The sequence below is a fragment of the Salvelinus sp. IW2-2015 genome, linkage group LG17, assembly GCF_002910315.2.
Source record: "Salvelinus sp. IW2-2015 linkage group LG17, ASM291031v2, whole genome shotgun sequence".
NCBI classification, from domain to species: Eukaryota; Metazoa; Chordata; class Actinopteri; order Salmoniformes; family Salmonidae; genus Salvelinus; species Salvelinus sp. IW2-2015.
In genome coordinates, this window is record NC_036857.1 from 11443868 (window position 1) to 11515956 (window position 72089).

General features: G+C 42.3%; 3 protein-coding genes across 4 annotated transcripts in view; 2 read left to right on the forward strand and 1 right to left on the reverse strand.

The window, feature by feature from the left end:
• The first annotated feature begins 12965 nt into the window (after nt 1–12965).
• Nucleotides 12966–34530, forward strand: LOC111976454 (TLD domain-containing protein 2-like). Its single transcript, XM_024005290.3, has 6 exons — nt 12966–13199; nt 15717–15938; nt 32921–33079; nt 33192–33287; nt 33438–33511; nt 34162–34530. Exons 1-6 carry the CDS (start codon nt 13164–13166, stop codon nt 34295–34297), a joined length of 723 nt encoding a protein of 240 aa, XP_023861058.1. The 5' UTR covers nt 12966–13163; the 3' UTR covers nt 34298–34530.
• A 5840-nt stretch (nt 34531–40370) lies between these two features.
• Nucleotides 40371–41982, reverse strand: kcnk15 (potassium channel, subfamily K, member 15). Its single transcript, XM_024006020.1, has 2 exons — nt 41700–41982; nt 40371–41380 (listed from the first exon to the last, which is right to left on the reverse strand). The coding sequence occupies exons 1-2, from the start codon at nt 41980–41982 to the stop codon at nt 40371–40373; spliced, it is 1293 nt and encodes a 430-aa protein (XP_023861788.1).
• A 16000-nt stretch (nt 41983–57982) lies between these two features.
• Nucleotides 57983–72089, forward strand: part of ogfr (opioid growth factor receptor) — a 52368-nt gene continuing 38261 nt past the window's right edge. The window contains exons 1-2 of one of the 2 annotated variants that reach the window (XM_024006666.2): nt 57983–58321; nt 71938–72006. In XM_024006666.2, the coding sequence (XP_023862434.1) occupies nt 58184–58321; nt 71938–72006 (207 nt within the window). In that variant the 5' untranslated portion in view covers nt 57983–58183. The remainder of the gene's footprint in view (nt 58322–71937; nt 72007–72089) is intronic. The other variant, XM_024006668.2, reaches the window with a different exon arrangement.

The following is a 72089-nucleotide window of genomic DNA, read 5'->3' on the forward strand; positions in this document are numbered from 1 at the left end:
CTGTATTTAGTGCCATCCATCATTCCTTCAATTCTGACCAGTTTCCCAGTCCCTGCCGATGAAAAACATCCCCACAGCATGATGCTGCCACCACCACGCTTCACTGTGGGGATGGTGTTCTCGGGGTGATGAGAGGTGTTGAGTTTGCACCAGACATAGCGTTTTCCTTGATGGCCAAAAAGCTCAGTTTTAGTTTCATCTGACCAGAGAACCTTCTTCCATATGTTTGGGGGGTCTCCTACATGCCTTTTGGCGAGCACCAAACTCGGGACCTCTGCTTTGCCAACACATGTGACCACCCTCCTTGACAATGTTCCAACCGTTTGAGCCACCCGAAAGGTACCAATTGGATGTCTCCATCTGCAACATTTCAAGCTAGCTGTGGCATGAGATTAAAGGCCCAATGCAGCCATTTGTAGATTAATATTAAATCATTTCTGGGTTACAATTAAGAACCTTACTATAATATATTTCACTAACTGGAATATGTTCCGGGATTCATCCGATGACATTGAGGAGTTCATCACATCAGTCACCGGCTTCAAGTGCATTGACAACATCGTCCCCACAGTGACCGTATATACATATCCAAACCAGAAGCTATGGATTACAGGCAACATTCATACTGAGCTAAAGGCTAGATCTGCCGCTTTCAAGGAGCGGGACATTAATCCAGACGGTTATAAGAAATTCCGCTACGCCCTCCGACGAACAAGCATCAATACGGAACTAGGATCAAATCCTACTACCCCGGCTTTGACGCTCGTCGGATGTGGCAGGGCTTGCAAACTTACATGGATTACAAAGGGAAACCCGGCCGTGACCTGCCCAGTGACGCGAGCCTTCTAGACGAGCTAGATGCCTTCTATGCTCGCTTCGAGGCAAGTAACACTGAACCATGCATGAGAGCACCAGTTGTTCCGGACAACGTTGTGATCACGCTCTCTGTAGCCGATGTGAGTAAGACCTTTAAACAGGTTAACATTCACAAGGCCAAAGAGCCAGACGGATTACCAGGATGTGTACTCAAAGCATGCGCTGACCAGCTGGCAAGTGTCTTCACTGATATTTTCAACCTCTGCCTGACCCAATCTGTAATACCTACATGTTTCAATTAGACCACCATATTCCCTGTGCCCAAGAACGCCAAGGTAACCTGTCTAAATGACTATCGCCCCGTAGCACATCATCCCAGACACCCTGGACCCACTCCAATTTGCATACAGCCCCAACAGATCTACAGATGACGCAATCCCTATTGCACTCCACACTGCCCTTTACCACATGGACAAAATGAACACCTACTGTATGTGAGAATGCTGTTTATTGACTGCAGCTCAGTGTTCAACACCATAGTTCCCTCTAAGCTTATCACTAAACTTAGGACCCTGGGATTAAACACCTCCCTCTGCAACTGGATCCTGGACTTCCTGATGGGCCGCACCCAGGTGGTGAGGGTCGGCAACAACACATCCGCTAGCACTGACCCTCAACACGGGAGCCCCCTACCTGTTCACCAACGACTGTGTGGCCGCGCACAACTCCAACACAATCATTAAGTTTGCTGATGACACGACAGTTGTAGGCCTGATCACCAATGCCGATGAGACAGCATACAGGGAGGAGGTCAGAGACCTGGCAGTACAAGAGCCTTTCCCTCAACGTCAGCAAGACAAAGGAGCTGATCGTAGAATACAGGAAACAGAGTGCCGAACACGCTCCCATTTACATCGATGGGGCTGTAGTGGAGCGAGTTGAGAGCTTCGAGTTCCTCAGTGTCCACATCACTAATGACCCATCATGGTCCAAACACACCTACACAGTCGTGAAGAGAGCCCGACCATGCCTCTTCCTCCTCAGGAGGATGAAAGATTTGTCATGGGCCCTCAGATCCTCAAAAAGTTCTACAGCTGCACCATTGAGAACATCTTGACTGGCTGCTTCACAGCTTGGTATATCAACGGCTTGGCATCTGACCGCAAGGCGCTACAGAGCGCTACAGAGGGTAGTGCAAACAGCCCAGTACATCACAGAGGCCGAGCTCCCTGCCGTCCAGGACCTCTATACCAGGTGGTGTCAGAAGAAGGCCCGAAAAAGGTTAAATGACTCCAGCCACCCAAGTCATAGACTGTTTTCTCTGCTACCGCACGACAAGCGGTACCAGAGCACCAAGTCTGGGACCAAAAGGCTCATGAACAACTTCTACTCCCAAGCCATAAGACTGCTGAACAGTTAATCAAATGACTACCCGGACTATTTTCATTGACCCCTTTTTTTTGCACTGACTCTCTTGAACTGGCTCTATGCACACTCACTGGACTCTACCCACAAACTCACACATACTACACTGACACTCCAACAAACACATACACACACATGCATACTGATGCCACACACACACACACACATAGACACACCTTCACACACGCTGCTGCTACACTGTTTATTATCTATTCTGATTGCCTAGTCACTCTTACCCCTACTTACAGTGCCTTGCAACAGTATTCATCCCCCTTGGTGTTTTTCCTATTTTGTTGCATTACAACCTGTAATTTAAATGGATTTTTATTTGAATTTCATGTAATGGACATATACAAAATAGTCCAAAATGGTGAAGGGAAATGAAAAAAAATGACTTGTTTAAAAAAATGAGGAAAAGTGGTTGCCTGCATATGTATTCACCCCCTTTGCTATGAAGCCCCTAAATAAGATCTGGTGCAACCAATTACCTTCAGAAGTAACTTGATTAGTTAAATAAAGTCCACCTGTGTGCAATCTAAGTGTCACATGATCTGTCACATGATCTCAGTATATATACACCTGTTCTGAAAGGTCCCAGAGTCTGCAACACCACTAAGCAAGCGGCACCATGAAGACCAATGAGCTCTCCAAACAGGTCAGGGACAAAGTTGTGGAGAAATACAGAGCAGGCCTGGGTTATAAAAAAATATATCTGAAACTTTGAACATCCCACGGAGCACCATTTAATCCATTATTGAAAAATGGAAAGAATATGGCACCACAACAAACCTGCCAAGAGAGGGCTGCCCACTAAAACTCACGAACCAGGCAAGGAGGGCATTAATCAGAAAGGCAACAAAGAGACCAAAGATAACCGTGAAGGAGCTACAAAGCTCCACAGCGGAGATTGGAATATCTGTCCATAGGACCACTAAACCGTACACTCCACAGAGCTGGGCTTTATGGAAGAGTGGCCAGAAAAAAGCCATTGCTTAAAGAAACAAATAAGCAAACACATTTGGTAAGCAAACACAAAAAGCAAACACAAAAAGCATGTGGGAGACCCCCCAAACACATGGAAGAAGGTACTCTGGTCAGATGAGACAAAATTCTTTCTTTTTGGCCAACAAGGAAAACGCTATGTATGGTGCAAACCAAACAACTCTCATCACCCCGAGAACACCATCCCCACAGTGAAGCATGGTGGTGGCAGCATCACTTCCGGCGCCGACCGAGATGGCCGCCTCGCTTCGCGTTCCTAGGAAAATATGCAGTATTTTGTTTTTTTATGTGTTATTCCTTACATTGGTACCCCAGGTAATCTTAGGTTTCATTACATACAGTCGGGAGGAACTACTGAATATAAGAGCAATGTCAWCTCACCATCGTTAYAACCAGGWATATGACTCTCCCGAMGCRGATCCTGTGTTTTGCCTTCCACCCAATACAATGGATCTGATCCCAGCCGGCGACCCTAAACAACGACGCCGTAAAAGGGGCAAACGAAGCGGTCTCCTGGTCAGGCTTCGGAGACGGGCACATCGCGCTCCACTCCCTAGCATACTACTCGCCAATGTCCAGTCTCTTGACAATAAGGTTGATGAAATCCGAGCAAGGGTAGCTTTCCAGAGAGATATCAGAGACTGTAACGTTCTTTGCTTCACGGAAGTCGGTGCAGCCAGCTGGTTTCTTCACGCATCGCGCCGACAGAAACAAACATCTTTCTGGTAAGAAGAGGGGCGGGGGTGTATGCCTTATGATTAACGAGACGTGGTGTGATCATAACAACATACAGGAACTCAAGTCATTCTGTTCACCTGATCTAGAATTCCTCACAATCAAATGTCGACCGCATTATCTACCAAGGAAATTCTCTTCGATCATAATCACAGCCGTATATATTCCCCCCCAAGCAGACACATCGATGGCCCTGAACGAACTTTATCTGACTCTTTGTAAACTGGAAACCACACACCCTGAGGCTGCATTCATCGTAGCTGGGGATTTTAACAAGGCTAATCTRAAAACAAAACTCCCTAAATTCTATCAGCATATCGATTGTGCTACCAGGGCTGGTAAAACCTTGGGTCATTGTTATACTAACTTCCGCAACGCATATAAGGCCCTCCCCCGCCCTCCTTTCGGAAAAGCTGACCACGACTCCATTTTGTTGATTCCAGCCTACAAACAGAAACTAAAAAAGCAAGCTCCCGCGCTCAGGTCTGTTCAACGCTGGTCCGACCAATCTGATTCCACGCTTCAAGACTGCTTCGATCACGCGGATTGGAATATGTTCCGCATTGCGTCCAACAACAACATTGACGAATACGCTGATTCGGTGAGCGAGTTCATTAGRAAGTGCATTGACGATGTCGTACCCACAGCAACGATTAAAACATTCCCAAMCCAGAAACCGTGGAYTGATGGCAGCATTCGCGTGAAACTGAAAGTGCGAACCRCTGCTTTTAACCAGGGCAAGGTGACCGGAAACATGACCGAATACAAACAGTGTAGCTATTCCCTCCGCAAGGCAATCAAACAAGCTAAGTSCCAGTATAGAGACAAAGTAGAGTCGCAATTCAACAGCTCAGACACAAGAGGTATGTGGCAGAGTCTACAGTCAATCACGGATTACAAAAAGAAAACCAGCCCCGTCGCGGACCAGGATGTCTTGCTCCCAGACAGACTAAATAAATTTTTTGCTCGCTTTGAGGACAATACAGTGCCACTGACACGGCCCGCTACCAAAACCTGCGGGCTCTCCTTCACTGCAGCCGAGGTGAGTAAAACATTAAACGTTTTAACCCTCGCAAGGCTGCAGGCCAGACGGCATTCCCAGCCGCGTCCTCAGAGCATGCGCAGACCAGCTGGCTGGTGTGTTTAAGGACATATTCAATCAATCTCTATCCCAGTCTGCTGTTCCCACATGCTTCAAGAGGGCCACCATTGTTCTGTTCCCAAGAAAGCTAAGGTAACTGAGCTAAACGACTACCGCCCCGTAGCACTCACTTCCGTCATCATGAAGTGCTTTGAGAGCATAGTCAAGGACCATATCACCTCCACCCTACCTGACACCCTAGACCCACTCCAATTTGCTTACCGACCCAAAGGTCCACAGACGACGCAATCGCAACCACACTTCACACTGCCCTAACCCATCTGGACAAGAGGAATACCTATGTGAGAATGCTGTTCATTGACTACAGCTCAGCATTTAACACCATAGTACCTCCCAAACTCGTCATTAAGCTCGAGACCCTGGGTCTCGACCCCGCCCTGTGCAACTGGGTCCTGGACTTCCTGACGGGCCGCCCCCAGGTGTGAGGGAGGTAACAACATCTCCACCCCGCTGATCCTCAACACTGGGGCCCCACAAGGGTGCGTTCTGAGCCCTCTCCTGTACTCCCTGTTCACCCACGACTGCGTGGCCATGCACGCCTCCAACTCAACCTCAAGTTTGCGGACGACACTACATGGTAGGCTTGATTACCAACAACGACGAGACGGCCTACAGGGAGGAGGTGAGGCCCTCGGAGTGTGGTGTCAGGAAAATAACCTCACACTCAACGTCAACAAAACAAAGGAGATGATTTGGACTTCAGGAAACAGCAGAGGGAGCACCCCCCTATCCACATCGACGGAGAAGGTGGAAAGTTTTAAGTTCCTCGAGGCACACGTCACGGACATACTGAATTGGTCCACCCACACAGACAGCGTTGTGAAGAAGGCGCAGCAGCGCCTCTTCAATCTCAGGAGGCTGAAGAAATTCGGCTTGTCACCAAAAGCACACAAACTTCTACAGATGCACAATCGAGAGCATCCTGTCGGGCTGTATCACCGCCTGGTACGGCAACTGCTCCGCCCACAACCGTAAGGCTCTCCAGAGGGTAGTGAGGTCTGCAACGCATCACCGGAGGCAAACTACCTGCCCTCCAGGACACCTACACCACCCGATGTCACAGGAAGGCCATAAAGATCATCAAGGACAACAACCACCCAGCCACTGCCTGTTCACCCCGCTATCATCCAGAAGGTCAGTACAGGTGCATCAAAGCAGAGACCGAGAGACTGAAAAACAGCTTCTATCTCAAGGCCATCAGACTGTTAAACAGCCACCACTAACATTTAGTGGCCGCTGCCAACATACTGACTCAACTCCAGCCACTTTAATAATGGRAATTGATGGAAATTATGTAAAAATGTATCACTAGCCACTTTAAACAATGCCACTTAATATAATGTTTACATATCCTACATTACTCATCTCATATGTATATGTATATACTGTACTCTATATCATCTACTGCATCTTGATGTACTACATGTATCACTAGCCACTTTAAACTATGCCACTTTATGTTTACATACCCTACATTACTCATCTCATATGTATAGTATGTATATTGTATTTGGCCCCTGTGTACACTATACCATCTACTGCATCTTGCCTATGCCGTTCTGTACCATCACTCATTAATATATCTTTATGTACATATTCTTTATCCCTTTACACTTGTGTGTATAAGGTAGTAGTTGTGGAATTGTTAGGTTAGATTACTTGTTGGTTATTACTGCATTGTCGGAACTAGAAGCACAAGCATTTCGCTACACTCGCATTAACATCTGCTAACCATGTGTATGTGACAAATAAAATTTGATTTGCTGTGGGGATGTTTTTCATCGGCAGGGACTGGGAAACTGGTCAGAATTGAATGAATGATGGATGGCACTAAATACAGGGAAATTCTTGAGGGAAACCTGTTTCAGTCTTCCAGAGATTTGAGACTGGGACGGAGGTTCACCTTCCAGCAGGACAATGACCCTAAGCATACTGCTAAAGCAACACTCGAGTGGTTTAAGTGGAAACATTTAAATGTATTGGAATGGCCTAGTCAAAGCCCAGACTTCAATCCAATTGAGAATTTGTGGTATGACTTAAAGATTGCTGTACACCAGCGGAACCCATCCAACTTGAAGGAGCTGGAGTAGTTTTGCATTGAAGAATGGGCAAAAATCCCAGTGGCTAGACGTGCCAAGCTTATTGAGACATACCCCAAGAGACTTGCAGCTGTAATTGCTTCAAAAGGTGGCTCAACAAAGTATTGACTTGGGGGGGGGGGTGAATAGTTATGCATGCTAAAGTGTCCAATTTTTTTGTCTTATTTCTTGTTTGTTTCACAATAAAAAATATTTTGCATCTTCAAAGTGGTAGGCATGGTGTGAAAATCTATTTTAATTCCAGGTTGTAAGGCTACAAAATAGGAAAAATGTGAAGGGGGTGAATACTTTCGCAAGCCACTGTACTTGTACATATTACCTCAATTACCTCGTACCCCAGCACATTTACTCAGTACCGGTACTCCTTGTATATAGCCTTGTTATGTTATTGTGTTACATTTTAACTCTGCATTGTTAGCAATGGGCTTGTAAGTAAGCATTTCACGGTAAAGTTTACACCTGTTGTATTTGGCCCCTGTGACAAATTTTTTATCGATTTTTATTAAAATGGGCAAAAATAGATTTTTAGGAGAAAAACATTTTGCAAGAATGTTGCTGACTGTGGGAGTGATCTGAGTGGGAGGGGGGAAACTGAAAACTAGCTGTTATTGGCAGAAAGGTTTGGAACTCTTTGTTATTGCTCTATTAACCAATTTACCGCATGGTGATGTCACAATGGAAAGCTGAAATTCCACTCATGCAAACCTGCTGATTAGAAGGTCCTGTGTAGATTGTATCTTCAACCAGCAACTACTGTATCAGGAAATAACACTGATCAAACTTTAACAGTGTTAGTTTTGACAGCTGATTTTACAACACGGAAAAACTGCATTTTGACTGCACTGGGCCTCTGTTACACTGGCATTGTTGGTCATCGACTTACTCCTTAACTCTGCAGCACACATTAAAGCTTAATCCATAAGAGCCCCTACCTGTAGCTTTTGAACACCCTGTGGTCCATAACCCTTTCCTTTGGCAGCTCTGACTGAATACCCTGCAGCTTCAACTGTAGTCCGTCATTATAAATAAGTTGTTCTTAACTGACTTACCTAGTTAAATAAAGGTTAAATAAAAAATTAAATACATAAACTGTGAGGTTACCAGGAAGTCTTTTCAGAGAGGTAGAGTACCACCCCCATCTACAGGCTTGTAGAGTAGCTACAGCTTCATAGTCACAGAAACAGCAACTGCCTGCTCCACATTGCCCGCTCACCCAACCAGCAGCAAGCCACACACACATGCCTACAAACGCATCCATCACAATCAATTACTCACACAGTGCAGGTCTCACAACAGCTCGTTAATGTTCAATTACCAGTAAATGTTCAATAGCGAGCCTAAAACTGGGGAAAAGTTGCAACTCTGACAAGAACGCATTAGAGTGAGTATGATAAGAACGATAATGATAATATTAAGGATGAGCACAAGAGCACAAATAAATGCCTTGAAGCAGATAAATGTGAAGACAGTGAATTTAGAAAACATGTACTATAAAAAAGGGTGTGTTGTAACAACACTTGAACTAATGGCAAATTCTGTATTAAAATTATGACTACAGTATGTAATAGTTATGAATATCATTGGTATTATTATTAAAGTCCTGTAATCTCGCTGTCCTAGTTTAATAACTTTTTTATTTAATATACAAAAATGTGTGGGCTGTCCTAAATTTCAATGCCTGCTCAGCAAAAAAATATATAATTATTTTGTATATTTGTCTGAATGTGATCTTATCTTCAATTACCATCTCCCCTCCCATGTATGCCTCTATTCTGACTATTGAAATAATTTATGACCGTGACTACCCATTCATCTCGCTGAGATTTTGCTTGTGGCCTCAAGAGCAGCCATTTGCAATGATGGCACTTTGCCATCAAACTGAAAACCTAATTTCAATGAACAAGGGCCAAATGCTTCACAACCCCTCAAGTCCCACTAATTATACAGTACAAATCACGGGTGTTTTCAGCATAGGGGGAAAAACATGCCAGTACCTCTAGCTCTTTTCTCATATACCCAGACTTAACAGGAGGTTGGTGCCACCTTAATTGGGGAGGGCAGGCTCGTGGTAATGGCTAGAGCGGAATTAGTGGAATCACATGGTTTCCATGTGTTTGATAACATTTCATTCGTTCCGTTCCAGCATTATTATGAGCCGTCCTCCCCTCAGCAGCCTCCACTGCCAGACTTTGGATGTTGTTTTGCAGACACAACTGGTACACAGAAAATGCATAGTTTAAGTTTGACAGTTTATTGGGTTTAGTTGTATTTTTCCTGTAGTAGTGTTATGTTTCATCATCATCCTCCACATCCCCAGATCCCAGAGATTCTCAGCCCCTAGAGAAGCCAGTCCTAGCACTTGCCTCAAGTTTCATCAGATGATATTTGAGGTAGCCTAGTGGTTAAGAGCATTAGGCCAGTAACTGAAAAGTTGCTGTTTGAATCCCTGAGCTGACTAGGTGAAAATCAGTTGATGTGCCCTTGTTGCACTTAACCCAAGTTGCACTGGATAAAAGCATCTGGTAAAATGTTTATTGAAATTAGAAAAAAACTTTTCTGAATAAATAAAAAATGATTCAAGTGTTGACTGAAAGAAAAGGCCTGTTGATCTCTATCTTGAACTCTTCTGTCTACATTATGTTTTGAGTGTGAAAGTTTATATTTTCTCAAGGTCTTACAAAAAGCACTTGAGTTTGAGGAACAAACAAGAGTTGGCCTACTTCTTGTAAAAAAATATATATGACAAGTCTATTTCTGCATTTTCTCAAGGACATTTAAAAGTAGACTCCGCTACATGACATAGCTGCACAAAGTAAACGGCATTGTGGGTCATATTCCGCAACAACTAAGAGTGCTGAAACATGAAGCTAAACTTCTCAGCTGTTTTGGTCCCGTACCTACTACGCTCTAACAGTGTGAAGCGAACTAATCCTTGCACATGTGCAGATACTGTGTGTGACTGTGTGAGCGCTAAGTCTTGCAACTCGCTCATCGCAATATCTGCGGTGCTGCTCGTGGCAACATACTTTAGATGATTCTACATATATTAAAGAGCGGCTGAACTAACCGATTCTGCATGTGTTTTTCTGTGGCTCATTAAGAAAATGTGAGTCTTTTTTTTTTTTTTTTTTTCCTTTATTTAACCAGGTAGGCTAGTTGAGAACAAGTTCTCATTTGCAACTGCGACCTGGCCAAGATAAAGCATAGCAGTGTGAACAGACAACACAGAGTTACACATGGAGTAAACAATAAACAAGTCAATAACATGGTAGAAAAAAAAGAGAATCTATATACAATGCGTGCAAACGGCATGAGGTAGGCAATAAATCGAATAATTACAATTTAGCAGATTAACACTGGAGTGATAAATCATCAGATGATCATGTGCAAGAAGAGATACTGGTGTGCAAAAGAGCAGAAAAGTAAATAATAAAAGCAGTATGGGGTGAGGTAGGTAAATTGGGTGGGTAGTTTACAGATGGACTATGTACAGCTGCAGCGATCGGTTAGCTGCTCGGATAGCAGATTTTTAAAGTTGTTGAGGGAGATAAAAGTCTCCAACTTCAGAGATTTTTGCAATTCGTTCCAGTCGCAGGCAGCAGAGAACTGGAAGGAAAGGCGTCCAAATGAGTTTTGGCTTTAGGGATGATCAGTGAGATACACCTGCTGGAGCGCGTGCTGCGGGTGGGTGTAGCCATCGTGACCAGTGAACTGAGATAAGGCGGCACTTTACCTAGCATAGCCTTGTAGATGACCTGGAGCCAGTGGGTCTGACGACGAACATGTAGCGAGGGCCAGCCGACTAGGGCATACAGGTCGCAGTGGTGGGTCGTATAAGGTGCTTTAGTAACAAAACGAATGGCACTGTGATAAACTGCATCCAGTTTGCTGAGTAGAGTATTGGAAGCTATTTTGTAGATGACATCGCCGAAGTCGAGGATCGGTAGGATAGTCAGTTTTACTAGGGTAAGTTTGGCGCGTGAGTGAAGGAGGCTTTGTTGCGGAATAGAAAGCCGATTCTTGATTTGATTTTGGATTGGAGATGTTTGATATGAGTCTGGAAGGAGAGTTTGCAGTCTAGCCAGACACCTAGGTACTTATAGATGTCCACATATTCTAGGTCGGAACCGTCCAGGGTGGTGATGCTAGTCGGCGCGCGGGTGCAGGCAGCGAACGGTTGAAAAGCATGCATTTGGTTTTACTAGCGTTTAAGAGCAGTTGGAGGCCACGGAAGGAGTGTTGTATGGCATTGAAGCTCGTTTGGAGGTTAGATAGCACAGTGTCCAAGGAAGGGCCGGAAGTCTTTGGGGTGTGTAATATTCGCTTTATCATACCCTGGCAGTTACTGCTGTTTGTCCCTCTTGAGTCATGGTAGCAACCTGTAACGGCTTTCGTCGGTGGAAGGAGAGGACCAAAGCGCAGCATGGTTAGTGTTCATCTTAATTTAATAATAATCAAAAACCAGAACACTTCAAATACAAAACAACAAAAGTGAAAACCGAAACAGTTCTATCTGGTGACTACACACAAAGACTGAAGACAACCACCCACAAAACCCAACAGAAAACAGGCTACCTAAATATGGTTCCCAATCTGGGACAACGATTGACAGCTGCCTCTGATTGAGAACCATATCAGGCCAAACACAGAAAACCAACACAGAAATAGAAAACATAGATTACCCACCCAACTCACGCCCTGACCACACTAAAACAAAGAAAATACAAAAGAACAATGGTCAGAACGTGACACAACCACATAGTCACTACCACTTCTTCAAAATAGTCAGATTTAATATAAAGATAAATCAATAAATCTGTGATTAATTTTGACGTTGATTATTTTTTAGTCATGCAATTTTGCATCTAGGTAAGGAGTTTGGTGCACTATTTCTCAACAAAAAAATGTGCATGAAAAAATTAATCAGTGCACTGCAGACAGTATGGAGTCAGCTGCTGCTGGCTGCGAGCAGGACTGGTTTCTGAGAACATGTCAACAACTTCATCATCAGCAAGCTGTCAAACTATCATAAATAAAGCACAAGCGGCTACACACTGTTTATCTGTGCCCAAAATCACTAGCTAGCTAGCTATGTTCCATCTCTGTGATTGTCAATGAAGTCAGGGATTTTCCTTCCATTGAAATCATTGTGCGGGCCGTCTAAGAATTTTTCCGAGAGCGTGAAGTCCAAAAACTGTAAACTGGGTATTGACAAGTGGCAGTTGGGATGCAAGTGCCCATCTTTTCAGTACTCATTTTGTATTGTCTTACGTAATCAAGTCAGAGTCCAAGGTTCCCCACTGGGCACAGACGTCAATTCAACGTCTACTCCACTTTGGTTCAACRTAATTTCATTGAAATTATGTGGAGACAATGTTGATTCAACCAGTGTGTACCCAGTTGGTCTGTGTAATGGGCAGGTCTGCCTTGACTGTCTAGAGCAAGGGATTCCTTCCCTCTAACATGCATGAACTGTAGTAGGCCTAGACACTCACATGTGCGCACGCACACATACTTGCAATCAAACATGATCAATGACATACAGGAACCTATCAATTGTGCTCAAACCATCATTCAAAACTGCTGTTCCCCTATTGAGTACCTTGAGAAATGAGATGTCACTTAGCAATCACGTGGAATATTCCACACCTTTTAACCACCCTCAGAGAGAAAGAGGGGGAGGGATTAGGTGTGTCCAGGTGAAGGTGTAATTACATTTAGCAGACACTCTTATCCAGAGTGACTTACAGGAGGAGCAAGGGCATATTGACAGATTTTTCACCTATTTGGCTCTGGGATTTGAACCAGCAACCTTTCAGTTACTGGCTCAATGCTCTTAACCACTAGGCTACCTACCTGATTACCTGAGAAGTGAATTAACGTTCATACAGGGAGACATTTTCATTGGAGAATCACTGAAGAATATGGATATACTCAAAGCCTTGCGTTACAACCTCTTGGTGAGTACAGTGTGTATGTGTAGAGTTGGAATAATCAGTTACCAATTGGTTATTAGTTATATGGGGCTTTAAGCCTGTCACTCAGGCTTAAAGTAAAGTGTACTTCATAAACATTAGACCTTAAACCAAACTTTTGCAACGGAATGCAGTGGTCAATGATAATGTAACACATGAAAATCCTCTAACAAAAGACTTCCATGGTGTGTTCAGTGTTCAGTGAGAAACATGGAAATAGAGGTGGTTGTGTGTTACTGCTTACAGCCATTGCTGTGTATATATAAACACTGCAGTTGCCCTACACAGTGATTGATGTTTTTTTTTTTTTTAAGATGTCCTTTGACATTGTAGACAATATAGGGTAAGTGCTAGTGTGTAGAAATATATTCCAATGACGTATGATAATATATGCCAATAGCACTGTGTATCATTACCAGAATAAAAGAGCAGTGTTGATGTGAACATATTGTGGGAACATAATAGTGTGTTCTGAATGGTTTGTCTCTAGTTACTCACTGTCCAGTATAGTTAATGATGTCAATTCGTTATGGAGGGCTGGCAGATATGTCAATTCTATATTAATCAGAACATTTTCTGTGGAAAGAGATGATATTAGCTGCCATTATTCCAGTGAAGAGAGGGGTGACAGATCAAGGTGATGATAAAGCTGTTATCAGTTCTATTAATGTCGCTATTATGTAAAAGTGATAATGGCTTTCATTTGTTATACAAGACACAGCTTCAATTCTACACTGCTGGGAAAAATATATATTATGCAACTATTACTTAATGGATTCATCTTTCCCAGAAGTTTCCTTTATAAAACAGTAAAATCTTTGTAGGATATAAAAGGGAAATGGAATAAATACATTATCAATCTGAGAACTTGAAAAATCAAACACAATAATGTCACAATGTTGGATTGTTTTTGAGAACACTGTGCATTTGATCACTCCTTCCTATCAGTCCAGAAAGACTATTTCCTTCCTCACACGGCTCCCTGCAGAGAATGGCCTGAGAGTAGAGAAAGAGAGAGCGAAATAATTTTTTTCAAAGAATGACACAACTTGGCTGGCAAGCGTTTGTTTCCCCACCTCCGTTTATCTGAGCGCCCAGCCAAGATGACCATATTGTGTTTCTACACAAGCGCAGTCGCTGGCACTGTGACGAGCGAGTCTCTGCGTGGCTTAGTGCCACATAGGCAGCACGTCTGTGCTCCCCTATTCGCAGGTCACCGCATGCAGAAAGACAGCAGGGAGCTGTTTACTGTACAGTCGTGTGGCAACCATTTCATTGATTTATTATTTTTGGCTGGGACTGGGAGACAAAGGAATAGTTAGAGAAGAGTTCAGTGCACATAAACACTTGATACTGTATAGTGATTATGGATTATAGCTTGCACACTAACCACATTTTTATGGTATTTGGAACAATAGCAGGCATGTACTCTCATCCCTATGGCAAAATGTGTAGAATATGAGGAAATTTGCTTTAAACGGCAAAATGAGCTTTCAGCCTCGTGAAAAAAATTGTAGAATAGCATTATAAATCTGCAAATCTTTCTCTCGGCCCCATGGCAAAATGTGTTGAAATGCAGAAAGTTAGCTATTTTCCCCAAAATCTGTTGGGGGGGGGGCCCTGGAGATAGGTTCCCCGGGACCCCAAATGTATAAGGCCCTGTGCTTATGGTACATTTTCAAACATCAGAACATAGCTTTTGTCCACCCGAACTGAAAAAGACCATTACCCATAGAGCAAGCTGTTGAGGAAAGAATGGACAATCATAAGCCAGTTAACTGACTGTAAGACTTTGTGTTGGCTATAGATCCATAGGGAAACCATTGCACTGAAGTCCTGATGGATATAGACTGTGAAAGTACACAGTCACAAACACACACACAAAGCTCAGCACTCTAAAGCTGTGATTGCGTACTGCAGCCTGCCAGATCAGCAGAAGGATGCAAAAAGCCTCTCACTATGGGAACAGAGAAAGCTACCCTCAGGGTTGGTGAATGTTCTTTAAGACTGAAGTAAAGAAGCACACAAACACACACACATCCCCACAGACATATACAGAGTGCATGCGTACACAGGCACACACAAAGTAAACGCTCCTTTTCTCACACACACACACACACACACACACACAGACACAAATCCATTGCTGTCTCCCTACAACAGCCCTTTACAGAATAACAAAGGGTATTAGTGTTGGTTTTAAAACACCTTCGGTTATGGGTGTCAGACAGCCAAAGCCACCAAGCACTTTCCAGAGAGGGATAAAGGAATTTATCAAGAAAAGAGGGAGAGAGAGGAGGGAAACATGTAGCACTGTGCACTCAGTGGAAGGCTAGCAGGCTAATTGCTTGGAGACCAAAGTGAGGAGCAGCGATGGAGAAGAAGAGAGACAGCAACGCAAAATCGATTGTTGGAACTTTGGATGATGTCTGATGGAACTCTGAGCTGTCTTCCTACTCCTCTCACCAGGTGTGTGTGTGTGTGTGTGTGTGTGTCACACAGGTCAACCGTGTCAGACAGGCCTCACCCTCATTCCAGAGGATCAATAGTAGGGATGAAGAGAAGCAGGAAAAAGATTTTGAGATTGTCGAAGTGGACAGTCTTCATACACAAAGACGGTGCCTTTCAGACAGGCAGGATTTAGACTACCTCAGCTCGGAGGACCCAACGAAGCCTGAGCTCACAGACCAAAGCAGCCTCCTTCACATTGGTCAGCTATGTCAGGTATGACTACCAGCTCTCAAAGACAGTTGTGTTTGCCTGCTTCCTAGTGGCCAAATTCAGAAGTTAACCAAATGCAAGTGACACATAATAAAATATGCTTGGTGATTATAACTGTAATGCTTGACTTGAGTACTTAGCTTGACATAAATATGGCTACAACATTGGTTTGGTCAACTGAGCAACTACATGTTAGCATATTAACACTACAAACAATGGCAAACAATATACTAATGATGAGTTCAAGACAACTGGGGACTGAAAAACCTAGGTCAAATTGTAATGTCAGTGATCTTTAGGTTGGAAAGTTAGAGCTCTACAAATAGGTTTCCAGAGTTTCCGACTTGGAATTGCGACTTAGATGACCGTTCAAAACGTATTCTTCCCAGTCAGGGCTCGTTTTTATCGAGTTTCCACCCACTGGGCAAAAACTGGTTGAATCAACATTTCCAAGTAATTTCAACCAAAACTTGTAATGGGATAACTGCAAAACTGATTTGATTTGGAAAAAAAATGTTTACCCAAATGTTAACCTAAATCCAATGACATGGTGCATTTTTTGTTGATTTCATGTTGAATTCAGGTTAGTTGACTTCCAACCAAATGGCAATCAAAACTAGAGGTTGAACTGACGTCTGTTCATAGCCACGAGAAGTATGGTTGCTGAGGGTGCTGCAGCACCCCCTAATAATTCAGAATTTAAGTATACCCTTTAATTTCTCCGTATGAGCGGAGAAAAATAGTCAACAAACAGCACACCCACCCCTAAACATCTTCCTCCGAACCAGATGAAGCGAGACGGTGGATGGTGATTGGAAGAGCGGGCTTGTTTGAAATGGAAAAGCGTTGTGGTAGCTTTTGATAAAGAAGGACATCAAGACAAAGCAGCTGCTTTATAATTGGGATGCACTGTTGAGTGCTACATCCCGAGGGTACAGAGATTGTGACAGCCAGTTAAATGACGACCCTCGAAGGCAAGAACAAGATACATGTCAGGAGAACTACAGTATTATCATAAGGAGACGTATACTTGGAATATGTAGAAGGAATGGATGGAAAAAGAGAGGCAGAGGAGGTCTAAAAGAGAGAGGGAGGAAGAGGGTGAGCTTGAGTCGGTTAAAAATGGCGGGAAAAAGGAGATGGTTTGTTAAAGAAGAATGGTAGAAAGTGTAAGTAGAGTGAGCTGAAGACAGGAAGAGAAATGGAAGTGAATGAGGTCAAATGTGGTAGGTGTGGTGAAGTTCTCGGAGCCCGAGGCTTGCACCGAGGGTCAGGATAAAGATGAGTATGTGACAGTAGGAGTGAAGTTTTTGGAAAAAGTGGACCCTTGCCTTTTGGCTGATCCATTTGTGGTTTAAGGGTGGGTGAAAGCAGAGTTGGGTGCTGTGGAATCGGTGAGGGTAACCAGAAGTGGTCTGGTGATAATTGTTTGTGTTTCTGCTGGTTAGAGGGAGAAGGCGTTCCGCATTAAATTAATTGGGGCAAGAAATGTGAATTGAAAGGACGCCATTGAAAGGAGGGATTACTGGGGTAGAAGTAAATGTAAAAGTTGACCAACTGAAGGGGAAGATTTCCGGTGTTTGTGATGCTCGTCGTTTGGTGTGACGCACACAGGTTGGTGTGAGTGGTGAAACAGAAGAGTCATTGTTTGTTCTTTTGTGTTTTGATGTTGAGTCTTTGCCCGACAAAGTGATGTTAGGATATATAAGTTATCCTGTACAAGCTTTTGTGCCGATTACATTACGTTGTTACAGGTTATGGGCATGTGGCAGCTGTGTATAGGAGGGAGGTTCCTAGGTGTGAGAAGTGTGCAGAAGGGCATGAGACAAAGGTAGCATTGGGGAAAGTAGTGATATGTGTCAATTGTAAGGGTGCCCATGGGGCTGGGAATCAGAAATGTCCCGTGCAAGAGAGGCAGGTTGAGGTTTCCAGGGTTAGAGTAGTGCAGAAGTTGTCATATGCTGAGTCAGTGAAGAAAGTAGAGGAAGTTGGGTCAAGGGGGAGGGTTCCTGAGAGGAGTGGTGTGAGTAGTAGATCTGTACCAGTGCAGAGGGATAGGCCAACAAGAGATATACACTACCGTTAAAAAGTTTGGGGTCACTTAGAAATGTACTTGTGTCCATGAAAATAACATCAAATTGATCAGAAATACAGTGTAGACATTGTTAATGTTGTAAATGACTATTGTAGCTGGAAACAGCCCATAATCAGTAACCATCACTCCTGTGTTCCAATGGCACGTTGTGTTAGCTAATCCAAGTTTATCATTTTAAAAGGCTAATTGATCATTAGAAAACCCTGTTGCAACTTTGTTAACCCAGCTGAAAACTGTGGTCCTGATTTAAAGAAGCAATAAAACTCCCATTCTGTAGACTAGTTGAGTATCTGGAGCACCAGCATTTGTGGGATTGATTACCGGCTCAAAATGGCCAGAAACAAAGAACTTTCTTCTGAAACTCGTCAGTCTATTCTTGTTCTGAGAAATGAAGGCTATTCCATGTGAGAAATTGCCAAGAAACTGAAGTTCTCGTACAACGTTGTGTACTACTCCCTTCACAGAACAGAGCAAACTGGCTCTAACCAGAATAGGAGGAGTGGGATGCCCCAGTGCACAACTGAGCAAGAGGACAAGTACATAAGAGTGTACAGACGCCTCACAAGTTCTCAACAGGTAGCTTCATTAAATAGTACCCGCAAAACACCAATCTCAACGTCAGCAGTGAAGAGGCGACTCCGGGATGCTGGCCTTCTAGGCCTTCTAAGATTGGATTTTTTGCATTTATAGCAATGGTTATCAACTGTACTACAGGGATGGAACGTAAGTCGCAGAAAATTGAGGTCGTGGTGGCAGCTGCAGATGTCACGACTCGGTTCCTCTCCTTGTTCGGGCGGTGTTCAGCAGTCGACGTCACCAGTCTTCTAGCTATCGCCGATCCATTTTTCATTTTCCATTTGTTTTCCCACACACCTGGTTTTCATTCCCTCATTACGTGTTGTGTATTTAACCCTCTGTTCCCCCCATGTCTTTTTGTGGTATTGTTTGTTGTAAGTGCTTGTGCACATTGTTGTCTGGTGAGCGACGGGTTTTGTACCCATTCTTTATTATTCTGGATGCCGGTGGTTATCTATAGATATATATATATTAAACTGCTCCGGTTATTACCCAGTTCTGCTCTCCTGCGTCTGACTTCGCTGCCACCAGTTACGCACCCCTTACAGCAGAGAGGTATTTGGGTGTGTGAGACTTGACATCAGAAGAGTTGCAGGGTGTGTTAAGTGGTGGTGTCCCATCCTTTCAGGTTGTTGGCCTGAGGTAGGACTAAATAGATTTAAATAGTGGAATAGGGTGGTGTTAATAAAAATTAATTKTATTAATAAAATTAATTTATTCAAGCAAAGTATAAGGGAGTTGTACTCCAGTCTAGTAGGTGGCGATATTGCAACATTTATTGGATGCCAACCGCCGTGAAACCTCATCGAAGAAGAAGAACGTCTTCCTCCGGCCTGTGACCAGCGGGCAGTTGTCTTGAACGCACTGGAGTCAGATGACGGAGATTTCGAGTTCCAAGTTCTCTTGAAAGTGGCATAAAGACCAAATCACGGAGGACGTGTGTCAAGGTAATTATTATTGTGCGTGAAAATTTGAGCGTGAGACTACCGGGAGTGACAGAATAATCCGTACATCGAAGGTAAACGGTATGCACAATAACAACGCACATTAATCTTGACTAAGCGATCTTTACTCCCTTAAACTTATTCTGTGGGCTTTATGGCATCATGCTCTCTTAGCATTTCTGTACCCAAAATGTGTGAGCTGTTAGTTATAAAAGTGACCATGAACCACAATATGCATATTTATTGCTGCGGTCTATCACCCCTCAGACGCTTCGTCCCGAGGCTGTTGGTCTTATTGCTGATTATTTAAAACCCTTTCTGGTATCTGAACTGGTTGTGTAGGAGATCAACATCTTGATTGGTTTACACATGCTTCAGATCAGTTTAAGAATCTGTCTTGATTTTAATTTGACTCAGTTGATAATGAAACTCACTCGGTTTTAGTTTTTTTTTTTTAACTAGCAAACTCCTCATTGATTGACCTAATCCTGACTAACTGTCCTCATACAAATGTGTCTAGTGGTGTTTTTGCAAATGATATGTGACGACTGCCTTATTGCTTGCATTTGAGAAACCAAAACTGAGCAAAAACGTATTGAATTTTTGTAAATCATAGTGTACACTTTTTTTAAGGCCTCAAACGATAAGATGATCCAACTTTCAAAATGAGTCATTTTTGGCTAGCCAAGACAGTCAATTAAGTTAGCTAGCTTTGTAGCACATTCACTCATTTGTTTGTAAACAATTATCAAGCTAATTAGCTACCACATGTTCTTGTCAAGCTGTCAACAGAGTAGCTAGTGTAACAGTATAACTTTAAATTGTCCCCTCGCCCCGAACCCCGGCGCGATCCAGGGACCCTCTGCACACATCAACAACAGTCACCCACGAAGCGTCGTTACCCATCGCTCCACAAAAGCCACGGCCCTTGCAGAGCAAGGGGAACCACTACTTCTAGGTTTCAGAGCAAGTGACGTAACTGATTGAAACGCTATTAGCGCGTACCCGCTAACTAGCTAGCCATTTCACATCCGTTACACTAGCAAGCAACAAGATATGACAAATAAGTCTAAAAACCACTTCAGGGCAAATAAATCAGATTTGAACATTCAGACACAAGTTGCATGGCTAGTATTCAGATTTGGATCTGACTTCAAACTACCTACGAAGGGGGTTTGAAATGTGGCTTAAAATATCTGATTCTATGTGGTTTTTGGCTGTACTGACTGCAGAGGTGTGGACTCGAGTCACATGACTTGGACTCGAGTCACAAATATGATGACTTGCAACTCGACTTTTACTTTAACGCCAGTGACTCGTGACTTGACCTTGAGCCTTATGACTCGACCTGACTTGATACCATTCCCAAGCCCAAATATAAAAAATTGTGCTATTAAAAAAAAGTGCGCAGCGCATCAACTCTTCATTTAACGGATTACAGTTTGAATCGGACAGCAGCCAATCAAATTGTGCCAGCTGAGAAAAAGTTGTGCGTGGCAGTGCAGAGGAACGTTGGCAGGTGAATTCAGATGGAGCCCTTGGAAAAATGATACTCAAAATGATTATTTTTGGATATAAAGACCACGCTGTATCAACAAAAAATGGATTGCAACTTGCAAAACATGCGGGAAGAAAATTACAGATGGAGGCACAACAATTTACAACTTTGTTTGACATTTGAAGGTGCACAAAGAATGGTAAGTCATGGCTAAAATAGCCGACAGCTATATATTTTATTACTTTACTAGTGTATCATGTAGGCTAACGTAATGTTAAATCAATGAGCCTCCACACAATCAGTCAGTGCGGGAACGTGATCATTGCACCCAAGAATGAGCTACAACTGGCTAGGCAGTTGGTAGCCTAAATCCTGCCTGATGTTACTGCTGTTCCTAAAACCATTGACATAAGTTAGCCCACTGTAACCACACAGTGAGCGAGAGAGTGTGTGTTTGTGTCTGTGTGTTAAGGTTGAGCGATTGTGTGCAAGCCTACATCGCCCGATTGCGCCCCATAGCAATCCTTGATAGTCGATCACTGTGGGGGGCGGTCTTTCTCATGGCTACCAATGTATTTCCACGGAAATATAACGTATATTTGGAAAGTAATAAATATACAGATATTTTTAAAAGCATTCATGATTTGCGTAAATGTAATATACTAACTATTACTCTTGTTAAAAATATGAAATTGTATTACATTTGGTGAAGGGCGCATTATGACTTGTTTAGGACTCGAAACTCAAAGTTTAAGACTTGAGACTTGACTCAGACTTGCCTGTTTTGACTTGAGTGCTAAGACTTGAGACTTACTTGTGACTTGTAAAACAATGACTTGGTCCCACCTCTGACTGACTGCCAATGTGAACAAGGCTTTAGACCTCTTAATAAGAAATCCAGCCTGGGCCAAGTGTCACGATCGTCTTGAGTGGAAGAAGTGGACCAAGGCGCAGCGTGTGGAAAATACATTCTCTTTTATTTGAGAATAAAGAAAAATACGAAACGAACACTATTATAAACCTAAACAAAACAACAAACGTGAAGCTATAAACGTAAGTGCACACACAGTGCTACAAACGTACAACATAGACAATTACCCACAAAACCCAAATGCCTATGGCTGCCTTAAATAAGGCTCTCAATCAGAGACAATAAACCACAGCTGCCTCTAATTGAGAACCAATCTAGGCAGCCATAGACATACAAACACCTAGACAAGACACTGACCTATTAAACGTACAAACCCCTAGACAAACCAAAAAACATACATTCCCCATGTCACACCCTGACCTAACTAAAATAATAATGAAAACAAAGATAACTAAGGCCAGGGTGTGACACCGAGGTTAGACAAGCTGACTTGTTAGCTGATAGTCAGCTATTTAGGCATTTGAGAAATAGGTGCACTGCCTCGGTTAAACAGGCCAAATCAAACTACTTCCTTAGTGCTATGACAGACTGTTAGTGATCCCTCTAAATTCTGGAAAACCGTTAATTCACTGAAGAGGGGTAATTCCTCTACTTCCCTGCCTAAGCAAGTTGTTTTAGACTCCTGCATTGTTACAGAAAAAGTTAAGATTTGTGATGCTTTTAATCATCATTTTATCTCAGCTGGTTTCCTATTTTAAAGAAATGGTGGTCATGCTGGTCTTGGCCAGTCAGTTGACTGTTCTTCCCATGGACAGCCTCCAGTTGCCTCGATGGATGATCATTCAACCTCACATGACTTGGGAAATGGTCAGGGTTTTTCTTTTTGGCAACTCACAGAAACAGAAGTTCTTGCTGCCTTATTAGCTATTGACACCAAAAGCTTTTGATACTGTAGTGTAGACCATGTTCTTCTGTTGAATAAGCTGTCCTCTATAGGGTTGTGTACTGATGCTTGTCAATGGTTTCATAATTATCTCAATGACACAACTCAGGCCTTCAAGGTAGCTGGGGTCAAATCTGAGTTCCTTGTATTAAATAAAGGAGTGCCCCAAGGTTCGATACTCGGCCCACTACAGTTTACAATCTATATAAATAACATTGGGAATGCTGTAAAAAAAATATATATATATATATATTTATACACACACACACACATTACCAGTCAAAAGTTTGGACACCCCTACTCATTCAAGGGTTTTTCTTAATTTTTCTACTATTTTCTACATTGTATAATAATAGTGAAGACATCAAAACTGTGAAATAACAAATATGGAATCATGTAGTAACCAAAAAAGTGTTAAACAAATCAAAATATATTTTAGATTCTTCAAAGTAGCCACCCTTTGCCTTGATAACAGCTTTGCACATTCTTGGCATTCTCTCAACCAGCTTCATCTGGAATGCTTTTCCAACGTTCTTCTAGGAGTTCCCACATATGCTGAGCACTTGTTGGCTGCTTTTACTTCACTCTGAGGTCCAACTTATCCCAAACCATCTCAATTGGGATGAGGTCAGTGATTGTAGAGGCCAGGTCATCTGATGCAGCACTCCATCACTCTACTTCCTGGTCAAATAGCCCTTACACAGCCTGGAGGTGTGTTGGATCATTGCCCTGTTGAAAAACAAATGATAGTCCCACTAAGCACACACCAGATGGGATGGCGTATCGCTGCAGAATGCTGTGGCAGCCATGCTGGTTAAGTGTGCCTTGAATTCTAAATAAATCACGGACAGTGTCACCAGCAAAGCGCCTCCTCCTCCATGCTTCACGGTGTGAACCACACATGCGGAGATAATCTGTTCACCTACTCTGCATCTCACAAAGACACGGTGCTTAGAACCAAAAATGTCAAATTTGGACTCATCAGACCAAAGGAAAGATTTCCACCGGTCTAAAGCTTCTTAGGGATAAGGTCTATTTTTCTTAATTTCCGCCTGACTGACATGTCCAAAGTAAACTGCCTGTTACTCAGGCCCAGAAGCCAGGATACGCATATAATTGGTAGCATTGGATAGAAAACACGTTGAACTTTGTAGAAATGTTAAAATAATGTATGAGACTATAACACAATTGATATGGCAGGCTAAAAATCCAAAGAAAAACCACCAAGACTTTTTTTGTTTTGAGATCCCAGGCTCATATAATGGAAAGCTATGAGTCCTATGTAATTCCAGCTCCCAGATTGCAATTCCTATGGCTTCCACTAGATGTCAACAGTCTTTGTTTATTGTTTCAGGCTTGTTTCTTCAAAAACGAGCAAGAATTTTGAGTTTTTGTACAAAGAGTCCTGGTACAATATCAGTCTGTCGGCACGCGACAAAGAGGACAAGCGCTTACTAATTTTACTTTTCTATTGAACATACTTCTTTCCGAATTAAATATTATAGTTTATTTACATTTTAGGATACCTGAGGATTAAATAGAAACGTAGTTTGACTTGTTTGAACAAAGTTTAGCGGTAGCTTTTTGGACTCCTTTGTCTGCAAGTGGATTACTGAAATCGATGGCGCCAACTAAACTGACTTTGGGATATAAAGAAGGATTTTATCTAACAAAACGACCATTCATGTTGTAGCTGGGACCCTTGGGATTGCAAACAGAGGAAGATTTTCAAAAGTAAGTGATTTATTTAATCGCTATTTGTGATTTATAAAGCCTGTGCTGATTGAAAAATATGTTGATGCGGGGCGCCGTCCTCAAACAATCGCATGGTATGCTTTTGCTGTAATGCCTATTGTAAATCGGACAATGCAGTTAGATTAACAAGAATTTAAGCTTTTACACGATATAAGATACTTGTATGTTCATAAATGTTTAATATTACGATTATTTATTTGAATTGCGTGCACTCCAATTTCACAATCTCCTCTGAACAGTTGATGTTGAGATGTGTCTTTTTAATTGAACTCTGTGAAGCATTTATTTGGGCTTCAATCTGAGGTGCAGTTAACTCTAATGAACTTATCCTCTGCAGCATAGGTAACACTGGGTCTTCCTTTCCTGTGGCGGTCCTCATGAGATCCCGTTTCATCATAGCGCTTGATGGTTTTTGCGACTGCACTTGAAGAAACTTTCAAAGTTCTTGAAATGTTACGTATTGATTGACCGTCATGTCTTAAAGTAATGATGGACTGTCGTTTCTCTTTGCTTATTTGAGCTGTTCTTGCCATAATATGGACTTGGTCTTTTACCAAATAGTGCTATCTTCTGTATATCACCCCTACCTTGTAAAAACACAACTGACTGGCTCAAATGCATTAAGAAGGAAAGATATTCCACAAATTCACTTTTAACAAAGCAGACCTGTTAATTGAAATACATTCCAGGTAACTACCTCATGAAGCTGTTTGACAGAATGCCAAGAGTGTGCAAAGCTGTCATCAAGGCAAAGGGTGGCTACTTTGAAGAATCTCAAATATAAAATACTTTTTTGGGGGTTACAACATGATTCCATGTGTGTTATTTCATAGTTTTGATGTCTTCACTATTATTCTACAATGTAGAAAATAGTAAAAATAAAGAAAAACCCTGAGTGGGTGTGTCCAAACATTTGACTGGTACTGTATATATACATTTGTATGCAGATTATACAGTGTTGTATTCCATAGCTCCATTGATTGGCCAAGCCTTTTCACAGTTGAAGTCTGATGTTCCAGCATCAGAGGTCACTATTGGATCTAAAGTTAGTGCTAAATGCAAACAAAACAAAATGCACGCTTTGTTCTAGGTCCCATAACCCAGATTTAAATTAATTTGTAATGACTCATTTGAACGGTACACAAATTGAGCGAGTTCCTTCCTACAAATACAGTATCTGGCTTAATGACAAGCTGTCATTTTAAAACCATGTCATTGAGCTGTTGAAAAAGTTTAAGTTCAAGGTTGTTTTTTTTTACAGAAACAAAGCATGTCTGGCTTTTGTTAATAGGAAGGAAATTGTCCAGGCCACTTTTATGTCTATTTTAGATTATATTATACCTATATGCATGCAGCAGCATCTACACTTCAACCACTAGATGCTGTTTTCCATTGTGCCCTTAGGTTTATTACTGGTGATGGTTATAGAACTCACCATTGTGTTTTGTATCAAAAAGTGGGTTGGGCCTCCTTGAATGTAAGGAGGCCTAATGATAAAACAGATCCATTTGCCATTGGTGAGAAGATTGCATTGCAGGCATATTGTCTAATATATTTATTTTACTTTTATTATATAGGCCTAAATCATAATCATATTTGCAGAGCATGTGTCTCCTTTTCTGACATGACTGGTTTGTTCCTGCTACACAACAAATGTTAGGCTACCATTTATCCATCGCTCTTTCAATACCCAATCATGCTCGAAAGTAAATAGTCCTGTAGTCTATTTAAAATCTGTGCGTCAATCTAAGTAACATAATAAATACAAAAATGTTTGCATTGGCTGCGTCTCGGCCTTCTACATCTGCACTGGAACCGAGGTAAAGACAGCTTGAAGTTGGATATTCAACGAATATTCGCGCATTCAAACCTCAATAGCTTTCAAACCACTTGAGCCACAGACTCCAAATAAGTCATGATGTTGGAACAAAGTACAAACTTTTTACATTCAAATTTCAATAGCTCCTTGGTCATGTGACCTACTTGACTCAAACAAGGTTAAGAATGTCCACTGACTACCCTTGTATATTGCACACCCTTTGTCCATTTTCATCTCACACGTTTTTACATTAATTTTTCAAAATTAAAATGTTCAATAGCGCCTTGATCATGTGACCTACTGGACTCAAACAAACTTCAGAATGTCCACAGACTAGCCTTATATATTGCACTCTTGTTTGTGTCCTGTAAAATCACGCAGTGTAACGTACATTTTTCATAGTTTCAAATTTGCAATAGCTCCTTGGTCATGTCAATTACACACCTAAGAAGCATGCAGTGGATATACACCCATATTGCGTAAACTCTAGTCATGTATCGTCTATATTGTTGTACATTATTATTAGTTTGACAATTAGGGGGTTCAGTCCAGTGTTGTGTTTACCCGTTTCTTTAATATTTATCTACAATAATTGGTAGTTCTAAGTACTTGTTTTTTATTTTTCCACAGTATTTAACAGCGGTACACAACAGGAGAGAGAGATAATATCTCCTTTCATCGTTAATATCAACCATAAAGGGAAAGGGCAAAGTACGAGAGTCATGTTATTGTCCAAAGCAGGGATGGAGAATGAGCTAGTGAGGTAGGCTGCAGTGGGTTTGCTGGTCAATACATATACTGAACAATGAACCACAGTAATGGTGGCCAGAAAATCAATTAATAAAAATGTAATATTGACAAATTAAACAGATATTGTAGACCTTTAATCTTTTCCAAAATGTCAACAGACACTTTACTTCAAATAAGTACAAAACATTTCAGTGTTAACTTTCTCTTTATCCCTGGTTTAAGTACACGTCAGAGCCTCTTCAGTGTGGATAGGGTATAGCATACATTTTCAACAACACAGACAGCACTTCCAGTTTGTGTTCTTCACTCTGAACTCTTTTGTCTTCATTCCTAGGCACAGCACATGGAACCACCGTTGGCATGCAAAACATTCAATCTAAAACAAAACAAAGTGTAACACGTTATAAATAATATCTACTATCAATGCAGTATGACGAATTAGCCATCCATTGTGTTATATCATAACTTGTCTTATATGCCGTCACTGTTGTCAAAAGATTATAAACATGTTAAATAAAGTTACTAACCCAGTCAGTCTTTGGGCCACATCCAGGTTCTTTATCAGTGGCACACATGAAGCAGTTGTTGGCTTTGTTGAACTCTGAAATCCTAGCCATGAGCTGAACATATGGCTGTCCCACACAACAATAAAAAATGTACATTTACTTTGAATTAAATGTCATTACATACCATGGGCCTCCCGGGTGGCGCAGTGGTCTAAGGCTGTGCCACCAGAGATTCTGGGTTCGAGTCCAGGCTCTGTTGCAGCTGGCCGCGACCGGGATGCCCATGGGGTGGCGCACAATTGGTCCAGCGTTGTTAGGGAGGGTTTGGCCGGGAGGGATATCCTTGTCTCATCGTGCACTAGTGACTCCTGTGGCGGGCCGGGTGCAGTACACGCTGACACGGTCGCCAGGTGAACTGTGTTTCCTCCAACACATTGGTGTGACTGGCTTCCGGGTTGGATGGGAATTGTGTCAAGAAGCAGTGCGGCTTGGTTGGATTGTGTTTCGGAGGACGCATGGCTCTCGACCTTTGCCTCTCCCGAGTCCGTACGGGAGTTGCAGCGATGAGACAAGACTGTAACACCTACCAATTGGGGAGAAAAAAGGGGTCAAAAAAATAAATGTCATTACATACCAGACATTTTTAATATATCCTCAGCCATTTATTTTCACAGTTGCTCCATGTGTTGGAGCAACTGGGGGGGGGGGAGTTCTGTGCAACTTCCTTGGCCGTCTACACAACAACAAAAAAAGACGTTTTTGACCTAATTGTCACATAACAGCTAACCATTCATTTATTGAAAATATAACTATCAAACCTGCATTACAAAGATCCCGCAGCTGAAGGTGTCCTGCTGCATGGTGTGAGTTATTTCCCCTCCTTTCCACTTTATGTCCACCCAGTTGTCTTTTCCATGGCAGGATCTTCTCATTTTGAAGTATTCTCTTTTTTATGTAAACATAATGGTATTCTGATTAGTTATAGGCAAATGAATACACAGGCCAAAACTGTATGSTGATTTCTTTATCACTATTATCTAGTAGAGGTAATTTCCTTTATGCCCCATTCTACACACAGCCTAAATTATAGGATCTGAACCACTTACAGGACAATAATAAAAGTAGCATATAGGATCAAACCCTATCCCAGAGTGAATAAATGTAGAGCATTTGTAGACTTTAAGAAAAATATATTAAGTGACAGTTTCATCAGTACGTGCTTAAAGAAAGTAATATCACAAAGTTCACAGATGACAGTGCCCACCAAGTCTATGACAATAAAGAATGAATTGTAAGCACCAAAGTGTGTTAAAGTGTGTTTGTCAAAATAACATCTGAAAATGTCAGTTGTTGAACATAAATTGCTATTGCAAATAGAAGTATTATGATATGCAGTTGAGGAATATTCCATTTACCAACACTACATGTAGGACGGACATATGACATTCCCACATACAGTATACACATACATAGAGGCATTTTTCAGCTATGATTTTTCCACAGCACAGGATGTAATACACCCTTACAACAATCTACTTTTTGATCTTCTTGAGTTCTTATCTGGTAAACTGCTACTGTGTGTTAAGAAAGAGCCCCACTTAGGGGTTAGTGTACTCCAGTAAAAAAGGTCTGGTTTAGATTCAAAACTATTGCCCTGTGTCCTCATTCATAGTAGCATGAGAGTCTAGTCAGTGGTAGAATTGAGTTGGCACTTTATTGGCCCAAACACCCACAGACCCACACACCCACAGACCCACAAGGTTGAGGTTACTCATGGACAGTAATTAGTAATTATTTATTTTTTTGCCTTGACGCATTGTGTCTTCTAACTGTCCAATAGGATCCAAAGTGTTAGGAAACATTTGTTTCCATAAATACAAAGGATGTCTGTCCTCATACCTCTGGCACTTTAGTCAGACTGTAAAAACTTTATGATGGGGCCGGCAATGGAGTTCCCATTGACTAAGCACCACGGAGACTAATCAGGAGAGAATACATACAGGTCAAGGGGTGTGTCTGTGCCTTTTGGATTACTCTCTCTTTGCAGAGAACCCCTGTGGTTCAAGTCAAGAGCTACTCTTCCCTTTTCAGTCTGCTCTGCGCATGTCTGAAAGTGACACAGTCAGCAGCCAAGAGTTTTTCACAGTATGTCATAAACAATTATTACACTTAGGAATGTATGTAAAATGCTAATATGTATTAGATCCAGTGCAATGGAATAACTATAATCCACTAAACATTCTGAACCTTGTTTGAAGTCAGTAGGTCACATGACCAAGGAGCAATTGAAATTAGAAAGTTTACAAATTTAATGTAAAAACGTGTGAGGTGAAAATGGACAAACTAAAGGGTGTGCAATATAGGAGGGTAGTCAGTGGACATTCTGAACCTTGAGGTCAGTAGGTCACATGACCAAGGAGCTATTGAAATTATAAACATTGAAAAACATTGAAAATTCATGTAAAATTGCGTGATGAAAATGGACAAACTAAACAAACTGTGTAGGGCCACTGAATGTACATTCTGAACCTTGTTTGAAGTCAGTAGGTCATATGACCAAAGAGCTATTGAAATTCAAAAATGTAAATAAATAATTTTTTAAATAGTGCGGGATGTAAATCGACAAAAACAAAGTGTGTGCAATGTGTGTCTATGCTATCGGGTTAGCTACAATCAGTCTTGAACGTTTTAGGAGTAATGGTTAAAGAGCTATTGAAATTTGAAAAATTAGATTTGTCACTATGTTGGCGGTCCCTAACTGCTGTTGGTGGACTTAAGGAAAACTACAGGCGACTGACTATTCGTCACTATCCAACATGAAACTGTCTATCTCGGTTGTTTGTCAGAAATCGGTCTTCTCACAAAAACGTCTGTAGCGTCCAAACGGTTTGGCCTACAAACTATTATGACCCCACAATGGTGTTTTCCATTTTGCTCAACGACCCCCACAAGTGTCATGGGACTGATCTGAAGGTAATCCATACAAACTAATGGAAGTAAGAAGATAGTTTTGTGCCCCCTCTCAACGGCTTAGACTTTTAGAGGTAAAATATTTGACATGTGTAGGCTACAGTGTTGTTGTGCAATAGTAGCGCTACATAGCCTATTTCATCTCATAGCCTACTATACCAAGGCAGGAGATAGAAACAGTCATGTGTTTGGGTCATGTTGCATGTGACAGATTCTCCCAATAATTTGTTTACCCGCACACAAATCCTAGAATCTCCACCAAACCAGAATTTAGTGAAAAATGTAAACAAGGTTGATAAAGAGGCCCCTGACACCCAGGGAGAGTGTTTCAAAGATTTTACTGAGTTACAGTTCATATAAGAAAATCAGTCAATTGAAATATTCATTAGGCCCTTTTTTAAAAAAATTTTTATTTCACCTTTATTTAACCAGGTAGGCTAGTTGAGAACAAGTTCTCATTTGCAACTGCGACCTGGCCAAGATAAAGCATAGCAGTGTGAACAGACAACACAGAGTTACACATGGAGTAAACAATAAACAAGTCAATAACATGGTAGAAAAAAAGAGAATCTATATACAATGTGTGCAAAAGGCATGAGGTAGGCAATAAATCGAATAATTACAATTTAGCAGATTAACACTGGAGTGATAAATCATCAGATGATCATGTGCAAGAAGAGATACTGGTGTGCAAAAGAGCAGAAAAGTAAATAAATAAAAGCAGTATGGGGGGTGAGGTAGGTAAATTGGGTGGGTAGTTTACAGACTGTCTCTTATACACTTCTAGATGTGTATAAGAGACAGATGTACAGCTGCAGCGATCGGTTAGCTGCTCGGATAGCAGATTTTTAAAGTTGTTGAGGGAGATAAAAGTCTCCAACTTCAGAGATTTTTGCAATTCGTTCCAGTCGCAGGCAGCAGAGAACTGGAAGGAAAGGCGTCCAAATGAGGTTTTGGCTTTAGGGATGATCAGTGAGATACACCTGCTGGAGCGCGTGTTGCGGGTGGGTGTAGCCATCGTGACCAGTGAACTGAGATAAGGCGGCACTTTACCTAGCATAGCCTTGTAGATGACCTGGAGCCAGTGGGTCTGACGACGAACATGTAGCGAGGGCCAGCCGACTAGGGCATACAGGTCGCAGTGGTGGGTCGTATAAGGTGCTTTAGTAACAAAACGAATGGCACTGTGATAAACTGCATCCAGTTTGCTGAGTAGAGTATTGGAAGCTATTTTGTAGATGACATCGCCGAAGTCGAGGATCGGTAGGATAGTCAGTTTTACTAGGGTAAGTTTGGCGGCGTGAGTGAAGGAGGCTTTGTTGCGGAATAGAAAGCCCTAATCTATGGATTTCACATAACTGGTCACGGATGGTCACAGATACCTTTTTTTTTAAATGGGCCTCACAATGGGCCCCAGTATCTTGTCACAGTATCTCTGTGCATTCAAATTGCCATTGATAAAATGCAATTGTGTTCGTTGTCCGTAGCTTATGCCTGCCCATAACATAACCCCATCGCCACCATGGGTCACTCTGTTCACAACATTGATATCAGGTACTGCTCACCCACACCACGCCATACACGTGAGGCTGGTTGGATGTATTGCCAAATTCTCTAAAGCGACGTTGGAGGTGGCTTATGGTAGAGAAATCAACATTACATTCTCTGACAACCGCACTGGTGGACATTCCAGTAGTTAGCATGCCAATTGCACTCTCCCTCAATTTGAGACATCTGTGGCATTGTTGTGTGACAAAACTGCACATTTTAGTGGCCTTTTGTTATCCCCAGCACAAGGTACGCCTGTGTAATGATCATGCTGTTTAATCAGCTACTTAATATGCCACACCTGTCAGGTGAATGGATTATCTTAGCAAAGGAGAAATGCTCACTAAAAGGGATGTAAACACATTTGTGCACAAAATTCGAGATAAATAAGCTTTCTGTGCGTTTGGAAAACTTCTGGGATCTATTATTTCAGCTCATGAAACATGGGACCGACACTTTACATGTTGCGTGTATATTTTTGATTTATTTATATATCTTTGTCTGTCATGACTACAAAGCATATTGAAAAAGCAGGACGCCCCCGAAATGCAGGCCGCAGTTGCACCATTCTCCGTTAAATCAATGCATCAGATGTGCAGTGGTAAATTATTGCTGTGCTAAATATGCTCCCTATACAAGTCATGATAAATTGCCACATGAATATCAGTGATACAAATATTAATGTCAGTGTAATTCCCTGTGGTTTCCAGCTAAATGAGCATCTTCCTGCCCGGCTAGAGCAGTGCCCCTGGTCTCTGGTATACAGCACCCAGAGACATGGCACCAGCCTGGGCACTCTGTACAAGAGCATGGGGGGCATGGACTGCAGCACCAGTACCCTCACTGTCATCAGAGACAACTGTGGACAGGTGAGGAGAAGCTGAGGCCTTTTACTTGCCTAAACCAAGTTTTCTCACCTATGCCATAAGGCTGTCTGGGATTTTTATCCCTTGCTCTGTAAACTCTATTTCTTTGTCCTAGGTGTTTGGTGCATTTTGTCCTACTACTCTTCGAATCAGTCTGTCATACTATGGAACAGGACACACATTCCTCTTCTCCTTCTCTCCACAACTCCAGGTGAGATATCCCCATGTCGAGTCTCAGTATCACTGGCTTAGGGCTGGATTCAATCTAACCTAAATTACCAATACTGTATTACTGCATCATGAGTGTTGCTGTTTCCAAACAACAACTGATGCCAAGCTATGATCATTGCTTATTTTCCAGGTTTATGAATGGAAGTTTAGTAACTCCTTCTTTGTGAAGGGAAGTCCAGACTACCTGGCATTTGGTGGAGGAGGGTAAGTGAAAATAGGTCCGCAATCATTAATAAACTATAACTACTAACTGGGCAAAAACTGGTTGAATCAACATTGTTTCCACGTCATTTCAACAACAAAAAATCTATGTTATGACGTTGAATCAACGTGGAAAACCGATTGGATTTGAATTAAAAAATCATTGACTAAAGGACATTTAGTCTTTTTTTCACCCAACTTTTAACCTAAATCGAATGACATGGTGAATTTTTTGTTGATGATTTCACGGTGAAGTCTCATTAGTTGACAACTCATGTAAATCAAAACTGGACTTTGAAATGACGTCTGTGCCCAGTGGGTAGGGCCCTGTGTTTGGCTTAATCATGTCACATGACCTGGATTTTAACCTTTAAATTAAAGCTTTGTCATAAAATTGTCCTTTTTTATGTCAGATGGTCCAGCAACATCCTCAGACAATTGCTTTCATTTTAGATCTAATAATGATTTCAGGAATAGGTGTAAAATAAATGTTAAAATCCTGATCATGTGACATAATTAACCAAAACCCAGGGCCCTAACTATAATTCAACAGAATATGGAAGTAACTAGTGGTCTAAAGGAGTGCTTGAAAGTTGAGGAATTATGCTCTCTTTTGTTTCTCTCCTCCTTCTCCTGCTCTATCATGCTCTCAGTGGTCTCTTTGGCCTGTGGTTAGATGATGGCCTGATCCGTGGGCAGAGCCAGAGGTGTGACACATTTGACAATGACGTGTTGTCCTCCTCTGACGACTTCCTAATCAACGACCTGGAGGTTTGGGCCATCTCCTGAGACAAGGGACTGCATGCTACTGCTTACTTAAACATTATACAACGATTGTGACAGTGGATGGAATTGAAAATGACTGCACCTCTCATCTGAGGATCCAAAGCGTGGCTCCCTGTGCAAGGTGATTCAACTCCATCACCTCAATTTTTTCCATTACAAACAGATAAGGCCCCTAACTCACCAGCTTCAGAAGCATTGGGAAAACAGAAATAGAGTACTACTGGCCTCTGGTGTTCAATGATTTAGACCGTGTGTAATAATCACTCCTCTCTGTTGGCCTTATTTTCTGCTTGGTATGTCTGTATCATTCAGTGGAGATCTGGATTACTTCAGAAATACTCTGCTGGGAGTTAAACAATTAAAGGACAGTCAGATTAGCACAGCTGACTGGTCAATCTCAATCAATAACACATGATGAGGGAAGTTGTCTTTATAGGCAAAGTGCCCAGTGACCGTTGATTTACAACTCTAGAGGGCGCCCTTGTCACAGAGCTCCTTTCAATCTCGCTCTCTTTCTATACATTACCTTCAGAAAGTATTTACACCCTTTGACTTTTTCCACATTTTGTTGTGTTACAGCCTGAATTAAAAATTTATAAAAATATATTTAAAAATTGTCACCGGCCTACATACAATACCGCACAATGTCAAAGTGCAATTATGTTTTTTGATTTCTTTTGACAAATTACTTACAAATGTAAAGCTGAAATGTCTTGAGTCAATAGGTATTCAAGCCTTTTGTTATGGCAAGCCTAAATAAGTTCAAGAGTAAAAATGTGCTTAACAAGTCACATAATAAATTGCATGGAGTCTCTCTGTGTGCAATAATAGTGTTTAACAACATTTTTGAATGACTACCTCATCTCTGTACCCCACCTATACTATTATCTGTAAGGTCCCTCAATCGAGCAGTGAATTTCAAACACAGATTCAACCACAAAGACCAGGTATTAGTAGATGGTATTAGTAGATGGTATTTTAAACAGACATTGAATAATAATTTGAGCACGTGTCAAACTCGTTCCACTGAGAATTGAGTGTCTGCGGGTTTTCGATCCTCTCTTGTCTAGGTTTCAATTTAAAACAAAAACCAGCAGACACTAGGCCCTCCATGGAATGAGTTTGACACCCCTACCTTTGAGCATGGTGAAGTTATTAATTACATTTTGAATGGTGTATCAATACACCCAGTCACTACAAAGATACAGCAGTCCTTCCTAACTCAGATGCCGGAGAGGAAGGAAACCGGTCAGGGATTTCACCATGAGTCCAATGGTGACTTTAAAACAGTTACAGAGTTGAATGGCTGTGATAGGAGAACATGGAGGATGGTTTAACAACATTGTACTCCACAATACTAACCTAACTGACAGAGTGAAAAGAAGGAAGCCTGTACAGAATAAAAAATATTCCAAAACATGTATGTTGTTTGCAACAAGGCACTAAATTAATACTGCAAAAGTTGTGCAAAAGCATGTTGTGGTTAATTTCTTTACTCTCAAATGAGTAGACAAACTTATCACACAAGTCAGAGTTATACTTAAACTAAATCTTTATTCACTTATTAATAAGGGAGCAGGTCAATACTACACACATAAAGTGAATCGATTGAGAGCTCTACGATAATGATGGCTGGACGACGAATCACCCTCAGATGATTCGTTGAGAGCCCCGAGACAAATGTACAAAGGTCTTTTATAACCAAGATACACCCCCTTCAGTCTACATGACAAACAACAGATGTATGGAATGGGTCACAGGGTTAAGATTTGAATGAAAGATACTTATAATTCACAGCAGACAATATCTGCTGTAAAAACTGTTCTCATTGTGTATAAACCAGGTTCTGGCCCTGGAGTCATCTCTCTCTCTGGTACCTTATAAAACAGAAACATTAACTCATGCTCTGGAATGCATATTACCCAAAGACATCGTAAATCTCCTGTCAGTGTTAAATCTCCCAGAGGCCCACTTTCAGTTCACACAGACACAATATAGTTATAAGAACCCTCTTCTGTTGCATAAAACAACCATTTGATGGAATAAAAGTATTATAACATTCTTGTAATTGCTCTCACAAGCAATTCACTTTTTGCCCTGAATACAAGATGTTATGTTTGGAGCAATCCAATGCAACACATTACTGAGTACCAGTCTCTATATTTTCAAGCATAGTGGTGGCTGCTTCATGTTATGGGTATGATTGTAATCGTTGAGGACTGGGGAGCTTTTCATGATAAAGAAACAGAATGGAGCCAAGCACAGACAAAATCCTAGAGGAAAACCTGGTTCAGTCTGCTTTCCACCAGACACTGGGAGATTAATTCACCTTTTAAGCAGGACAATACCCTAAAACACAAGGCTAAATCTACACTGGAGTTGCTTACCAAGAAGACAGTGAATGTTCCTGAGTGGCTGAYGCAGATTTAAGTAAAAACTATGGCAAGACCTGAAAATGGATGTCTAGCAATGATCAACAACCAGGGCTTGAAGAATTTGGAAAAGAATAATGGGCAAATGTTGCACAATCCATGTGTGGAAAGCTCTTAGACTTACCCAGAGACTCATAGCTGTAATCGCTGCCAAAAGTGGTTCTAACATGTATTGACTCAGGGGCTTGATTACTTATCTAATCAAGACATATTTGTGTTATATTATAAAAATATATATATTTTTAAATGTTAAAATTTGAATTAAATCCATTTTAATCCCACTTTGTAACATAACAACATGTGGAAAAAGTCAAGGGGTGTGAATACTTTCTGAAGGTACTAAACAGTGCATTCGGAAAGTTTCCAGACCCTTTCACTTTTTCCACATTTTGTTACATTACAGCATTAGTTACATTTGTTACATTTTTTTCCCCTCATCAATCTACACACAATATACCATAATGACAAAGCAAAAAAAGGTTTTGAGAATTTTTTGCAAAATGTATTAAAAATAAAAAAACAGAAATACCTTATTTGCATAAGTATTAAGACTCTTTGCTATGAGACTCGAAATTGAGCTCAGGTACATCCTGTTTCCATTGATCATTCTTCATGTTTCTACAACTTGGTTAGAGTCCACCTGTGGTAAATTCAACTAATTAGACATGATTTGGAAAGGCACACACCGGTCTACATAAGGTCCCACAGTTGACAGTGCACAAAAACCAAGCCCTGAGGTCGAAGGAATTGTCCGTAGAGCTCCGAGACAGGATTGTGTCGAGGCACAGATCAGGGGAAGGGTACCAAAAAATGTCTGCAGCATTGAAGGTCCCCAAGAACACAGTGGCCTCCATCATTCTTAAATGGAAGAAGTTTTCAACCACCAAGACTCTTCGTAGAGCTGTCTGCCTGGCCTAACTGAGCAATTGGGGGAGAATGGCCTTGGTCAGGGAGGTGACCAAGAACCTGATGGTCACTCTGACAGAGCTCCAGAGTTCCTCGGTGGAGATGAGAGAACCTTCCAGAAGGACAACCATCTCTGCAGAACTCCACCAATGAGGCCGGTATAGTGAAGTGGCCAGACATAAGCCACTCCTCAGTAAAAGGCACATGACAGCCCACTTAGAGTTTGCCAAAAGGCTACTAAAGGACTCAGACCATGAGAAACAAGATGCTCTGGTCTGATGAATCTAAGATTTGAACTTTTTGGCCTGAATACCAAGCATCACGTCTGGAGGAAACCTGGTACCATCCGTACGGGGAAGCATGGTGGTGGCAGCATCATGCTGTGGGGATGTTTTTCAGCGGCAGGGACTGGGAGACTAGTCAGGATCGAGGGAAAGATGAATGGAGCAAAGTACAGAGAGATCCTTGAAATCCCTGCTCCAGAGCGCTCAGAATCGCAGACTGGGGCGAAGATTCACCTTCCAACAGAACAATGACCCTAAGCACACAGCCAAGACAATGCAGGAGTGGCTTTGGGACAAGTCTCTGAATGTTCTTGAGTGGCCCAGCCAAAGCCCAGACTTTTACCCGATCAAACATCTCTGGAGAGACCTGAAAATAGCTGTGCAGCAATGCTCCCCATCCAACCTGACAGAGCTTGAGAGGATCCGCAGAGAAGAATGGGAGAAACTTCCCAAATACAGGTGTGCCAAAATTCTAGCGTCATACCAAAGAATACTTGAATCTGTAAGTACAAAGTACTGAGTAAAGGGTCTGAATACTTATGTAAATGCTATATATATATATATATATATATATATATATATATATATATATATATATACACACATATTTTCAAAAATGTCTAAACCTGTTTTTGCTTTGTCATTATGGGGTATTATGTATAGATTGATAGGGGATTTTTTTTAATCCATTTTAGAATAAGGATGTAACAACAAAATGTGGATAAAATCCAGGTGTCTGAATACATTCCAAATCTACAGTATATGCACGGGCCTCAAGCCAATAAATCATCAAGGCCATTAATACAGTATCTTTCTAAAATATCTTATTGAGATTCTCTTTCTGACTCTTTTATCCTAACTTTTTCTGTGAAGTGAGAGAATCAATAGCATCTGGTAATTGACTTTATGCACAGAGCGTCTTATTCAGCACAAATGGGAAGTCCATGGAGAATCAGTTCTCTTGTTAGTCACATTTAAATGTGTTTTTTGTGCCATAATAAACTGTTCTACCATTGTGTGTGTGTGCGCGTGTGTGAAACTACACATGACCATCAAGCAGTCAAATGGTCTCAGTGTTGGTTCTGGGAGCATGTTATCTCTATTAGAGATAGACAGCTAGTTGTAGAGTTTATTATATAGAAATGTTAAGGGATTGGGGGAAAAACATCTAAAATATGCATTATTTTCATTTTGTTTATGATTCCTTCTCATCTTATCCAGGCTGTATCACATCCGGCCGTGATTGGGAGTCCTATAGGGCGGCGCACAATTGGCCCAGTGTAATCCGGGTTTGGCCGGGGTAGGCCGTCAAATGTAAATAAGAATTTGTTCTTAACTGACTTCCCTAGTTAAATTAAAAAAATATATAAGAATATTTTGTCAACATCAAGACAGGGCTTCGCAAGATTAAAAACCAAACCTGATTATAAATTTCAATGACAGTTGCAAGAAAAACAAGATTTGTCTCATCTGAAAACATAATATGGTTTAAAGGCCCATGGAGCATGGAAATAAATAGGCTTACATATTTCTGAAGGGTCTTGCTACATATCAGGCATGTGCTACATCCATAAAATGTAAATCAACACATAGAAGGCAAACTGTCTCTGTGCATGTGTTGTGCATTAGTACAGGGAAATGTATGCAGGGCTGTTTTTTAACCTCCTGCTATAAGGACAAGTAATATGATGATTTATATATGTCATTGATATGGTTAATTAAAGGCCATTGCTACCATATTCACGTTCCTATCTATTAATGTCCTCATTAAAACATAATTCCATTAAAGGCATGCAATATGAAGTACTTTCCACAGAATCCGCAGCAACCATCACGCTGAGGACCTGCTTTACTGTGTGTGTGTGTGTGTGTGTGTGTGTGTGTGTGTGTGTGTGTGTGTGTGTGTGTGTGTGTGTGTGTGTGTGTGTGTGTGTGTGTGTACTTAAAAAACAATCATAATGCCCAAATATCTATAGTGATAGTCATTTGCATCATTACATTTTTGTTAATATAATTATCATGCCGTGTATCATCTCAATCATGCATCTCCACTCTTATTTGCATGCAAAACAAATCTATAATGCAGATAATAATACTAATAAACTATCCAGGAGGAAAAAATATTGGGGAAAGAACAAGCAACTCACAGAGTATTACAATAGTAAGTGAATTGATTCACAAGATACATCTCCAGCGGCTATAATGCAAAAACAACTTAAATTCATCCTGTATAACTACAGCATTGTAATCATTTGATTAGGGAAAATAGGTTCTAAAATTCCTGTTATAAAACAGATTCTCTTGCCTCTGCCAATACTTTAAACCAATTTATTTCTAATCAAGTGTGTGCATCTACAGTGTACTACAACACCTTGCCTATGTAGTGTATTAAAATATGTATAAAATACTTTATTAATCCAACCGTTACAAACAAATATTCTGTCCCACGTGGTGCTACACTGACTTCCTCCGGCAGCAGGGGTACTCCCTGAAGTTGTGCCCAAGCGAGAGTGTGCTGCCTGGGGACGAGAGTCCTGTGTTGTCTCTGGGTCTCCAGCTCTGGATCCTGTAAGAGATGGAGTTGCAGTAGACCGAGTTCATGTTGCACCCAGGTTGCTCCCTGTGGGAAGGCAGGGGGCTCTCACACACCTCCAGACGGTAGCACATACAGGAACACAAGGAGCCCAGGGGAGACTCTGGCCTTCGTCTGCCAGTGCCATGCAGCTGTAAATGCAGCCTCTGCCTGCAGGGGGCACCCCTGTCCCTATCCTCCTGCTCCTCTGCTGGAGAGGAGATGAGGTTGGTGCGGCTAGTGCCCTCCTCCATTGGCAGGAAAAGATTGATGTGACTGCGGCTCTGCCCCATCCTGTCCCTCTCCCTGATCCTAAGCACTCCTCTGCCCTGCCCTGGTCCTCCTCCATGGAGCCCCATGGTCAGCAGGCCCCTCTCTCTCTTGATGGAGGCCCTCTCCTGGGCGTCCCTCCTCTCGTCCTCTGTGTTCATGGTGAGGAAGCGCAGCACYACCAGGTTGAGGAAGGCTCCTATCACTGTCAGTCCAACCAGGATGTACATGAAGCTGAAGGCCACATAGGGCGTCTTCTCCTGGAGGTCCTCCTTCTTCTGCAGGGCCACAAAGTCCCCAAACCCAATGGTGGTGAGCGTGATAAAGCAGTAGTAGTAGGCATGGAAGAAGGTCCAGGCCTCATAGTGGGAGAAGGCTGCTGCCCCAACACACAGGGTGCCTATGCAGGACAGGAAGCCCACCAAGACCATGTTCTCCATGGACACCTCAGTCCTCCGTAACCCTAGGCACTGCTTGGCCCTGCGCAGGAGATAGCAGACAAACGTGTTCATCCTCTCGCCCAGGCTCTGGAACATGACCAGGGTGAGCGGGATGCCCAGCACAGCATAGAACATGCAAAAGACCTTCCCTGAATCTGTGCCTGGAGCTGCATGGCCATAGCCTGTGGAGATAGATGGCCACCCAGAGGAACACTCAGTTACTCTTTACTGTGTGTTATTGTAGACTAATAATGATGCTGTTGAAGCCAATGGTTAAGGGATGCCGAGAATAAGGAATAACATGCTACGATATTCGGTGTAGATGTGCAATGTATTAAATTAGACTTTAAAATAGGCAAATGGCTGGCTCTTCTGTACAGTAGACTATTTGCCGATGCAGAACACTGCAGATACACTGTATTATAAAACAATTCCCTGACACCTGTAACACTATAACTCAGCCATGACAAAAGTAGCCTAAGGGAAGCTAGCAAAACTTGCCAATGGTGGTGATGACCGTGATGGCAAAGTAAAAAGACCCGGCGAATTTCCACTGTCTCCCGGCGCGGTGGGGCTCCGCTTGCAGCACCACCCGCTCGATCTCCCGGTAGTCGTCCTCGGAGAAGCGGTACTTCTTCTTCATCTCAGTGCGCTTCAGCTCAAGGATGCGTCGGCGGGAGCTCTCCGTCTCGGATTCCAGTGCGTCGAACACCGCAGCGCCCACCAGCAGGTAGGAGAACATGCAGAGGATAAGAGACAGGGTCCGCACATTTTGCTTCTTCATCTTCAAGCCCTCGGTGCGGAGAAACTCTTACAGGTGGGAGTGGTGCTCACTGTGGTTTAGCTCTCGCCTCTCTGGCTGTGGCGTAGAATCAATCCAACAGCAGGTGTGGCGTGGGGAGGAGGTGCACACAGATAAAAGAGGAAGTGTATGGAAGGTTTCAAATGTAGGCAACGTTGGGTTCTTTTCCCCTTCCAAAAAACGTGCACTCATTAGGCTACTTGAGTTCAATGTGGATAATCATTGTCGTCAATTACATTTCGATTATTCCCACAATAATATTTTACTGCACTTAGTCTATAGTTTCTAAAATGTTCAATCACCATTTTGTTCCATGTATGTTCTAGAATGTTGAGAGATAATCATTGTCCTCGAGATGTTTGAGATCCAACGCATTCTGTCCAAAAGATAAGTTCCTCCAGCGTTTGCATCTCGTTTGTGCATGCGTGATATGAGAGCCTATAGGCTAGATTAGAAAATGTCTGACTTTATTATTTTACAAAATGCAAAGGTTACTGTTGCGCCTGGTTTTCTATTGGAGTATCCAAACCTACTCACATCCAACAAGTGTCCCAACACAACCCTATAAACCCACATAATAAAACATTACATAAATCCCCAAGCGCCCACGGAAAGTAAAAATGCGAACCACATGGCCGCACTCTCTCTCTTTCACTCAATATTGAGAGTGCTGACTCTCCGAATGAAAACATTCAGCACCATGGATAGCGACTAGCGGAGGCGAGCATTGGCGACCTGCGCATTGGAACTCCTTTCATCAAATCAAATGTTATTTGTCACATACACATGGTTAGCAGATGTTAATGGGAGTGTAGCGAAATGCTTGTGCGTGTAGTTCCCGACCGTGAAGTAATATCTAACAAGTAATCTAACAATTCCCCAACAACTACCTAATACACACAAATCTGCTCAGGCTGAATGAGAATATGTACATATACGGATGAGGGATGGCCCGAGCGGCACAGGCAAGGTGCAATAGATGGTATAAAATACAGTATATACATATGATATGAGTAATGTAAGATATGTAAACATTATTAAAGTGGCATTATTTAAAGTGGTATTGTTAAAGTGACTAGTGATCCATTTATTAGTGGCCAGTGATTGGGTGTCAATGTAGGCAGCAGCCTCTTTGAGTTAGTGATTGCTGTTTAGCAGTCTGATGGCATTGACATAGAAACTGTTTTTCAGTCTCTCGGTCCCAGCTTTGATGCACCTGTACTGACCTCACCTTCTGGATGGTAGCGATGTGAACAGGCAGTGGCTAGGGTGGTTGTTGTCCTTTTGATCAGTTTGGCCTTCCTGTGACATCGGGTGCTGTAGGTGTCATGGAGGGCAGGTAGTTTGCGTTGTGCAGACCGCACCACCCCCTGGAGAGCCTTGCGGTTGCCGTACCAGGCTGTGATACAGCCCGACAGGATGCTCTCAATTGTGCATCTTTAAATTTTTTATTTCACCTTTATTTAACCAGGTAGGCCAGTTGAGAACAAGTTCTCATTTACAACTGCGACCTGGCCAAGATAAAGAAAAGCAGTGCGACACAAACAACAACACAGAGTTACACATGGAATAAACAAGCGTACAGTCAATAACACAATAGAAAAAAAGAACGTCTAAATACAGTGTGTTCAAATGGCATGAAGAGGTAAGGCAATAAATAGGCCATAGTAGCGAAGTTATTACAATTTAGCAAATTTAGCAAATTAACACTGGAGTGATAGATGAGCAGATGGTGATGTGCAAGTAGAAATACTGGTGTGCAAAAGAGGAGAAAAGTAAATAGAAACAATATGGGGATGAGATAGGTAGATTGGATGGGCTATTTACAGATGGGCTATGCACAGCTGCAGAGATCGGTTAGCTGCTCAGATAACTGATGTTTAAAGTTAGTGAGGGAAATATAAGTCTCCAGCTTCAGCAATTTTTGCAATTCGTTCCAGTCATTGGCAAAGGAGGTGTTGGCTTTGGGGATGACCAGTTGGCTTTGGGGATGACCAGTGAGATATACCTGCTGGAACACGTGCTACGGGTGGGAGTTGTTATCGTGACCAGTGAGCTGAGATAAGGCAGAGCTTTACCTAGCATGGACTTATAGATGACCTGGAGCCAGTGGGTCTGGTGACAAATATGTAGCGAGTTCCAGCCGACTAGAGCATACAGGTCGCAGTGGTGGGTGGTATAAGGGGCTTTGGTGACAAAACGGATGGAACTGTGTTAGACTGCATCCAGTTTGCTGAGTAGAGTATTGGAAGCTATTTTGTAAATGACATCGCCGAAGTTGAGGATTTACGAGGGTATGTTTGGAGGCGTGAGTGAAGGAGGCTTTGTTGCGAAATAGGAAGGCGATTCTAGATTTGATTTTGGATTGGAGATGTTTAATATGAGTCTGGAAGGAGAGTTTACAGTCTAGCCAGACACCTAGGTGTTTGTAGTTGTCCACATATTCTAAGTCAGAACTGTCCAGAGTAGTGATGCTAGCCGGGCGGGCGGGTGCGGGCAGCGAATGGTTGAAAAGCATGCATTTGGTTTTACTAGCGTTTTTAAGAGCAATTAGAGGCCACGGAAGGAGTGTTGTATGGCATTGAAGCTCGTTTGGATGTTAGTTAACACAGTGTACAAAGAAGAGCCAGATGTATACAGAATGGTGTCGTGGTGCGACATCGTTGATATGTACAGAGAAAAGAGTCGACCCGAGAATTGAACCCTGTGGTACCCCCATAGAGACTGCCAGAGGTCTGGACAACAGGCCCTCCGATTTGACCCACTGATCTCTGTCTGAGAAGTAGTTGGTGAACCAGGCGAGGCAGTCATTTGAGAAACCAAGGCTGTTGAGTCTACCAATAAGAATACGGTAATTGACAGAGTCGAAAGCCTTGGCCAGGTCGATGAAGACGGCTGCACAGTACTGTCTTTTATCGATGGCGGTTATGATATCGTTTAGTACCTTGAGCATGGCTGAGGTGCACCAGTGACCAGCTCGAAAACCGGATTGCACAGCGGAGAAGGTACGGTGGGATTTTAAAAGGTTTGTCTGTAAAAGTTTGTCAGGGTTTTGAGTGACAAGCCAAATTTCTTCAGCCTCCTAAGGTTGAAGAGGCATTGTTGCGCCTTCTTCACCACACTGTCTGTGTGGCTGAACCATTTCAGTTTGTCTGTGATGTGTACGCTGAGGACCTTAAAACTTTCTACCTTCTCCACTGCTGTCCCTTCAATGTGGATAGGGGGGTGCTCCCTCTGCTGTTTCCTGAAGTCCACGATCATCTCCTTGTTTTGTTGATGTTGAGTGAGAAAGTGTGGTGTCAGGAAAACAACCTGAGTGCCCTCACCTCCTCCCTGTAGGCTGTCTCGTCGTTGTTGGTAATCAAGCTGTTGTGTCGCAAAATTGCCGATTGAGTTGGAGGCGTGCATGGCCACGCAGTCGTGGGTGAACAGGGAGTACAGGAGCATGCCACATTGTGGGGCCCCCAGTGTTGAGGGTCAGCGAAGTGGATATGTTGTTTCCTACCTTCACCACCTGGGGGAGGCTCGTCAAAGTCCAGGACCCAATTGCACAGGGCGAGGTTGAGACCCAGGGCCTCCAGCTTGATGATGACCTTGGAGGGTACTATGGTGTTAAATGCTGAGCTGTGTTTAGTTTGTCTGGAAGCGTGACGTCGGTGTCCGTGACGTGGCTGGTTTTCCTTTTGTAGTCCGTGATTGTCTGTAGACCCTGCCACATACATCTCGTCTGAGCCGTTGAATTGCAACTCCACTTTGTCCCTGTACCGGCATTTCACTTGTTTGATTGCCTTGCGGAGGGAATAACTACACTGTTTATATTCAGCCATATTCCCAAACCTCTTTCCATGGTTAAATGCGATGGTTCGCTCTTTCAGTTTTGCGCGAATGCCGCCATCCATCCATCCACGGTTTATGGTTAGGGTAGGTTTTAATAGTCACAGTGGGTACAACATCTCTAATGCACTTCCTTATAAACTCACTCACCGAGTCAGCATATAGACCGATGATGTTCTCTGAGGCTGACCGGAACATATCCCAGTCCGCGTGATCAAAACAATCTTGAAGCGTTGATTCCGAATGGTCAGACCAGCGTTGAATGGTTCTAGTCACTGGTACATCCTGTTTGAGTTTCTGCCCATAAGACGGTAGGAGCAAGATGGCGTATTGGTCGGATTTGCCGAAGGGAAGACGGGGGAGGGCTTTGTACGCATCGCGGAAGTTAGAGTAGCAGTGATCGAGTGTGTTACCCCCGCGAGTACTGTAATCAATATGCTGATAGAATTTAGGTATCCTTGTTCTTAAATTTGCTTTGTTAAAATCCCCAGCTACAATAAATGCAGCCTCAGGATATATTGTTTCCAGTTTACATAGAGTGAAGTTCCTTGAGGGCCGTTTTGGTGTCTGCTTGAGGGGGAATGTACACAGCTGTGATGATAACTGACGAGAATTCTCTTGGGAAGTAATATGGCATTTGATTGTAAGGAATTCTAGGTCGGGTGAGCAGAAGGACTTGAGTTCCTGTATATGATTACACCATGAGTCGTTAATCATGAAGCATACACCCCTGCCCTTCCTCTTCCCAGAGAGGTGCTTATCTCTGTCGGTGCGATGCATGGAGAAGCCCGGTGACTGAACTGATTCCGACAACATATCCCGAGAGAGCCATGTTTCCGTGAAACAGAGGATGTTACAATCTCTGTCTCTCTGGAAGGCCACCCTTGCTCGAATTTCGTCTACCTTATTGTCAAGAGACTGGACATTGGCGAATAGTATACTCTGGAGCGGTGGGCGATGTGCACGTCTTCGGAGCCTGACCTGGAGGCCGCTCTGTCTGCCCCTCTGCGGTGCCGTTGTTTTGGGTCGGCTTCTGGGATTAGATCCATTGTCCTGGGTGGTGGTCCAAACAGAGGATCCTCTTCGGGAAAGTCGTATTCCTGGTCGTAATGTTGGTAAGTTGACGTCTCTCTTATATCCAATACTTCTTCCCGGCTGTCTAAACTAGTCTAAACCAAATACAGTGGTGATAAACTCCTAAAAGAATACATTTCATAACCCCATTTTGTCATTTGTAACGCCTATACCCTAGCCTGGCTGATGCGCGACCCACGTGACTACATGGAGATCATGGACGTAGAGAGGCTGGTGTTAGCAAAACTACCTATTCATCTAGTCTTCAACTCCCATCCCTTGTAGATATAGAGGCTCTGGTGAGAAAACAGGTGGCTTTTCCGCTTGCACTGCTTTGATTGCCTTGCTTTGTGAAGCGTGAGAGACTGACACTCTGATAATGTAGGCCCATTATTCCAAGTGATGAGCGGCGCCACTGGCACAGATGACTCTTTATGAGGCACACTTTGTAGCCTACCTGGTGGATCGATGTGATGCCCGCATCTATAGACTATGGGTCAGCTGTGATCAGGGTAAGAAAACAGTACGTTGGTTATTGAAGTAGGAGAACCAGCTTTTAAGGTTTATTAGCAACATTGTGTGTTTTCTCCTTGCTTTCTATAGCTTTGCTATATAGTGTACTAATAACCAAATATTGACTATTCAGTTAAGTCAGCAGTCACCAGGGAAGCAGAATTAATATCCCTGTGCCATTTTTATATATTTTATAGCCATGTGATCCCTTCCCAACCACACGCTCAGCTCAATAAGAGACAAATTAAAACACACTGTGTTTGTTCCCAGAAAAAATGTTCAAGAAGGCAGATGCTCTATCATTTCGTTACATGCAACATGCTGGGTCTTTTAGTGCAGTCATTACAGAACCTACAGCGTTTATGTGCCAATAGGTTTAATTTCATGAGATGAATATGCAATAGGCTTATTTCATTAAATGGGTACACATGTTATTTAGCCTAAAGATAAGCAGGTTGAACTTTGTGTGTTCAGTTGGATAATGAACTTGTTTGGCTCAAGCCCAGAAGAAATGACAGTTTAGAGACTATCAAAGAGCTATGCCAAGCCTATCTGAGGCCATTTCCATTCTACACCATCACCCCTGAAATCCCTACCAAAGCCACACAATCATCCCCAGTATCAAACTGCATCAGTGACTCCTCTCTTCTCCGACAGTGAATTTGGTAAACATTCTTATGCATAGCCTAATGGCTGTGGTGTATGGGAGTTACATACTGATGGGATGGCCCTGCAATACATTTTGATACATAATGGCTACTGTACCAAAATCGTATTAATTCATATTTGAAATGAGCTATACTCATTATTATAAACGGGGTGGTTCGAGCCCTAAATGCTGATTGGCTGAAAGCCGTGGGTGGTATATGAGACCGTATACCACGGGTATGACAAGACATTTATTTTTACTGTTCTAATTACGTTTGTAACCAGTTTATAATAGCAATAAGGCGCCTCTGGGGTTTGTGGTATATGGCCAATATACCATGGCTAAGGGCTGTATCCAGGCACTCTGCGTTGCGTCGTGGTTTAGAACGACGTGCTATTGTGCTATTGGCCATATACCACATCCCCTCGGGCCTTATTGCTTAATTAATCTTATGTGTGTGCATGTGTGTGTGTGCTGGGTGAATGTGCAAACCTACAGGTGATAGTGATTACCATAGTAACTCAGACCAGCACCACAGGCTTGGACCTTCACCAAGGTTGAATCTGACAAATTAAGTGCAATGATCCTGTCCTTCATTTATCAACACCACAATGATGTCATCCATCCCACTGAACAACAGAGCTACTTGAGATGTACCCAAATTCTCCCCCTCCGCAAAGTACTACATATTTTGATAGGAAAAGGGAGCTAAGGGAAAGTGAAAGTTAAAACATGGTCAACAGCAGCATCAGACTATTGCAGCTGGATTATTTGTTCTATATTGTGTTGCTAGTCTCTCTGGTCCCAGCAGCATCCTCCTCTCAGAACTCTGTGTTAAGTGGCTAATACAGCTCATTGAAGTCCTGGTTGTTTCATCCTTCCACCCAGTCCGCACTTTACCCCCTCTGTTGAATCTCTTTTACACCAGACATCTGGAACCTAGAATCCCAGCGTTGATGAATGCATAGAGAACGTGTCAACCTTTTTCAATGTTTTATTCTCCCACACATCAGGCAGCGAAAAGAAGGCTGTGAACCTGGAAAGATCCTTGTATACCCAGCAAAGCTGATCCATCATCAATTCCTGGAGAGAAATGTAAATGTGGCACAGCGGCGGAGAGCATAGAAAATTAATCACCTTAGAATAAGTAAAATGTTAGGAAATAAATAAACGTCTAAGGTGAGGGAGAGAGGAGTAGAGAGAGAGGTGCCATGTAGGGAGATGAGGGGAACAGAGAGAAACGGGGGCACCACAGGAATAAGAGAGGTGTTTGAATAAAATAAATAATGTAAGGAGACAAGCCCAAAGGAGAGAGAGAGGGATCAGACAAGAGGATCTACCTACCGACACCCAGACAGATGAAAATGGCAAAAGGGAGACTGTGAGAGCTTGTAAACCAAGCTCCTTTAGCAGATGTCTCCCTTGACTCATAAATGCTACATTGTGATGATGGAGAGAGTGATCAGCATTCCATATGGCTTGCACACACATGTCACCTAAGCAGATGGGGTGTTGTTGGAGAGGGGGTGGGGCAGAGGACAAGTGTCCCCCTTCGAATGTCTTGAGAGGCGCGAGGGAGTACCAAGCAGTGAGTTAGAACGTGCTGCCATAAATCTCTATGCACTAGGATCCTTCTGGTTGGCGCAGAGGCCATGTCGCTACAGGAGACCAGGAGACGATGAGGAAGACTGGAGAGTTAGTGGGGCCCTCAAGTGTCTCCCTGGTACTGATGATAAGTGGAGAGATACACAGAGAAGGAGGTTCCCTGTGACAACAGCGCCCTCTAGAGGCGTAAACCAACCATCACCAGGGTACTTTGCCTATAAAGATAACTTCCCTCATCATGAGAGAGAGGAAGACAGAATGGCAGATGAGGTGAGGACAGCGTTAGAACGGAGATTGATACCCTGTTAATATGGTCTGCTTCAATCTCAAACTTAATCCCCACTTTTTTTTCTCTGTTTACAATAAGGTGGCTACATTTTAAAGTAATTGCTGTCATCAGATTTTGTTGCTTGCTTCTTCCAGTTGCTAACAAACTCAGTGGCCTTGTAGTAAGAGTGTCTTCCTTGAAATTGGAAGGTTGGGAGTTCAATCCCTGGCTTAGTCCATAGACTGTAAAAAATGGTCTTTGCTAATTATCCTTTTTCAAAACTGGGATTCATTCTTTGGAAGAGCAGAGTTAAAAGCACTGAGAGTTGAGTTTGCCTTTCAGCAGAGTGCGTTTTTATGGGAAGGTTAGACACTTCTCCTGAGTCCTAAAACACTTGCACTAAGATCTTGAAAGAAACAGAAAATAATGAAGTGTCACGTAAACGGGTGACAGAGGCATGCCAATTGCACTTCATTCAGGCACACTGCACAGTCTGGCTTGGCTATGTCTGTCAAAGTTTAGATAAAACCTTTTGAAAGAATGTAGGAATAGTAACCTTAATTACTCTCCATGTCCCTGTGTTAACTAGTCTCTAATGGAACTCAGGCAAAGCCTCTTAGAAATTATCCAGAGATTGTTGTACTGGGATAATTTCAATAAGAGTAAGAGTGTGTGTGCGTGCGTGCGTGCGTGCATACAGTGCATGTTGTTAGGTTAAAGCTTTACTCTAAAATGGATTAAATACTTTTTTCCCCCTCATCAATCTAGACACAATACCCCATAATGACAAAGCAAAAACTGATTTAGATTATTATTATTTTTGCTAATTTATTAAAAATAAAAAACATAAATTTTACATAAGTATTCAGATCTTTACTCAGTACTTTCTTGAAGCACCTTTGGCAGCGATTACAGCCTTGAGTCTTCTTGGGTATGACGCTACAAGCTTGGCCACCTGTATTTGGGGTTTCTGTAGTTTCTCCCACTCTTCTCTGCAGATTCTCTCAAGCTCTGTCAGGTTGGATGGGGAGCATTGCTGCACAGCTATTTTCAGGTCTCTCCAGAGATGTTCGATCGGGTTCATGTCCGGGCTCTTGCTGGGCCATTTAAGGACATTCAGAGATTTGTCCCAAAGCAACTCCTGCATTGTCTTAGCTGTGTGCTTAGGGTTGTTGTCCAGTCTGAGGTCCTGAGCACTCTGGAGCAGGTTTTCATCAAGGATCTCCCTGTACTTTGCTTTGTTAATTTTTAAACATCCCCACAGCATAATGCTGCCACCACCATGCTTCACCGTAGGGATGGTGCCAGGTTTCCTCCAGATGTGACGCTTGGCATTGAGGCCAAAGAGTTCAATATTGGTTTCATCAGACCAGAGAATCTTGTTTCTCATGGTCTGAGAGTCTTTAGGTGCCTTTTGGAAAACATAAAGTGGGCTGTCATGTGCCTTTTACTGAGGAGTGGCTTCCATCTGGCCACTATACCATAAAAGCCTAATTGGTGGAGTGCTGGAGAGATGGTTGTCCTTCTGGAAGGTTTTCCCATCTACACAGAGGAACTCTAGAGCTCTGTTAGAGTGACCATTGGGTTCTTGGTTATCTCCTTGACCAAGGCCCTTCTCCCAAATTGTTCAGTGCGGCCAGCTCTAGGACGAGTCCTGGTGGTTCCAATCTTCTTCCATTTAAGAATGATGGAGGCCACTGTGTTCTTGGGGACCTTCAATGCTGCAGAAATTTTTTGGTACCCTTCCCCAGATCTGCGCCTTGACACAATCCTGTCTCAGAGCTCTACAGACAATTCCTTTGACCTCATGGCTTGGTTTTTGCTCTGACATGCACTGTCAACTATTGACAGGTTTGTGCCTTTCCAAATTATGTCCAATCAATTGAATTTACCACAGGTGGACTCCAATCAAGTTGTAGAAACATCTCAAGGATGATCAATGGAATCAGGATGCGCCTGAGCTCAATTTCGAGTCTCATAGCAAAGGGTCTGAATACTTATGTAAATAAGGTATTTCTGTTTTGTATTTTTAAGAAATTAGCAAAAAATTCTCAAAACCTTTTTTCGCTTTGTCATTATGGGGTATTGTGTGTAAATTGATGAGGAAAATGTTTTATTTAATCCATTTTAGAATAAGGCTGTAATGTAACAAAATGTAGAAACGGGGTCTAAATACTTTGTGAATGCACTGTATGTGTCTGTGTATGAGAGAAAGAGAGAGAGAGTGTGTGTTTTCTGTCATCTATGAGCCGATCACAGGTGTCCCAGGTTCCCAGAACCCCAGACCATGGCCTGGCCTGAGTCAGGTTGGCTTGGATTGTCTTCTCCTTTCATCTCCATAATGAATGTACAGACTCAAATCATTGGCCACTTTAATATATGGATCACTAGTCACTTTAAATATTGCCACTTTCATAATGTTTACATATCTTACATTACTCATCTCATATGTATATACTGTATCTTGCCTATGCCGCTCGGTCATCACTCATCCATATATTTACATGTACATGTTCTTATTCCATCCCTTTAGATTTGTGTGTATTAGGTAGTTGTTGTGAAATTGTTAGATTACTTGTTAGATATTACTGCACTGTCAGAACTAGAAGCACAAGCATTTCGTTACACATGTTCAGCAGATGTTAATGTGAGTGTATGTGACCAATAAAATTTGATTTGATATTTTAAAACCTGACATTTCTCATTGATGTCAGCCCTTTCCTGCAGTCAAATGACCAAATCACCCTCTAGTGGTATGGGTGGAATGTTATTAATATTTTTCATAATTTCATAATTAATTCAACAACAAAAAATTAACAGCTCAAATCCAGTGTTTCTATGTCAAACGGTTGTGTTATATTTCAGTCTTCGGCAAGACATTGGCACATCAGTTCTGACAGGTACAGTAGTGCTAAACTTAGTTTTTAGGACTTTAGAGGCCCCAAGGATTTTAGAGGCCCCAAACAGAGGCCAGTCGGAGCCTCCTGGAGTCTAAAACCTAGTTCACACTGCAGGCCTTAACCTTTTTTCTCCACTTCCTGTCTGAATGACGTGCCCAAAGTAAACTGCCTATAGCTCAGGTCCTGAAGCCAGGATATGCATATAATTGGTACCATTGGAAAGAAAACACTTTGAAGTTTGTAGAAATGTTAAAATAATGTAGAAGAATATAACACAATAGATATGGTTGGAGATAATCCAAAGAAAAACCAACCATACTTTTTCTTTTTGAGAGACCATCCTCTTAGAAATACAAGAGAAAGGTCATATTGAAAATTAGCTCCTTGGATGCAATTCATATGGCTTCCACAGGGTGTCAGCAGTCTGTTCCAAGTTTCAGGCTTGTAACTTCAAAAACGAATAAGAAATATCAGTTTTAGCGGAAGGACACAGTTTTGGAAATTCGTGTTTGCGCGAATTACGCACCTGCTAAAATCGGTTTCCTATTGAACATACTTCTTTCAGAAATAAATATTATAGTTTGATTACATTTTAGGGTATCTGAGGAGTAAATAGAAACATATTTTGACTTGTTGAAACAAAGTTTAGGGGTAGATTTTWRGATTCCTTTCTYTGCMAGTTGARCWAGTGSATTACTCAAATCGATKGCGCCAACTAAACAGACTTTTTGGGATATAAAGAAGGATTTTATCTAACAAAACGACACTACATGTTATAGCTGGGACCCTTTGGATGACAAATCAGAGGAAGATGTTCAAAAAGTAAGTGAATATTTAATCGTTATATGTGAATGTACGAAACCTGGAAAAATATTGGAAAAATATTTTGATGTTGGGCGCCGTCCTCAAACAACCACATGACATGTTTTCGCTGTAATAGCTACTGTATATTGGACAGTGCAGTTAGATTAACAAGAATTCAGCCTATATAAGACACTTATATGTACACATGTTTAAAATCCATAATTTGTATGATTATTTATTTATTTATTTGAATTGCGTGCCCTCCAGTTTCACCTGAAGTTGAAGATCCTTAAGTGGTTTTTAATGCTCAAATCAGTTTTGTTTTTCAAATCCGTTTTGGGATACTGACTGTCCAAGTTACAAGTGACCAAATTGGATTTTGTGTATTCGGACAACAGTCATTTGCTGACATGGCTACTCTTGTTGTCATAATAATGACGGTTGTGTGCGCAGTGGTGTAGGGTGATTGGTGGTGGTGGTGCTCTTGCTTCCTATCACTCAGAAGTTACGTAGCAAGCTAAATCCCTGCCATGGACATTTCCCAATTGCTTTGAATGTTAAAAATTCTAGAGTAAGAACACTTTTAAAGCCTCAAAGGATGATCCAACTTTCAAAAACAGTCATTTTTGGCTAGCCACAGCAGTCATCTAGGTAGCTGTTTAGCTTTCTAGCACATTCACTAATTTGTTTGTAAACAATTAACATGCTAGTTAGCTACCAGATGTTTTTGTCAAACTGTCAACAGAATAGCCAGCAAGCAACAAGATATTCCAAATAACAGTCTAAAAACCACTTGAGAGCAAATAAATCAGATTTGTATGGGCAGGAATCAGATTTGTATCTGAAATGTGGCTTGAAATATCTGATTCATGTGCTTTTTGGCAGTTCAGACTGCAGGAAAAAGAACAGATTTGAATCGAATATGCAAAATAAAATGGATTTGAGTCACTTAAACCTGGCTTAAGGGCCAGTGTGTTTCTACTAAACTAACATATGTTTTGAGAAGGTCATACCATTGATCTTTTAGCGATTTGATTTAGAATTTTAGAATCCTTGTAGGTATAAACAATATACATATATTTGATTAAACAAATATCGGATTTGTGAGAGTCATCATTCCATAGATGGGTCATATTAGTGTGAAGCATTTTTGTGAGAAGAACAATTTTCGGGATGTCTACTGGTCTGACAAACACTGCTGTAGCTCAGCCACCTTCCACCGCCGATGTGGAAGGCCAACATTGGCTTTGTATTGAGATGCAGCCCATGCAAAAAAGAAAAGGACACCCCTTCAAATTAGGCAATTGCCTCTTCTGCCTAATGGTAAGTCTGCCAGTGCCCTCAACACACTCCCCTGCTGCCCCTGATCTCTGTTACAGCCCTCAGCTACATTTGTGGAGCCAGTAGTTTGATGACATATGCGTGTAACCAGAAATAATCAACTTAAATTCTGAAGAAAACTTCATAAACCCATTTCCTTTTTAAAACCATTTACATAACAATTTTTTTCTGTTGACCAGGCCAACCCTGTGACATCTTCCGCTTGACACAAACCAGTCAACTAACTGACTACTATCAATGTGTTTTTTCTATTGAAACTCTCTGTAACTCCAGTGTTTAGCTCAAGCAACTAAATGGTGGAGACATACAGTACACTGTATGTTTGTAACTAAATCATTCCTGAATCCATCCAATATGACCCAGCTATAGCAGCATCTGTGAATTTAACTCCAAATGCTGGATGCTGGCACAGCCCTGGAGTTTCCACAGTAACTGGGACCAAAAATAGAAACCCAAACCAGCGGCCATTACACACAGAATACCCACTTGATAGCACAGGATACTATTTATATCCTCTAATGGTGTGGTAACACGTGAGAAAGGCAGACACGTTCCTCGGCTAGCTTACAATTACTGCCAAAAAGATGAGCAGAACACAGTCTTTGTAAATCCAATTACATGTTCACATTAATGTCACCTCTTTGAGCAATCGATCCTTGTGTTTGGAAGAGCACATCCTAGAATGTCAAGGCTAGATCCCAATTTAACTAGCATACTAAACATGGACAAACTTTAACTCAGGACAGTGATAACATTCATCTTCTGTTGTGGGAAGGAGATATGTCAGAAGTGTGTGTGTACGTAGAGTACCGGTCACAAGTTTGGACACACCTACTCATTCAAGGGTTTTTCTTTATTTTTAAGACATCAAAACTATGAAATAACACACATGGAATCATGTAATAACCAAAAACGTAGCCACCCTTTGCCTTTGACAGCTTGGCACAGTCTTTGCATTTTCTCAACTAGCTTCACCTGGAATGCTTTTCCAACAGCCTTGAAGGATTTCCCACATATGCTGAGCACTTGTTGGCAGCTTTTCCTTCACTCTGCAGTCCAACTCATCCCAAACCATCTCAATTTGGTTGAAGTCGGGTGATTGTGGAGGCGAGGTTATCTGATGCAGCACTCAATCACTCTCCTTCTTGGTCAAATAGCCCTTACACAGTCTGGAGGTGTGTTGGTCATTGTCCTGTTGGAAACAAATGATAGTCCCACTAAGCGCAAACTAGATGGGATGGCGTATCGCTGCAGAATGCTGTGGTAACCATACTGGTTAAGTGTGCCTTGAATTCTAAATAAATTACAGTGTCACCAGCAAAGCACCATCACAACTCCTCCTCCATGCTTCACAGTGGGAACCACACATGCGGAGATCATCCTTTCACCTACTCTTCGTCTCACAAAGACACGGCGGTTGGAACCAAAAATCTCAAATTTGGACTCATCAAACCAAAGGACAGATTTCCACCATTCTAATGTCCTTTGCTCGTGTTTCTTGGCCTAAGCAAGTCTCTTCTTATTATTGGTGTCCTTTAGTAGCGGTTTCTTTGCAGCAATTCGACCATGAAGGCCTGATTCACGCAGTCTCCTCTGAAGTGATGACGTTGAGATGTGTTTGTTACTTGAACTCTGTGAACCATTTATTTAGGCTGCAATTTCTGAGGCTGGTAACTAATGAATGTATCCTCTGCAGCAGAGGTAACTCTGGGTCTTCCTTTCCTGTGGCGGTCCTCATGAGAGCCAGTTTCATCATAGTGCTTGGTGTTTTTTGCGACTGCACTGGAAGAAACTTTCAAAGTTCTTAAAATTTTCCGGATTGACTGACCGTCATGTCTTAAAGTAAAGATGGACTGTCGTTTCTCTTTGCTTATTTGAGCTGTTCTTGTCATAATATGGACTTGGTCTTTTACCAAATAGGGCTATCTTCTGTATACCACCCCTACCTTGTCACAACACAACTGATTGGCTCAAACGTATTAAGAAGGAAAGAAATTCCACAAATTAACTTTTAACAAGGCACACCTGTTAATTGAAATGCATTCCAGGTGAGTACCTCATGAAGTTGGTTGAGAGAATGCCAAGAGTGTGCAAAGCTGTCATCAAGGCAAAGGTTGGATACTTTGAACAATCTCAAATCTCAAATATATTTTGATTTGTTTAACACTTTGGTTACTATATGATTCCATTTGTGTTATTTCATAGTTTTGATGTCTTCACTATCATTCTACAATGTAGAAAATAGTGAAATAAAGAAAAACCATGGAATTAGTAGGGGTGTGTCCAAACTTTTGACTGGTACTGAATGTGTGCATGCTTGACTGCAGACGTGTGTTTTGAGGATGATATATACAGTAAGACAGGAATTATTGTCTCACCACAGACAATTAAAATTAAATATTTTCTTAATTTKTATTATTTAAGAATTATCATTATTGTTCGGGATACAATAAAAACAAATTAACCTAGGCCTACATCAACAACAGATATCAGGACAGTCTGAAAATAACTTTCCAAATAGCATTTTGATTAATGAGAAAGCATAAGCCTATCCTAACTCAGTACAATATAATATCACTGAGACTGATATGCCACACGCCATTAGTGGTGATGAGGATGGTGGTGTTGATGATGACTTTGACATTTCTCAGAAAGCCCAGCAAGGCTACTCAAATATACACGATATAGCCCCATTAAAAAAGTTATTCTGTCCTCAAAAAAACGCATTATTCTCAACAGCTGCTCAGCCTGTAGACGTGCATTGGCCGTGTTCGAGAGCATCAAATCCATTACGCAAAGCACATAAAAGGCTTCATAATTCATAAAGGTCATGTTAACTGACTGCTATTATCTCATAAACCTGTGTTAACCTCAGACTTTATTTTTTTTATTCCAAAACCTTATTCTTTCCCCATTCATTTTCCGATAGGAATGGATGAACGAAACAAGAGAACTCATTTCCGGTTTGGGAATACAAATTGGCGAGCTCTTTGTCGAACAAGCCTACAGGCACAAGCTGCACGGGCCATTTCATCTGGTGGTCACATTAGCGAAACACGGCGATGGATTTGCATGACCGGGAGGATGGATGGTTGGTCGCCGTAAATAGTCGCGCTAGAAGCTCAACTCATGTCTAATTGTCGTATCTAAACAGATTTCGCTTTTCGTCTTTCTCAAGCCCACATTGTTTTTTCAATGATGGAGGACGACGATTTAGTGTGCGAGTATGATTCAACCTGGGAAACAGAGAGTGATGATGGAGACGACCCAGGAGAGAACCAAATGCGTCTTTCAAACCAGGACAGAACTAAATCGTATTGGAAATCAGGTTTAGTACGTTGCATTTCAATTTTTTTTCTTAACCTTGTGTAACTAGTTAACGTCAATTATAAAAATGTGTGCGTTAACAAGGGAAACGAGTTTGCAAAATCTAGCAATAGGCCGCTAACATTAGCTAAATTGACAGTATGTTAAATTAGCTAATGGAAGCTCAATATTGGCAACTAAAGGAGCCTAACGTTACTCCTCAGTCCAAGGACCTTAGCGTTGCATGATCAGTTTAAAGGGCAAATTGGCTCTGGTAGCCAAATACTCAATCTAAACGTGAATCGATTCTCAATTGCAGTACAGTTCTATAAATATAAATTCCTTCACTTTCATATCACATCCAAAAACATTTCTCAAATACAGTTACTGTACCCCAGTGATGTAGTGGTGCCTGGACAAGTGGGCATACTCAAATTTTTCCAAAACATTTCCAAACGGCCCGCCCAGCGAAGGAAATGCGACTTGTGTAAAAAAATGTTTTATCACAAACAGTGACATGCACTCAGAATGACCTAAAATCATTTAATTTATATTGGTCTTTCAGTCAGGCCAACCCAAGCAGTACTGTGCAAGTAGGCTAATAGTAGGCCTACTATTGAAACGGATAAATGAGGCTGTCAATTTATTTTTATCTTTTTTACAGAAATACAATTGTATGTGCTAATACCATAGCAATGTTTGAACTACATCAGGAGACCACTTGAGGTCTGGGAAATTTGAGTGCAGTTTCCTTTTAATTCAAGCGTGCAGGCACCTAGCACTGTGGTTAGCAGTGTTTCTATTGTACATGAGATGGCGTTTGCAAAATTCCTTAATTATTTGACACTTGGATGTTTTACTTCATATTATGAGGCATGTCTTACCTTGCTTCAAAGTACCCTATAGCCAAAATCCCACCATAGAAACAGAGGGAAAGATTTACTCATATGCGTTCTATTGTTTAAAAAAAAAAACGCTTTCATTGTCTAGCAGCCAATCAGACTGTTAAACAGCCATCACTAACATTGAGTGGCTGCTGCCAACATACTGACTCAATCTCTAGCCACTTTAATAATAAAAAATTGGATGTAATAAATGTATCACTAGTCACTTTAAACAATGCCACTTTATGTTACCCTACATTACTCTTCTCATATGTATATACTGTACTCTATACCATCTATTGWATCTTGCCTATGCTGCACGGCCATCACTCATCCATATATTTATATGTAAAAATTCTTATTCATTCCTTTGCACGTCTGTGTATAAGGTAGTTGTTGTGAAATTGTTAGATTACTTGTTAGATATTACTGCACGGTCGGAACTAGAAGCACAAGCATTTCGCTACACTCACATTAACATCTGCTAACCATGTATGTGACCAATTAAAATTTGATTTGAAAGGCATTATCCTAGTAATATTATCAACCCATGATAGTTGTTGCATCTTCAGATCCCCCCTCTTTCTACGTTTCTAATGGATACTTCATCTCTGTCCATGAAACCGCTCGCATGTGCGGCGCGCATTTTGGAACGTTCACACAGGCCTACCGCCGTGTGTGTATTGCTGCACCTAAAATGTGAAGAAATAATAATTTATCAATTTTTAGCTAAATATTCTTATCTGTTCCATCAGCCTTATTCATTTATATAGCACACTCTATATACAAAAGTATATGTGGACACCCTTTAAACTTAGTTGATTCAGCTATTTCAGCCACACCCGTTGCTGACAGGTTTATAAAATTGAGCACACAGCCATGCAATCTCCATAGACAAACATCGACAGTAAAATTTCCTTACTGAAGAGTGCATTCACTTTCAACGTGGCACTGTCATAGGATGCCACCTTTCCAACAAGTCAGTTGGTCTAATTGTTAGCGCTGCCCCGGTCAACTAAGTGCTGTTATTCTCAAGTGACTGTGTAGAAGGCCACACAAACCTCACAGAACGGGACAGCTGAAGCGCATAAAAATCAACTTGCAACACTCCCTAACGAGTTCCAAACTGCCTCTGGAAGCAACGTCAGCACAAGAACGCAGATGGCTAATTAGCACAGGTAAATGTAGTCTTGTGTAGTACTGTTTTCGGTGAAGGGCAGTAATATGGCAGTGTAGGAAACCAAAACCTATAAAGGTGTGTATCAACTTTAAAATATATATTTCTTTCTTCCAAAACCGTACTGCAAGTGATATGTGTTAATATTATCAGACCGTGCGTCGTGGCTCTTAACTTCTTAGTTGTACCCCCCTTCTCAATTTCCGCCTAAAGACATACCCTACTCTAACTGCCTGTAGCTCAGGCCCAGAAGCAAGGATATGCATATTCTTGGTATCATTTGAAAGGAAACACTCTGAATTTTGTGGAAATGTGAATTGAATGTAGGAGAATATAACTATGCCAACTAGCTAGCACTCTATCTAGCCTTTAGCCAGTTAGCTAGCTAACATTACTGACTGGAAGTAGCTTTTCATCCCTTTGAACCGAACTAGTACATAATTAGTCAGGTTAGAAAAATAAAGTATGTTAGCTAACACGCACATTATTTATGGCAATATTAACGCTAATTAGTATTGACAAAGTCTGGCGGGAAGAAATTGTTGATAGCTAGCAATAGCTAATTGGCTAGCTGGCTACATTTGCCATTGTTGCCCTGTTGATTAGCTGGCTAGGTAGCTAAGTTAGCTACAGTGCGTTTGGAAAGTATTCAGACCTGACTTTTTCCACATTTTGTTACGTTACAGCCTTATTCTAAAATTGATTCAATTGGTTTTTTTGCTCAAACTACACACAATACTGCATAATGACCAAGCAGAAGGTTTTTAGACACTTTTGCAATTGTATTGAAAATGAACTGAAATATCACATTTACATAAGTTTTCAGACCCATTACTCAGTACTTTTGTTGAAGCACCTTTGGCAGCAATTACAGCCTCAAGTCTTCTTAGATATGACGCTATATGCTTGGCATACCTGTATTTGGAGTTTCTCCCATTCTTCTCTGCAGATCCTCTCAAGCTCTGTCAGGTTGGATGGGGAGTGTTGCTGCACAGCTATTTTCAGGTCTCTCCAGAGTAGAGGTTGACCGATTATGATTTTTCAACGCCGATACCGATTTATTGGAGGTCCAAAAAAAGTGCTGATACATTTTGTTTAATTTTTATTTCACCTTTATTTAACCAGGTAGGCCAGTTGAGAACAAGTTCTCATTTACAACTGCGACCTGGCCAAGATGAAGCAAAGCAGTGGGACACAAACAACACAGAGTTACACATGGAATAAACAAACGTACAGTCAATAACACAATAGAAAAARTCTATATACAGTGTGTGCAAATGAGGTAAGGTAATAAATAGGCCGTAGTGTCAAGAATGACAATTTAGCAATTAAACACTGGAGTGATGTATGTACAGAAGATGAACGTGCAAGTAGAGCCACTGGGGTGCAAAGGAGCAAAACAAAAATAACAATATGGGGATGAGGTAGTTGGGTGGGCTATCTACAGATGGCCTATATACAGGTGCAATGATCTGTGAGCTGCTCTCACAGCTGATGCTTAAAGTTAGTGAGGGAGATATGAGTCGCCAGCTTCAGCGATTTAAAAGAAGAAAAAAATATATATATATATATATTTTTTTTTTCAATTTGTTCCAGTCATTGGCAGCAGAGAACTGGTAGGAAAGGCTGCCAAATGAGGAATTGGCTTTGGGGATGACCAGTGAAATATACCTGCCCAGAGCGTGTGTGCTACGGGTGGGAGCTGCTATGGTGACCAGTGAGCTGAGATAAGGCGGGGCTTTACCTAGCAAAGACTTATAGATGACCTGGAGCCAGTGGGTTTGGTGACAAATGTGTCGTGAGGGCCAGTCAACGAGAGCATACAGGTCGCAGTGGTGGGTAGTGTATATGGGGCTTTGGTGACAAAACGGATGGCACTGTGATAGACTGCATCCAATTTGCTGAGGAGAGTGTTGGAGGCTATTTTGTCAATGACATTGCCGAAGTCGAGGATCGGTAGGATAGTCAGTTTTACGAGGGTATGTTTGGCAGCATGAGTAAAGGATGCTTTGTTGCGAAATAGGATGCCGATTCTAGATTTTGGATTGGAGATGCTTAATTTGAGTCGAAGTAGAGTATAAAGTGTAACCAGACACCTATGTGTTTGTGGTTGTCCACATATTCTAAGTCAGAACCGTCCAGAGTAGTGATGTTGGACGGGCGGGCAGCGATCGGTTGAAGAGCATGCATTTAGTTTTACTTGCATTTAAGAGCAGTTGGAGGCAACGGAAGGAGAGTTGTATGGCATTGAAGCTCGTCTGGAGGTTAGTCAAGTGTCCAAAGAAGGGCCAGAAGTATACAGACTGGTGTCGTCTGTGTAGAGGTGGATCAGAGAATCACCAGCAGCAAGAGTGACATCATTGATGTATACAGAGAAAAGAGTCGGCCTGAGAATTGCACCCTGTGGCACCCCCGTAGAGACTGCCAGAGGTCCAGACAACAGGCACTCCGATTTGACACACTGAACTCTATCTGAAAGTAGTTGGGGAACCAGGCAAGGCAGTCATTTGAGAAACCAAGGCTGTTTAGTGTGCTGATAAGAATGTGGTGATTGACAGAGTCGAACGCTTTGGCCAGGTCAATGAAGACTGCTGCACAGTATTGTCTTTTATCGATGGCGGTTATCATATCGTTTAGGACCTTGAGCGTGGCTGCGGTGCATCAATGACCAGCTCGGAAACCAGATTGCATTGCGGAAAAGGTGCGGTGGGATTCGAAATGGTCGGGGATCTGTTTTGTTAACTTGGCTTTCGAAGACCTTAGATCAGCAGGATAGGATAGATATAGGTCTGTAACAGTTTGGGTCTAGTGTCTCCACTTTTGAAGAGGGGGATGACTGCAGAAGCTTTCCGATCATTGGGGATCTCAGACGATACGAAAGAGGTTGAACAGGCTAGTAATGGGGTTTGCAACAATTGCGGCGGATAATTTTAGAAACAGGGTCCAGATTGTCTAGCCCTGCTGATTTGTAGTGGTCCAGATTTTGCAGTTCTTTCAGAACATCAGCTGTCTGGATTTCGGTGAAGGAGTAGCAGGGGGAGTTTGGGCAAGTTGCTGCAGGGGGTGCTGAGGTGTTTGCCAGGGTAGGGGTAGCCTGGTGGAAAGCATGGCCAGCCGTAGAAAAATGCTTATTGAAATTCTCAATTATTGTGGATTTATTGGTGGTGACAGTGTTTCCTAGCCTCAGTGCGGTGGACAGCTGTGAGGAGGTTCTCTTATTCTCCATGGACTTTACAGTGTCCCAGTACTTTTGAGTTTGTGCTACAGGATGCAAATTTCTGTTTGAAAAAGCTAGACTTTGCTTTCCTAACTGCCTTGGTTCCTAACTTCCCTGAAAAGTTGCTTATCGTGGGGGCTATTTGATGCTAATGCCGTACGCCACAGGATGTTTGTGCTGGTCAAGGGCAGTCAGGTCTGGAGTGAACCAAGATCTATATCTGTTCCTGGTTCTACATTTTTTTTGAATGGGGCATGCTTATTTAAGATGGTGAGGAAAGCAATTTTTTAAGAATAAGCAGGCATCCTCTACTGATGGAATGAGGGCAATATCCTTCCAGGATACCCGGGCCAGGTCGATTAGAAATGCCTGCTCGCTGAAGTGTTTTAGGGAGCGTTTGACAGTGATAAGGGGTGGTCGTTTGACTGCAGATCCATTACAGACGCAGGCAATGAGGCAGTGATCGCTGAGATCCTGGTTGAAGACAGCAGAGGTGTATTTAGAGGGCAGGTTGGTTAGGACGATATCAATGAGGGTGCCCGTGTTTACTGATTTGTGGTTGTACCTGGTAGGTTCATTGATAATTTGTGTGAGATTGAGGGCATCTATCTTAGATTGTAAGACGGCCGGGGTGTTAAGCATGTCCCAGTTTAGGTCACCTAACAGTGCGAGCTCTGAAGATAGATGGGGGGGCAATCAATTCACATATGGTGTCCAGGGCACAGCTGGGTGCTGAAGGTGGTCTATAACAAGCGGCAACGGTAAGAGACTTGTTTCTGAAAAGGTGGATATTTAGAAGTAGAAGCTCGAAATGTTTGGGCACAGACCTGGATAGTATTATAGAACTCTGCAGGCTATCTCTGCAGTAGATTGCAACTCCGTCATTATAATAATGACAATTACAACAATACTGAATGAACAATGAACACTTATTTTAACTTAATATAATACATAACATCTTTTTAGTCTCAAATAAATAATGAAACATGTTCAATTTGGTTTAAATAATGCAAAAACAGTGTTGGAGAAGAAAGTAAAATTGCAATATGTGCCATGTAAAAAAAGATCAAGTTTAGGTTCCTTGCTTAGAACGTGAGAACATATGAAAGCTGGTGGTTCCTTTTAACATGGGTCTTCAATTTTCCCAGTTAAGAAGTTTTAGGTTGTAGTTATTATAGGAATTATGACACGTTGACTATTTCTCTCTATACCATTTGTATTTCATATACCTTTGACTATTGGATGTTCTTTTAGGCACTTTATTATTGCCAGCCTAATCTCGGGAGTTGATAGGCTTGAAGTCATAAACAGCGCTGTGCTTCAAGCATTGCTGAGAGCTGCTGGCAAACGCAGTAAAGTTTGAATGAATGCTTACGAGCCTGCTGACTACCACCGCTCAGACTGCTCTATCAAATCCTAGAGTTAATTATAATATAAGAACACAGAAATACGAGCCTTTGGTCATTAATATGGTCAATCCGGAAACTATCATCAAATCAAATCAAATTTTATTAGTCACATACACATGGTTAGCAGATGTTAATGCGAGTGTAGCGAAATGCTTGTGCTTCTATCCGACAATGCAGTAATAACAACAAGTAATCTAACCTAACAATTCCACAACTACTACCTTATACACGCAAGTGTAAAGGGATAAAGAATATGTACATAAAGATATATGAATGAGTGATGGTACAGAACGGCATAGGCAAGATGCAGTAGATGGTATAGAGTACGGTATATACATATGAGATGAGTACTGTAGGGTATGTAAACATAAAGTGGCATAGTTTAAAGTGGCTAGTGTACATGTATTATATAAGATGGCAAGATGCAGTAGATGATATAGAGTGCAGTATAACATATACATATGAGATGGGTAATGTAGGGTATGTAAACATTATATTAAGTGGCATTGTTTAAAGTGGCTAGTGGTACATTTTTACATAATTTCCATCAATTCCCATTTTTAAAGTGGCTGGAGTTGAGTCAGTATGTTGGCAGTGGCCGCTAAATGTTAGTGGTGGCTGTTTAACAGTCTGATGGCCTTGAGATAGAAGCTGTTTTTCAGTCTCTCGGTCCCTGCTTTGATGCACCTGTACTGACCTCGCCTTCTGGATGATAGCGGGGTGAACAGGCAGTGGCTTGGGTGGTTGTTGTCCTTGATATCTTTATGGCCTTCCTGTGACATCGGGTGGTGTAGGTGTCCTGGAGGGCAGGTAGTTTGCCCCGGTGATGCGTTCTGCAGACCTCACACCTCTGGAGAGCCTTACGGTTGTGGGCGGAGCAGTTGCCGAACCAGGCGGTGATACAGCCCGACAGGATGCTCTCGATGTGCATCTGTAGAAGTTTGAGTGCTTTTGGTGACAAGCCGAATTTCTTCAGCCTCCTGAGGTTGTAGAGGCGCTGCTGCGCCTTCTTCACAACGCTGTCTGTGTGGGTGGACCAATTCAGTTTGTCCGTGATGTGTACACCGAGGAACTTAAAACTTTCCACCTTCTCCACTACTGACCCGTCGATGTGGATAGGGGGGTGCTCCCTCCGCTGTTTCCGAAGTCCACAACATCTCCTTTGTTTTGTTGACGTTGAGTGTGAGGTTATTTTCCTGACACCACACTCCGAGGGCCCTCACCTCCTCCCTGTAGGCCGTCTCGTTTTGGTAATCAAGCCTACCACTGTAGTGTCATCCGCAAACTTGATGATTGAGTTGGAGGTGTGCATGGCCACGCAGTCGTGGGTGAACAGGGAGTACAGGAGAGGGCTCAGAACGCACCCTTGTGGGGCCCCAGTGTTGAGGATCAGCGGGGTGGAGATGTTGTTACCTACCCTCACCACCTGGGGGCGGCCCGTCAGGAAGTCCAGGACCCAGTTGCACAGGGCGGGGTCGAGACCCAGGGTCTCGAGCTTGAGACGAGTTTGGAGGGTACTATGGTGTTAAATGCTGAGCTGTAGTCGATGAACAGCATTCTCACATAGGTATTCCTCTTGTCCAGATGGGTTAGGGCAGTGTGCAGTGTGGTTGCGATTGCGTCGTCTGTGGACCTATTGGGTCGGTAAGCAAATTGGAGTGGGTCTAGGTGTCCGGTAGGGTGGAGGTGATATGGTCCTTGACTAGTCTCTCAAAGCACTTCATGATGACGGAAGTGAGTGCTACGGGGCGGTAGTCGTTTAGCTCAGTTACCTTAGCTTTCTGGAAACAGGAACAAGGTGGCCCTCTTGAAGCATGTGGGAACAGCGACTGGGATAAGGATTGATTGAATATGTCCTTAAACACACCAGCCAGCTGGTCTGCGCATGCTCTGAGGACGCGGCTGGGAATGCCCTTGGGCCTGCAGCCTTGCGAGGGTTAACACGTTTAAATGTTTTACTCACCTCGGCTGCAGTGAAGGAGAGCCCGCAGGTTTTGGTAGCGGGCCGTGTCAGTGGCACTGTATTGTCCTCAAAGCGGGCAAAAAATTATTTAGCCTGTCTGGGAGCAAGACATCCTGGTCCGCGACGGGCCTGGTTTTCTTTTTGTAATCCGTGATAGACTGTAGACCCTGCCACTTACCTCTTGTGTCTGAGCTGTGAATTGCGACTCTTATTTTGTCTCTGTACTGGGACTTAGCCTGTTTGATAGCCTTGCGGAGAGATAGCTACACTGTTTGTATTCGGTCATGTTTCCGGTCACCTTGCCCTGGTTAAAAGCAGTGGTTCGCGCTTTCAGTTTCACGCGAATGCTGCCGTCAATCCACGGTTTCTGGTTTGGAATGTTTTAATCGTTGCTGTGTGGTACGACATCGTCAATGCACTTCCTAATGAACTCGCTCACCGAATCAGCATATTCTTCAATGTTGTTGTTGGACGCAATGCGGAACATATTCCAATCCGCGTGATCGAAGCAGTCTTGAAGCGTGGAATCAGATTGTGTCGGACCAGCGTTGAACAGACCTGAGCGCGGGAGCTTGTTGTTTTAGTTTCTGTTTGTAGGCTGGAATCAACAAAATGGAGTCGTGGTCAGCTTTTCCGAAAGGAGGGCGGGGAGGGCCTTATATGCGTCGCGGAAGTTAGTATAATGATCCAGGGTTTTACCAGCCCTGGTAGCACAATCGATATGCTGATAGAATTTAGGGAGTTTTGTTTTTAGATTAGCCTTGTTAAAATCCCCAGCTACGATGAATGCAGCCTCAGGGTGTGTGGTTTCCAGTTTACAAGAGTCAGATAAAGTTCGTTCAGGGCCATCGATGTGTCTGCTTGGGGGAAATATATACGGCTGTGATTATGATCGAAGAGAATTCCCTTGGTAGATAATGCGGTCGACTTTGATTGTGAGGAGTTCTAGATCAGGTGAACAGAATGATTGAGTTCCTGTGTGTTGTTATGATGATCACACCACGTTCGTTAATCATAAGGCATACCCCCCCGCCCCTCTTCTTACCAGAAAGATGTTTGTTCTGTCGGCGCGATGCGTGAAGAAACCAGCTGGCTGCACCGACTCCGTTAGGTCTCTTGAGTTAGCCATGTTTCCGTGAAGCAGAGCACGTTGCAATCCTGATGTCTCTCTGGAATGTTACCTGTGCTCGGATTTCATCACCTTATTGTCAAGAGACTGGACATTGGCGAGTAGTATGCTAGGGAGTGGAGCGCGATGTGCCCGTCTCCGAAGCCTGACCAGGAGACCGCTACGTTTGCCCCTTTAACGGCGTCCGCGTAGGGTCGCCGGCTGGGATCAGATCCATTGTATTGGGTGGAAGGCAAAACACTGGATCCGTTTCGGGAAAGTCATATTCCTGGTAGGAACGATGGTGAGTTGACGTTAATCGTATATTCAGTAGTTCCTCCCGACTGTATGTAATGAAACCTAAGATCACCTGGGGTACCGATGTAAGAAATAACACATAAAAAAACAAAATACTGCATATTTTCCAAGGAACGCGAAGCGAGGCGGCCATCTCGGTCGGCGCCAWTTTAGAATGGCCGTCAATCATTTCGAAAGCAAAACGTTTATTCTTTCAGTGAAATACTGAACCGTTCTATATTTTATCGAACGGGTGGCAACCCTAAGTCTAAATATTGCTATTACATTGCATAACCTTCAATGTTATGTCATAATTATGTACAATTCTGGCAAATTAATTAGTCACACAGTTCGCAACGAGCCAGGCAACCCAAACTGTTGCGTATACCCTTACTCTGAGAAGTGACACAATTTCCCTAGTTAATATTAGCGGGTTCAAGTCCTAAAATGAATTTCTTAACTAAATATGCAGGTTTAAAAATATATACTTCTGTGTATTGATTTTAAGGCATTGATGTTTATGGTTAGGTACATTTGTGCAAATATTGTGCTTGTTTCGCGAATGCGCTTTTGTTAAATCATTACCTGTTTGGCGAAGTTGAAGTAGGCTGTGATTCGATAATAAATTAACAGGCACAGCATTGATTATATGCAACGCATGACGAGCTAGTTAACTACACATGGTTGATGATATTACTAGGTTAACTAGTGATTATGTAAAGATTGATTGTTTTTTATAAGTTAAGTTGAATGCTAGCTAGCAACTTACCTTGGCTCCTTGCAGCCACAAGGTCTTTTTTGACACTGCACTCTTGGCAGGCTTACCACCTGATATGCAGTTTCCTCGTGGATTGCAATTTAATTGGCATCCAAAAAGGCAGATTACAGATTATGAAAACTTGAAATCGGCCCTAATTAATTGGCCATTCCGACTAATCGATCGACCTCTACTCCAGAGATGTTCAAGTCCAGTTTCTGGCTGGCCCACTCAAGGACATTCAGAGACTTGTCCTGAAGCTACTCCTGCGTTGTCTTGGCTGTGTGTTTAGGGTCGTTGTCTTGTAAGGTGAACCTTCGCTCCCAGTCTGCGCTCTGGAGCAGGTTTTCATCAAGGATTTCTGTACTTTGTGCCATTCCTATTTCCCTCTATCCTGACTAGTCTCCCTGCCACTGAAAAACATCCCCACAGCATGACGCTGCCACCACCATGCTTCACTGTAGGGATGGTGTCAGGTTTCCTCCAGACGTGATGCTTGACATTCAGGCCAAAGAGTTCAATCTTGGTTTCATCAGACCAGAAAATCTAGTTTCTCATGGTCATCGTCTTTTAGGTTCCTTTTGGCAAACTCCAAGTGGGCTGTCATGTGCCTTTTACTGAGGAGTGGATTCCGTCTGGCCACTCTACCATAAAGGCCTGATTGGTGGCGTGTGTCGTGGATAATCGTCTCAGAAATATAACACTCTTACAAGAACTTGTAAATTCAATATAGGCTTTTAATATAAAATATCAGAAGACGTGTCAGTCCGCGGAAAGACCCACTTCCATAAGCACTGGCTCTGTTCTTATACACACACACAGCCCATGAGTTCATCACATACGTTAATTAAATTACTTCTCATACGTCATATGTTACCATTGTCTTTCATTTTCAGGCTTCCTGCTTGTTCATGCCCAATAACGCCTGTATCYGCTCTTGATTAGATTACAATGGTGCCAGGACCTTCTCAGTGTCCTAATATAAATATGTATTATGCCTATAGTCCATCTGTTGGTCATTTGGCTGGCCCCCTCCTTCGTATGTCCCTCTGACCTCGGTTTTTCCAGCTCTTCTATGTACTTATGGCCTTGCTTTAGTTTCCTGTCCTAGACAATAGACAATGTACTTTAAGTTTACCCTAAGCCTTTATGCTTATAATGGCTTTGGCCATTATGTCTTATGTCTTTGGTTTCCTGTTTTTACCAGAATGGCAAATGCACTTACGTGTTGCCTTCTCCTCTTGTAGTCTAATGTACACTTCTATGTCTGTCCCTAAATGTATCATTCACTCCCACACGTGCTGCAGAGCTGGTTGTCCTTCTGGAAGGTTCTCCCATCTCCACAGAGGAACTCTGGAGCTCTGTGAGAGTGACCATCGGGTTCTTGGTCACCTCCCTGACCAAGGCCCTTCTCCCCGGATTGCTCAGTTTGGCCGGGTGGCCAGGTCTAGGAAGAGTCTTGATTATTCCAAACGTCTTCCATTTAAGAATGATGGAGGCCGCTGAGGTCTTGGACCTTCAATAGTCTGAATATTTATGTAAATAATTTTTTATTATGAATCTTGCRAAAATGTCTAAACCTGTTTTTGTTTTGTCATTATGGGGTATTGTGTGTAGATAGTGAACCATTTAATCAATTTTAGAATAATAATAAAAGTAACAATGTCAAAAAAGTCATGTCTGAATACTTTGACTGCACTGTATAATGTTAAAGGAAAAGTTAACCCAAAATCTAGAAACTCCCAAGTGATTCCATATTGATACTAGTTCAGTGGAGTTTGCCCCTCTCCCTGGATAGCAGATTTGAGGCAACTGCAAAAACGGGTCATTTGACTTGTGATGTTGCTTGATGCAGGCCTGCCTCACACTGCTCCATTGTCAGTGAATGAATGATTCACAAATCCGTGAACTGTGGACAAATTCATTGTTTTATTGAAAGGTTACATGCCGAATTAGCAATTTGGCAAAAGTACTATTGGTTTTCAGTCAAGAAATGTGTACTTTCCTACCTAAAATATTTGAAATTATTTTGTATCATTTTATGTAGCGATGGGTAACAACTGGGATCTTGTGGCGGAAACCCTGCTCACAATTATTGTCACTTATTTTGTGACCCCTTTTTGCAGCGGTCTCAGTTCTGCACTCCAGGGGGGGAGGCGGCAAACTCCAATGAACTAGTTTCAATATATGGAATCACTTGGGAGTTTCTGGATTTGTGGTAAAATTATCCTTTAACATTAGCTATTGGGAAGATGTGTTGCCATCAAACACTTTCTACCAGTGACCTGAAGTAGTGTGTACTTGATTTGTACTGTTGATTGAACTACGTCTCTAAAAGGCTTGCTAGGCCAGGTAGCTAGCTAATCAGAAGTGAATATGTGAATTCCCATGGAGTCGCAATTGCATACTCCTCGTGTTCTCTCCTTGCCTCCTTCTCAAAACCCATTGGAGAAGATCAGAGGGGACGGTCCTCTGGCGTTCTCATCCAATGGGTTTTGAGAAGGATGTGAGTATGCAATTGAGATTATCCCCCAGTCTCTGTCAGTGGTGACAACCAACCAGGGCGCCATGCAGAAATGTAACAGGTAGACAGTGGAATGTGTAGAATGCACAAACTGCTGCTGTTTTGAGCTGGTTCAGGTTGCCCCTACACTGTCGTCCTTCTCTGCAACTGGCCAAACAGGGAAACTATGGGATGATTCTTGTCTCCTCTTCGGTTCCATTGACTTGACACCCAGGTCAGTCTTTTTAGGTACACAAAGGGACAAATAATGCCAATTGATTTCTGCCAAATGTAACATCCAGTGTCTCTGATGTACCATGTCTTCCAGTGGTCAAACAATTCCTCCAGAAACATGAGGGCTGCGAAGGACATGCAAAACTACAGACGAGGGTATCCTGTAAGTATAAGGTCCCTTGTTATTACACAGGAATAGGGCCTGGAGTTTTTGTTCATGTGAACTTGACAGGAAAGCTAGGTTAA

Excerpts from the sequence above, each read along its gene's own strand:
- LOC111976454 (XM_024005290.3), top strand. The coding sequence starts at position 13,164 with ATGGATATACTCAAAGCCTTGCGTTACAACCTCTTG. Across the intron at positions 15,939-32,920 it reads ACATTGGTCAGCTATGTCAG|CTAAATGAGCATCTTCCTGC; the intron begins GTATGACTACCA and ends TGTGGTTTCCAG. Across the intron at positions 33,080-33,191 it reads TCAGAGACAACTGTGGACAG|GTGTTTGGTGCATTTTGTCC; the intron begins GTGAGGAGAAGC and ends TCTTTGTCCTAG.